Here is a 72,089-nt window from a genome sequence, read left to right as displayed (position 1 = left end):
ATGTGTGGCTGCGCGTGCTGCCCATCTCTGTCCCGTGGCCAGGAGAGTTCTGCGCCTGCGTAGTACCGTGCAGGTAGCCCCCAGCGACGGGAGCGGGTGTGCGCGGTCGGTCCACACATATGCAGCAAGCCCCAATTGGCCAAGATACCGGGAGCCTTTACGGAAGATGGAGGAGGCGGAGGAAAGTGTTGAGGGAGTGATCAGGTCGGAGGGGGTTGGAGGAAGCCCCAGATATGTATGAATTTTTTTTCCGATTCATCTCGGGTGTCCTTTAGGGAGTGGGATAACTGCTGTATTTATTAAGGGCCTGAGCCTACTAACGCAGTTCTGTCTGCTTCTGTCCACTTTTCAGTACTTAAAGTGTGGCCGGTTTCACACTTAAAGTGTGCATTGCAATACATCGACAGGGTCATATGTATAGCTCCTCCTCACCCCTCGCCCTACCTGCTGGACAGGAAGTACGTCACTGGGGTTCACAGGGTTTTCTGTCAATATTTCCCCCATTCCACGCATGTGTGCCGCACCACTGCCGCCAACATTTTTTAAATGTATGCGCCGCCCATTGACTTCAATGCTTTCCCCCGCATCGCCGTGGAAGACTGGCTGTAACACGCTGTTGCCCCTGTGTCAGCCGAGCAGCAGATCAGGCAATTCCGGTGCAACTCAACAGGCCTCATTAACTATGAAATGTCCCTTTGACTTTCATTGCTTATGCGGCCCCTTGCTTCAACTGAGATGCAGGAATCGTAGGTAATTGTGAATGGGGCCTTAAAGCAATGGCGTGAGATGTACAGGTGTAAAATTTAGATACTTACCTCACCAGAGAGGAGCCTCTGGATCCTCCAGAAGCTTCTCCCATCCTCCTGCTGATCACCGATCCAGTGCTGGGACCTTTGCGTCTGCTCAGTAGCAAGGAGCCGCCGCTCTGGCTCGGTAGAAAAAGCCAAGCTCGTTTGGCTCAGTGCTACTGCAGAGGCGCAAGGCTGAGCTTGGCCTTAGGGGAGAGGGTGTCCCAGCACTGAAACCGCAAGGTGGAGGAGGGTGTGGAAAGCCTCTGGATTATCCAAAGGCTTCCCTCTACTTAGATAAGTACACATTTGGGGCAATTTTTTCCCTTCAGGGAGACTTTAAAGGATACCTGAACTGACAAGTGACATGATGAGATAGACATGAGTATGTACAGTGCCTAGCACACAAATAACTATGCTGTGTTCCTTTTTTTCTTTCTCTGCCTGAAAGAGTTAAATATCAGGTATGTAAGTGGCTGACTCAGTCCTGACTTAGACAGGAAGTGACTACAGTGTGACCCTCACTGATAAGAAATTCCAACTATAAAACACTTTCCTAGCAGAAAATGGCTTCTGAGAGCAAGAAAGAGGTAAAAAAGGGGAATTTCTTAACAGTGAGGGTCACACTGTAGTCACTTCCTGTCTGAGTCAGGACTGAGTCAGCCACTTGCATACCTGATATTTAACTCTTTCAGACAGAGAAAGAAAAAAAGGAACACAGCCTAGTTATTTGTGTGCTAGGCACTGTACATACACATGTCTATCTCATCATGTCACATGTCAGTTCGGGTATCCTTTAACCCTCCTGGCGGTTTATAAAAAATCTGCCAGGGGGCAGCAAAGTCTTTTTTTTTATTTTTTTTTCTTATTTTTTCATGTAGCGAGACAAAGTCTCGCTACATGATAGCCGCTGCTCTGCGGCATCCCCCCAGCCCCCAGCGATCGGAGATCAGGAGATCCCGTTCAAAGAACGGGATCTCCTGGAGGGCTTCCCCCGTCGCCATGGCGACGGGCGGCATGACGTCATCAACGTCGTGACGTCATTGGGAGACCCGATCTACCCCTCAGCGCTGCCTGGCACTGATTGGCCAGGCAGCACACGGGGTCTGGGGGGGGCCTCGCGGCGCAGCGAGCGCCGCGTAATCGGTGCAGAGCGGCGGCGATCAGAGGGCAGACGCAGCTAGCAAAGTGCTAGCTGCGTGCTGCAAAAAAAAATTATCAAAATCGGCCCAGCAGGGCCTGAGAAATCCCCCTGCGCGGGGCATAGCCTGTGCTCAGCACGGGCTTACCGCCAGGGAGGTTAAAGGAGTCATCAGGCATAAAATGCTGCCCTCTGATATACTTACCCGGGGCTTCCTCCAGCCCCTTGCAGCCGACATGTCCCACGCAGCAACTCCGCTCTCAGACCTGGGGTCCCCGCCGGTGCAGAGGCTGACCTCGAGGTCGTCCTTACTGTGCTTGCGCAGTACACCGCAGTTAACTTGATCATATTGAGGTCTGGGGACTGAGATGGCCATTCCCGAACGTTGTACTTGTTCCTCCGCATGAATGCCTTAGTGGATTTTGAGCAGTGTTTAGGGTCATTGTCTTGTTGAAAGATCCAGCCCCGGCGCAGCTTCAGCTTTGTCACGGATTCCTGGACATTGGCCTCCAGAATCTACTGATACTGAGTGGAATCCATGCGTCCTTCAACTTTGACAAGATTCCCAGTCCCTGTACTGGCCACACAGCCCCACAGCATTATGGAACCACCACCATATTTTACTGTAGGTAGCAGGTGTTTTTCTTGGAATGCTGTGTTGTTTCTCCTCCATGCATAACGCCCCTTGTTATGCCCAAATAACTCATCAGTCCACAGCACCTTATTCCAAAATGAAGCTGGCTTGTCTAAATGTGCTTTAGCATACTTCAAGCGGCTCTGTTTGTGCTGTGGGCTTCCTCTGCATCACTCTCGCATACAGCATCTCCTTGTATAAAGTGCGCCGAATGGTTGAACGATGCACAGTGACTCCATCTGCAGCAAGATGATGTTGTACAGGAGTTGGACAAAATAATGGAAACACCTAACATTTTGGCATCATAATCTTTGAACATGTTTTAAGCAATCGAACCTTGACATATGTTAATTTTTTTTTTGTTTATTATTTTTGTTATTTGATATGTTTATTTAAAATAATTGTTGTTTTTTTTTACAAATATTTCAACCAAAGTTGGTTATAATTTGTAAAAATGGCAGAACTCTCAGACTTTGAAAGAGGCCAAATTGTTGGTGCTCGTATGGCAGGCGCTACTGTAACAGAAACTGCCCGAATGCTTGGCATTACAAGAAGTACTGTCTCAAAAGTAATGACTGACTTTGAAAGAGAAGGAAAAACGTCCTCAGCAAAGCACAGTTGTGGCCGAAAGTCGAAATTGTCTTGAGAGAGAGACCGTCGGACTCTAAATCGAATTGTTAGAAAAGCTCGCAAGACCATGGCTCCTAAATTCACTGCAGAGCTGAATGAAAACCTACAGAACCCGGTTTCCACAAAAACTGTTCATCGGGAGCTGCACAAATCTGGATTCCACAGAAGAACTGCAATTAGAAAACCTCTGCTCTCAAAGACAAATGTTTCAAAGCGTTTAGAGTGGTGTAGGAACCACCAGAATTGGTCCCTCGAGCAGTGGAAAAATTTGATTTTCTCTGACGAATCATCGTTTACTTTATTTCCGACCTCCGGCCAAGTGTACATTTGGAGACAGCCAAAAGAAGAATTTCATCCAGACTGCCTTCTCCCAACCGTAAAACATGGCGGGTTTCTGTGATGATCTGGGGTGTTATTTCTTGGAAATCCGCCGGGCCAATGATTTCTCTTCATGGAAGAATTAACAGCCGAGACTATTTAGGAATTTTGGGCTACCAAGTTCATCCTATGGTTCAAGAACTGTTTCCGGAGGGGAATGCCATCTTTCAAGATGATAATGCCCCAATCCAAACAGCTAGAATTGTTAAAGAAAGGCACGAGGAACATCCCTCTCCTACTCCCTCCTCCCCTCTGCCCCTGTAATCTATGGCTAATAACCTCCTCCTGCCCAGACTGAGCTCCGATAAGCCCTTGCTACATGGAGTGCCAAGGCACTTTGAGCTGTGGGTGAGGCTTGTTTGGTTTATAGGGAATTAGAGTATTAAAACAAAAAAAAAAGTATTTGGCTTGAGGAATGCCCTATAAACTATATGTAAGGAACACAATTATGCAATCAGTAAAAGTTTATCTCAGATCCACTTTAAGGAGAATTGAGGCTGTAATTGCCGCAAAAGGTGGACCTACACCATATTAAAATATATTTTGTTGGTTTTCAAGGTGTTTCCATTATTTTGTCCACTTCTGTCTATCCAAGATCTTTCTTGGTCTGCCACTTCAAGCCTTAACTTGAACTGAGCCTGTGGTCTTCCATTTCCTCAATATATTCCTAACTGTGGAAACAGACAGCTGAAATCTCTGAGATAGCTTTATGTATCCTTACCCTAAACCATGATGGTGAACAATCTTTGTCTTCAGGTTTTTTGAGAGTTGTTTTGAGAACCCCATGTTGCTACTCTTCAGGGAAAATTAAAAGAGGAGGGAAACTTACAATTGAACCCCGTAAATACTTTTTCTCATAACTGGATTCACCTGTGTATGTAGGTCAGGGGTCACTGAGCTTACCAAGACAATTGCAGTTCCAATAAGTAGTTGTAAAGGTTTTGGAATCATTAAAATGACTAATTTTATTTAAACAATAATTGCACACTTTCTGTAAATCCAATAAACTCCATTTAACTTCTTAAATATCACTGTGTGTGTCTCCTATATGATATATTTAACTGACATTTTTTTATCATAACAAACAACGATTTATACAGGAAAATCACGACGATAAACAAGGTTGCCCAAACTTTTGCGTCCCACTGTATTATAGCTTGCAACCTGTAGAGCTGAACTGAAGGAGTGTTTTTTGGTCCCTTCATTCACTGCTTGGTAGCTTGCCATACGTGGCAGTAATAGCTGAAGAGAATAGTGAGCCATGAATCAGTAAAGTCAGAATAAAGACTAGGTGTTTTTCCTCACATTTAAAAGTTTATTGGGAAAAAACAACAATTGGGCAATTGATCAGGCACACACTTCTAATTTTGTTTGGCCAATTGCTGGCCAATTTTACCACCTCCATGTAGCATGAGAGCCAACAGATTTTTAATACTATGAGCAGATCGTGTAAGTAAAGCTCCTATACTATATGGAAGTGGTAAAATTGGCCAATCAAAATTGAATTCATGTACCAGGCTTTACAGCACAGGTGTCAAACTCAAGAGCCACGGCCGGAATGCGGCCCTCCGTGCCATTTTATGTGGCCCTCAAGAGCTTCTAATGTGCATCATTGTAAGCCGTAAAAGAACAACAGTACGCTGCCGTCCCATTCAGAGGATGAACGTGTTTCTGGTTTAAACATTGAATAACGGGAGTAATAGAGGCGCCAAACAACAATAGAGGCGCTCTGGCTACAGATTGACCTGCATATTTGTTCTCCTTGTCATATTGCCTGATGAAGCGGGATGTTTGCCTGTGAAACGCGTTGCATCACTATTGGAGAATTGTTTTAATAAATAGAATTATAAAATCTTACGGCTATATTAGCCTGGTCATTTGTATATGTGGGGGAGGTGAATCCACCCATTTCCCTCCTTTTAGATGTTTTTTAACCTATTTTATACTTGTTTGGCGCCTCTATTACTCCCGTTATTCAATATCTTAGTCCACCCTTGGTGGAGGGGTGTATCCGCATTCTTCCTATCTATAGAGAGCGACTTTTTAGACCTGAGTGGGGTCAGGTAACAATTCTCCCCACCTGCTGTATCAGTGGTTGCCTACGTGGTAACCCTGACTTGTGAGTATAACTTTTAATTCACTATATCCCCAATTTTTCTAAAATACTACACCAGATTTGGCTCTCGGTTTTCTCATTTTTGTCTTTCTGGTTTAAACATTGTCAGTTTGAGCTCAGGTGCTGCAACATCCCACAGGACCCCCCTACAAAATAAGCATGGGGTCCCTTATATGCATACACCTACACGCCTTTCCCCCGTCGCCCTCTCCCCACGTAGCAGAGTAGCAGAGCAGTGTAATATATACCTGCTCCAGTGCTGCATTGTGTCCCATCAGTTCTTCCCAGCAGCTGCACGCTCGGTACTTCCTTACCACCAATTCCCGATCATGTGAATGCATTCAGAGCCAGAGATATACAGCATACAGCAATTGTCTATCACAGGTATGTCAAACCGGTCCTACGAGAGACGAGGTCCTCACACATTTTTTAATCGATGGGCCTGAATCAGGAAAGGTGTGGTCCATCAGGTAGAACACATTCCTCTCTTTCTTAGTCCATCAGGAAGAGACCCAAAGCAGCACTTGAGCAGGAAAATATTAAAATGCTTCAGGCTTGGCAACACCCCCTACAGTTACGCCACATTATTTAAGACTGTTCAATAAATATGAAGTCTTAATAAACAATTTGGCCCATGACTTAAACTATGTTTTGGCCCTTACGATATTAAGTTTGACACCCCTGCATTACGCTGGCTTAGTAATATACAAAGATACGGAGATAAACAAGTCTACTAACTATTAATGCAAAGTATCGGCATTAAGTTACCAGTCCCATTGTAGAATGGAAATTATCACCACCCGGAGGTGGACAGTTGAGGGAAACAGGATCTGTGTTTGTTGTGCTTGCTTTGCTTGTTGTCAGGAGAACCTGAGGTCCATTAGACAAAGAAGGTTAACATATTGGATAACATGAAGACACCTGCTAGTCCCTTTCCAAAGTCAACTTTTTCCAAAGTTCTGCAGCAGTTCGGCGCAGTTTGCCATTACCTTTGATCATGACAAGGCTGTGTAGGAGGGAATAGGCCATTGGGGCTGTATAGCAGATATAGTAGAGAGGGGTTCCCTTTTCAGCTATATCAATTAGAGTCAATAGAGAAAGTACAAAGTACATGATGAACAGGAGTAACATAGACAGCACCGTGCATCCTGCCTGAATATGGGCCTCCATGCGGACTTCATTGCCTGTCCTTATGGTCACATGCATCTTCCTCATATGTTTTATAAGGGACCGAAGTATAAGGCAGGCGGCCAGTAAGACAAAGGCAAGCGGCATGGCATAGGCAAAGAACAGGAGCACAGAACGGTACAGGGTTATATAAGCAGGAGATGTTCGGTTACATGGACCAGGTCCAGATCTACATAGACTTGTCACTTCACTATTGCCAGTCCAAGCCAGCGGAAGACTGATCAGAATGCAGAGTAAGATAAATGTTCCTATGATATGTCGGCAATAGTATGCAAGGTGTTTCTGAGCCCAGCGGAAGAGATGATGCTTAAGCACGACGATCTTACTGCAGTAAAACATGCACAGAGAGGCAGTCAGCAAGAGACTGCAGGAACTGGTCATCATCTTGAAGGCATACATTGTGCTGCAGATATAGTCTCCACTATGAGCTCCATAAAGGTTGCAAAACCAGTCGGCGGAGCACCAGATCTGGAGAAAAAGATTAATCAGTGCCATAGAGAGCATATAAATGTCCGATCTGGTAAGAGCGACAGATTGAGCGTAGTCTTGAAGGTTCACTCCAACGACAAAACCATTTAAAATACAGCCAAAGAGGCAGGACACGATTTGGGCTGCAGTAAAGCCCCATCTTAGTATCAGAGACATGATGCCAGGAGAGAGGGACAGACAGTGAATGAAGGATAGCCAAGGATGCAAATCTATGCTTTGCTGGAAAGCAGAGGTCATTTACCTAGAGGAGGAGCCTTTGCTGGGCTTTCTATAGTTCAAAATGTATGAAAATCATTTTCCTCAAAGCAACAGACCGTTGGTGTCCTTTAAAACTGATCCCAAATATTGTGAAGGCTCATATTCTAAAGTAAACGTAACTTGATTTTCTCTTTAGAATGGGGCTCTTAGTTCAATGTCAACCTCTACGCTTGAAAGACTTGGTTATTACTTATGAGGCGCATACACACTTCCAATTTGATTGGCCAATCACTGACCAATTTTAAGAGGAGGGGCAACAGACTTTGAATACTATGAACAGATTGGGCATGATTTGCAAAGCTTTTTCACCTACTTTCTTCTGTTTTCACCTTATCTATGTTACATTCTTAAGCTCCCAAAGAGCAAAAATTTAATATAATTAAAGGGACTCTGAACACCTCTCATGGGCATGCCTTTAAGACTCCGACCAGTACTGCATACCTTTCTGTAGCCTGTGCTCTCCTCTTTCATTTGATGCCTGAATCCCCGTTCTATACCAAATAGTTTTCGATCGATTTCAATTTAAAAATCATGGCTGCCATCTTGGCTATGTTATAACTTCCGGGTCACCCCTGTCTTCTCTTTTAGAGAAGTGCATCACTGAATGAAGCAGGAAGAGGAAGTGACACGCATGGCCATTGCAAGAGGCTCCTCCAGAGGGGTCATAGCATGCTGGAAGGCGTCTGTCCTAAAGGCATGCCCATGAGAGGTGCTCGGAGTCCCTTTAGGCTTCTTGCACACAGGGACGTTACAGGCACACGTTAGTGCAACCTGTAACGCTCCCCCAACGCACAGCAATGTAACACAAGTGGGCTGTTCACACTGGTCACGTTGCGTTACATTGTAACGTGGCAAAGTGCTGCATGCTGTGCGTTCTATGCAGCTAAGCCGCGTTAGACTGTTTGCACAGGCTCAGTCATGTTGGGGAGGAGGGGAGAGCGGCCAGGCACATGGCTAATTAATATTCACTGCACTCAGTGACGTGCAGTGTTTACTTCCTGTAGCGGCCGCTCTGTGCGGCGATTGGCCGGGTGGGACCACGTGATGCCGCATGCGTCCAAGAGTACGCATCACGGCATCACGGACGCCAGAGTGATCTGCACAACGCGGCTCACTCTGACGTCCACATCAGAGAGCACCAGGCGTTGCGTTAGGGGCACGTTATGTGCCCTATAACGTCCCCTAAACGCAACGTCCTGGTGTGTAACTATAAGAAAAGTAATAATGAAATGAAGTTAAACAGGAGCAACTTACTTTGAGTGATTATTTTGCTTGTAAATGTTCTGAAAGGTAATTTGCATTACTTAAGTGATAAATAAGTTATTTATGAGAAGTTGTGTAAACAGAGCCCATTGTTTAAGTAAGCTCTCATACTACGGGGAAGTGGTTAAATTGGCCAGTCATAATTGCATATGTGTACCAGGATTTACTGTGCCCTATCTGCTGAGATTGCCTAGAGCCTGGTAAACACTTTCAATTATGATTGGCCAATCACTGATCGATTTTACCTCCATTTAGTATTGGGGTTTACCTACACAATCTTCTCATATTATTCAATATCTCATACTTCATGGAGGTGGTAAAATTGGTCAGTGATTGGCCAATCATAATTGAAAATGTGTACCAGGCTCCATGCCAGGAGCTAAAGATCTAACTGGCTTAGATCTGATGATGATACAACCGAGTTTTGGTATATGCCAGCAATTTAAACATCTATTTCGCAATAGTGGTCCCTTAAATTAATCCTAAGCATTCTGGACTGTTGTATCTTTTTTAACGCAACTTTTTGCCTTTGCAGTCCTAACAAACTGTTCTTTAATCTGACCTACCTTCCTCTTGAGTTTGGCATTGCCTCTAATGAGCACAGCACCTAGTGCCGGTGAATACAGGACAGAGACAAGCTGACTGAAGGTGACGTGTTGGTCTACCAATTCCTCTTGAAAACTGTGAACTATATTTACAATAGAGGCAATAAAGTATATGAGCATCAACAGAAGTAGGGAGAGAACAGTGAGGCCGGCACGCAAGTGAACGTGAACAAATGCTTCATGTCTGGACTTCAAGGCATTGCGCATGCGATTCATGTGTTGTGTGAGCGATATCAATATTAGACATGCAGACGATAACGCAATTACAAAGGGAACTGTATAACCAACACATATCATAAAAAGCCGATATATAGCATAGTCAATATCTGCCCTAGTTAAAATACAGGTGGAGCTAGAATTTCTGTTGGAGAAACAGGAGGTACTGTTTGGTTGCTGCTCTTCCACCCCAATCCAGAATAGCGGAAGTCCTGCCAGAAAGCTTAGAAGAAAGCCACGAAGGATCACACCTCGGTAATTTTTGGAGATCTGACGGTGAAAGAAGCCACATACAAGATGACTGGTCACAATTCTGGAGCAGTAGAACGCACAGAGGAATCCCGTGATTATTAGGCTGGACTGAGTGGAGATCATTTTCAGACCGTAGATAACGTTACAGTATTTAAACCTCCAAGAGAAGTCACAGAACCAATTAAGTGCCGACCACAACTGCAAGGAGAGGTTGGAGAGCCCAACACTACATATTAAGTAATCAGAGGGGGCTAGAGACCTGGGATTCTTCCACCCTGAGAGATTCACTCCGACCACAAAGCCATTGAGGACTATCCCTGACAAGGAGGCCACCACCTGAACCACTGTAAGGCCGACTGCAAAGCCTGCAGACATGATGGAAACAATGATAAAACAGTGGTGGCCACAGAGAAACAAGAACAACATGCAAAACATGGAGGCATCAGATAACCAGATTTGCACAGTCATTTTCCAGAACAGGGCTGAGAAAAATGGATATTTGTTTGCATTGGTCATTAAGGAGGATGAATACATTACACCAGTGTTTGTTTCTCAACATTTTATTGAAGTGTGCCCCTTTTAAAACCCTGTACTCATCAAGTACCCCCTAGCATAGTAAACATTATCAAAAGTACCCCTTGACAAACATATATTAAATTGTAGTACATGATTGATTCTAAACAATTTCCAAGCAATGACTATTGCTTTTAATTAGCTAAAATACTAATGTGGTTTTGTTTAAATAAGATTTATCATTTTCTACAACTCTAAATTTGTTATTCTTGGTTAAGTATATTAAGCCTAAGTCCCCCCTGGAACCATCAGAAGTACCCCCTGGGGTACGCGTACCACACGTTGAGAACCTAGGCATTATACCAGCTAAAATATAGATTGTACTGTGTTTCCCCTAAAGTAAGACACCCCCTGAGAAGAAAACCTAGCAGGAATTTCAAGAATGCTTGAAATGTAAGACATCCTCCGAATTTAAGCCCTAGCTAGGCAGCAGCCCACATGACACCAGCAAGTCACGCTCAATACAAAGCCAGGATACAGGAGAGCAGCAGTATAATGCGAGTTCTACACAGGCAATTTGTGTTTTTGTTGAAGCCAGCCTTCTGATCTGTTGTGATAAGCATCAGCAGCACTTCCTCTTCCCAGGACACACACACAGCTTATCCTATCATAGCTCTGGGGAGCCTGACAGAGTTCTCTGCCTGCAAGAAATACTCTTAATTACATGATCAGCAGAATTAATTTCTTGTAATTGAGAGCCAATATCTGCAAACCACAAGCTCTGTGTATGTTGCACATGGCATACAGTATGTACATTTTGTATAGGAAAACTACCAGTGTTTGCCCAAAAATAAGACATCCTCTGAAAATAAGCCCTAGCACATCTTTTAGAACAAACATGAATATAAGACAGTGTCTTATTTTCGGGGAAACGCGGTAGGTGCATATTGACAGGCTCAGAAGAGTCCTCTCAATTAATTGTCAGGAGTTGAATCCAGATTAACGGCTGCCTATTTTAACTTATGGAATGTGTGACCCATAAAATGGAACCGTACCAAATTTTAGACCAAAACATCTCAAATGCTTTATATTAAATTATTTGTTTATATCTTCCTCAAATATTAATTTTCGCCCCAATATTGTGGTCACATGACAGGAATCTGGAGCTTGTGTACTTTCTGTGGGGTGGGACCTCGGGGTCAGGGCCGGTGCTTCCATTAAGACAAAGGGGACAATAGCCCCTGGACACCCCCCCCCCCCCAAGCATCTCTCCCCCCTTTAAAGAGGAACTCCAGTGAAAATAATGTAATAAAAAGTTCTTAATTTTTTACAATAATTATGTATAAATGATTTAGTTAGTGTTTGCTCATTGGAAAAGGTTTCCGCTTCTGGATTTACATTCTGACATTTATCACATGGTGACATTTTTACTGCTGGCAGGTGATGTCACTGGAAGGAGATGCTGCTTGCTTTTTTGGCAGTTGGAAACAGCTGTAAAAAGCTGTTATTTCCCACAATGCAACAAGGCTCCCACAGTGTGTTGTTAGAACCATGGTCCTGACATCACATTGTGGGAGGGGTTTCACCACAATATCAGCCATACAGAGCCCCCTGATGTTCAATTTGTAAAAAGAAAAAGATTTCTCATGGGAAGCTGGGTATCAGCTACTGATTGCGATGAAGTTCAATTACATTTGTGGTGCCACGGGCTGCTGGGTACCATGGCTTGTGGCAGGAAGGCATATACTTTACCTCATTCCATGCTGGTCCGGTTGCCATGGTTTCCTCCACCTTGCCTTCCTCCTGGTGGTGAAACGCACGCACTGTGGACAGCCGCAGCAGTGCTCTTACTGTTGTAGCACGCATGTGGTGTACGAGTACATATATGCCTGCAAGGAGGGAAGAGGCGCTCTTGTGTTGCCGCAGTGCATGCGTCTTACCACCAGAAAGGAAGAGCAAGGCGGAAGGTGAGGCAGAGGAATTCATGGCAACCGGGCCAGCGTGGAATCAAGTAAAGTAATGGCTTTGGAGGGGTGGGGTCCCTTAAACCAGCCTTGCTCTGTGTAGATCCTTACGCCCTTTGAGGAACCTTTTCTTTGCCGGTGTGCATGTTTCTGGTTAGGTCAGGGTTTGAGCCTCAGGCTCCATCCTTTTCACAAGAGGATTATATAAAAACACAGGTAAGGGCTCTTGCACACTACATGCGATTCCAATTTGTGATTTTTAATCGGTACTGCATGCTGCGGTTTTTTTTCCTGCGTTTTTCTTCTTAGTTTGATAGCATCCAAGGAAAATCCGAATCACAAATTGGAATCGCAAATCAGATTTGCAGTGTGCAGTGGGCCTAATGCTGGGCATGCACGAGTTGACCGGCGTCTCGATTAGCCGCCTGATCGACTCCCGCCGCGTCCCCGCAGCCGCCCGGATCGATTACCGCTCGTCCCCGCAGGCGCTTCCTGATCTTCTGCTCGATTCCCCGCTATTGTCCGCCCGTGGGGATCGAGCGGGGAATCGATCCGGTGGGTCATCGGACCTGTCGGATATTATTAATTGAGCCATCAGCGGCTCGATTGAAAAGGAACAATTTATCCGTGTATGCCCAGCATTAGAGTTAAATCTTGAGGCTGTACATGCTGCAATCTAGATTAGACAGCAGAAGATATGTCTTTGTTCAGTGGTTTGTGGGCAATTTCAGGTAGACTATTTCAGCTCTGCTGTCCAATTGCTATGATGTGAGTTTCAAAGTGTGTCGAGTATATGCCTGGTTCACACTAGCATAAAAAACATTCCGCTTAGCAGAACAGATCCTATGCAAAGCAACAGGATCTGCTAACATCAGTACATTGGTTCCATTCCAACAAGTGTGACACAGATGTGCTGTGCGTGATTTTTTTCACCTCAGCCGGACGAAGCGGATGCAGATGGAATCAATGGTAGCCTAGGAGAAAATGAACAATGTCCATTCTTACTAGCTGCTTACCATGTACAGTTTGCACATTTTTCTCACAGGCCCCCATGGCTTGGTCCACTGCACAGGAGAGGCAATGGTATACAGATCTGAGCCCCATCAAAAGGATCAGGCTCCCATTGGATTGCAACAGACCAATGAGAATCCTCCCTGGTTTGGAGGGAGGATTCTCATTGGTCTGTTGCAATCCAGTGGGGAGCCTCAATGCTGCTGATGGGGTTCAGATCTGTATACCATCGCTTCTCCCGTGCAGTGGACCCAGCAGTGGTACCACCAGCAGCGGAGGACACAAATGTGACAGCGATAGATATACCAAGCGGGTGGTGATGTGAAATGGAACAGGAACAACGGATCAGTTGTCTGTTTCATAGTGTGAACTGCCATTCATCTGCCTCTATCATTTTTAGCCATAGACCCTGAACAAGAATGCAGATCAGATGTTCCTGACTGTATTAGCCGCATGCTTGTTTCAGTTGTGCGGTTCAGACACTACTGCAGGTCTGCCAGGCAAGCGGTATTGTTTAAAAGGAAATACAGTAAATATGGCAGCTTCCATATTCCACTCAGTTCAGGTGTCCATTAACCAAAGATTGCACTTCATTCTAATCAGTAGCAGATACACCTTTTCCCACAGTAAAGCTTTACCTTTTCTGAAATAGATCCTCAGGTGGGTCTGTATGGCTGATATTGTAGTGAGACCCCTCCCACAATGTGATGTCATGAGCATGGTCCTGACAGTTTGCTGTCTGTGAACCTTATTGCATTGTGGGATATAACATTTTTTTTCCAACTGCCAAGAAAGCAATATCTCCCTCTGTGCATAGAACTGTCAGGAACGAAGATTCCGTACAGATCACCAGGCAGAACTAAAGATCTCACCACCAGTGATACATTTCAGAATGTAAATCAGGGAGAAGAAAGTTGTCACAATGGTCAAACACTGACTAATCTATAAATGAGTATTGTAAAAAAAAGTGCACCATCTCAGGTTCACTTTAAGCAAGAGTATCAATTCACACAGCTGTCAGTGTGGGCAGTAGAGATGAATGATGACAATAATTCTGGCTTGCTTGTAGATTTAAACAGCTTTCTCCCCTCCTGGTTGCTGCTTGTGTAGCCTGTAGATGTAGCAAGTCATTAGACAGCCCTTCTAGATTCTAGTCCTCATGCCATCACCTGTGATATACAGAAGGTCATTTCAGCTCATCACTTTTTGTGTCTTCTATCCACCAGTGCAGGCTTTCTCAACCCACATTATTTGAGGACATTCATTGGAAGGGCTCTCTGGCATTTTCGCTCCAGCGAGTGACCTCATTGGCTTGAACAGCATGGTGGTATACTGGTTAGCACTATCTGCACAGACTTTGTACATTCTCTCCATGTGTCTATGTGGGTTTACTCCAGGCTCTCCAGTTTACTCCCACTTCCCAAAACCATACAGATAAGTTAATTAGCTTCCCCCTAGATTGAACTAGACTACAATACATACATAGACATATTACTAGGGTAGAGATTAGATTGTGAATTCTTACCTGAGGAAAATGTATGCGTGCTCTAACACCAAGTTTTAACCCTAGCAAGTCTGGCTCAATTGGCTATTCATGAGGCAATGCTCATGCAAATATGCATTTGCTTTTGCACGCCAAACTATGCAGGGTCAAAAAACGAATACCGCAAAGCGGTCGCCCTGCGGGAATTAGTTCATGCCACACTAGCACTATCCAGGAGCGCCACCAGGAGGCTTCCCAATGTCCCCATACAACCGGGGGACTGCAGGGTCCCAGGCACTCACCGCCTGGGAACCACAGCAGCACGCCAGAGGGGGAGGCTGGGTAGCGCAGGCGACCCCCCCCCAAAGCAATCGCCCTACAATTACATGTGGAAGTTAGATCACTGGGAATTAAATTATGTCTGGAAAGTTAATTAAAACTAGTTCCCCCCCTTCCAAACGGGCTTGCAGCCTCAAGCCAAATCTCCCAGCATAAAAAGCAGGGGCAGATACCTAAAATGGGTCTGCTCCTGACGGTAGCTGAAGCTGGGTGGACTCCCAGTCCAAGCTAAGTTGGCTCCTGGTCCAACCCGAACTGTGTCCGTCCACAAAAACCAAGTCCAAAGTTCTTCTATCTTGATCCCTGTTTATTTTGGTAAGCAAATAGCCTTGTGTGTATCTTTGTAACTTTTATCCTTGCAACTTTTATTTTGTAACTTTTACTGCTTTTGTAAATCTTTTCTATATATTATTTTCTGCATTGTTCCACTTTTTTCCTGAAATATTAAATAGTTACTACTGAAGCTGCAGGGGGCCTGATTGACACCCTGCATGCTGAGTGCTTCTGTGTGTGGGGGGATTCTGGGCAACGGTAACCCTGCATGGGCCAGTGCTTAGGTAGAAACACGGATTGACAATTTCACACGCTGTTGTGCAAATGTGATGGACACCAGGTGGAAATTATAGGCCATTAGGAAACAGGCCAGTACATCAAGAGACATGGAGGAAGCCATAGGAGGGTAACAACCCAGCAGCAGGACCACTACCTTCGCCTTTGTGCAAGGAGCCCTGCAAAATTACCTCCAGTGGGCCACAAATGTGCATGTGTCTGTTCAACCGGTCAGAAAGACTCGACGAGGTTAGTATGAGAGCCCCAACATCCACATGGAGGGTGCAAAGCCCTCCATGTGCTCAACAGGTAGCCTGACTGCCATTCGTTATCGAGATGAGATCCTCAGATCCCTTGTAAGACCATATGCTGGTGCGGTTAGTCCTAGGTTCCTCCTAATGCAAGACAATGTTAGACCTCATGTGGCTGGAGTGTGTCAGCAGTTCCTGCAAGACAAAAAGGCATTGATACTATGGACTAGCCAGCCCATTCATTCCCCAGACTTGAATCTAACTGAGCACATCTGGGACATCTTGCCTCGCTCCATCCACCGCCGCCACATTGCACCAGACTGTCCAGGAGTTGGTGGATTCTTTAGTCCAGGTCTGGGAGAAGAACCTTCAGGAGACCATCGACCACCTAATCAGGAGCATGCCCAGGCTTTGTAGGGAGGTCCTACAGGCACATGGAAGCCACACTCTAAGCCTCATTTTGTCTTGTTTTAAATCAGAACTGTGCCCTTGACATCCTGGGACAATGCTCCCGTCCCCCACCGCAGTTCTGTTTCATGGACTATCAAGTCGACGTCCACTGCGCCTGTGTGGCCCTGGCTGTGCAGGTCCTTGTTCTCGTCACCATGGCTGTCCTGCACATGCGCAGTACGCCTGGTGATGTGAACGAGAGCTAGGGCTGCACAGGCTTGATGACTGGGAAACCAAGCCAAAACCACAGCACAGGACCAGAGCATCGTTTCAAGACATCGAGGGCACAGGGCGGCTGCAGGAAGCTGGCAGAAGCCCCATGTAAAGGTGGCCATACACTTGCAGATTTGACCATCAGATAGATTCCTGTCAGGTCAAATCTGACCAGAATCTGATGTGTGCCACACAAGGATAAGATTTCCAATAGATTTTAGAGCTAACTTTATTGCAAATTATTAAAATGCATTATTGCACCTTTCGATCCAATGCAATTCTATGGGCCATCGATCTGCTGCCAGCAGCTGATTGACCTAGATTTTCCAACTGGACTGATCGAGCAAATCGATAGAGAGCGGTTGAAAATCGATCATGCTTCCTGCTGCATCAATTTCTAGCCGATTCGATCAGAGTGGTTAAATCGGCCGTCGATCGATGGCTGAAATCGACCAGTGTATGGGTCCCTTAAGTAATTTTTTTTTGTTTAAATCGTCAGCTACGCTTTATGGACATTACATCAAAGTTGGATCAGCCTTCAGTGTTTTTACCCAATTTAATTTGAAATGATACTCCAAATCTAGACCTCCATGGGTTGATAAATTTGATTTCCATTAATAATTGTGTTATTTTGTTGCCAGCACATTCAAGTGCATAAAGAACAAAGTATTTAATAAGAATATTTAATTCATTCAGATCTAGGCTGTCTTATTTTTGTGTTTTTTTTTTTGTTTTTTTTTAGCAGCGTTGCTATGCAGTGCAGAACTCTTTGCTGCGTATATATTTCTTGCTCTGCAGAACTGAGGGAAGGTTTGAGGGCCCGTTTCCACTATCGCGAATCCGCATGCGGGCAACGCATGCGGATCCGCACAGTCAGTAGAAGTGGATGGGACTGTTTCCACTTGTGCGTTTCCCCGCACGTTTTTCTGTGCAGAAAAAATCTGCAGGGTAGGGGCCTCAGAATTCGCCTGCGTGTGGAATGCAGGCGAATCGCACACAATGTATTTAATAGGGAAATCGCATGCGTTTTCCCCATGCGTTTTTTGCCGCGATTTCGCATAGGTACCCATGTTAATTCACACAGGCAGTGACATGGTTAAAATCGCATACAGCCTTACCTATGCGAAATCGCATGCGAAATCGCGGCAAAAAACGCATGCGGAATCGCACCCGCATGCGATTTGCCTGCGGTGATTCGCCGGCGATTTCGTAACGCTACAGTGGAAACGGGCCCTGATGGCTTCAGTCCTCTTTTTTTCCCAATTGAAACTTACTTGCTATAGGTGGCACACCAGGCATAGAACCTGTGTGCACGGTGTCTGTGCACCCCCTAGTGCCAGTCACTGGTAATAGGGCCTGGAAATTAGACTTCACATGCAAGCTGCCAGGAAACTGAGCTAATCAATAAGCTGGCAGCAGCAGCTGCCACTGATTGAATCAGTCACATTTTTAAAGGAACCTGAAGTGAGGGATATGACTTGTGCCATATTTTGTTTCCTTTTACACAATACTGGTTTCCTGGCATTCCTGCTGACCTCTGGATGCAGTAGTGTCTGAATTAGCTGCATGCTTGTTTCAGGCGAGGGATTCAGTCAGAAACACCTGATCCACATGCCTGTTCAGGGTCTACAGCTAGATGTATTAGTGGCAGAGGATCAGCAGGACAGCCAGGCAACTTGTATTAAAAAATAAAATGTCAGCCTCCATATCACTTTGACTTCAGGTTCCCTTTGAAGGCATACATGTCAAACTCCGGCCCCAGGGAACTGTATAGGGGAAGGCGGGGGCCACTAGACACCAGGGAACTGTATAGGGGAAGGTGGGGGCCACTAGACACCAGGGAACTGTATAGGGGAAGGTGGGGGCCACTAGACACCAGGGAACTGTATAGGGGAAGGTGGGGGCCACTAGACACCAGGGAACTGTATAGGGGAAAGTGGGGGCCACTAGACATTGAGGTTGGCCTGCGACTTGGTCCCAGTGTTTAATTTCAGCCCGCTATGTATTTGAGTTTGATACCCCTGCTTTAAGGTAATTTCTAGCATGCACCTAGTGAGAGGGGCTGGCTGTATGATAAAGGTGAGGGCAGAAGACAAGGCAAAGTGCAGTGGTGTCTGCCATGCACAGACATTGGGCTGTAGTCAAATTTAAGAACCACAGAATACACTACAGGACTGGCACAGACACCTAAAATACTGTAGTATTGAGTAGTTTATATTCAGAATTCCTACAATTAATTCAGTTATCCCACACATGCAACTGAGTCTTCTGACCAATATCAGGTGGCCCGGGTGACTGGAAACTACTGGAATGCACCCAGTGGAGACCACAGGAAGTCTTGTGTCATCACATGTAGATTGGGAAGCTTCTCCAATTTGCCAAAACCCCAAAGCATTATGGGCAATTGTACTGCACTAATCACAGACCAATCAGAATCCAGGTTTTATGTGTTTTATTTGTTACACTTTCTACATCCGCCACACCAGGTTCATACCTGGAGTGAGAGGGCAATCAGACTTCCCAGGGCGACAGGGCAACCACACAGACAGGACACATGGAGGGACATGGTGACAGTGCTGAGTTCTAACCGTTTACAGGACAGTATTATTAAGGGTTAATGCTTGGCATTGATGATGTCAATGAATTCAGCTTTCAGTGAAGCTCCGCCCACAAGGAAGCCATCAATATCTGGCTGGGATGCCAGCTCTTTGCAGGTGCCTCCTGTGACTGACCCTGCGGGGAGAGAAGAGAGCACAAGATTATAGATCAAGAGCCGACAGAAATGCAGGGGTACAGGGATCACTGACTGGCAAGGTCTTACTGAGGGCAAACATTAATAGAAATTTCACTTTAACAGGACACCCCTTGCCTAGTCTCAGTGCCTGCCTAATAGTCTGCTGTGGCTGGATAGTGTACTGGGTGAAGGGCTCTGCCTCTGACACAGGAGACCAGGGTTTGAATCTCAGCTCTTCCTGTTTAGCAAGCCAGCACCTATTCAGTGAGGAGACCTTGGGCAAGATTCCCTAACACTGCTACTGCCTATATAGCACGTCCTAGTGGCTGCAGAACTTTGAGTCCATGAGGAGAAAAGGGCAATATAAAATGTTCTGTCTAGTCAAGTTTGGTGTTATTAGCAGGAACACTACTCACTTTGACCAGCCCTTACAGGGACCCTGAGCAGTAAATGAAATTTAAACTTACCTGGGGCTTCCTTTGGCCCCCCGTAGCCTGTGAGGTAGTCGTCCTGCATCCTCTTAGTAGAAGAGTAGGCTTACAGCACGCGGCAGAAGTGCATTTTTTCACGAAGTTGCCAATCACTGGTGCCACCAGTGGGACCAGGAGAGGGAAGAATAGGATGCCAGAGGACCTCACAGGCTACCAGGGCTGGAGGAAGCCCCAGGTAAGTCCAAATTTTATTTTTATGTACTGCTCAGGGTCCTTTTAAAAGGCCAAGTATAGCTTCCCTTGCCTGTGTGCATTTCAGCAGCCATTGTGGTCTGGTTGCAGACTGTAGCTCTTTAGCCTCCTGTGCAGCCCATTTATATAATCGTGTGATTAGTGCAGTGTGAATGTAAGACATCCTCCGAATTTAAGCCCTAGCTAGGCAGCAGCCCACATGACACCAGCAAGTCACGCTCAATACAAAGCCAGGATACAGGAGAGCAGCAGTATAATGTGAGTTCTACACAGGGAATTTGTGTTTTATTGAAGCCAGCCTTCTGATCTGTTGTGATAAGCATCAGCAGCACTTCCTCTTCCCAGGGCGCACACACACAGCTTATCCTATCATAGCTCTGGGGAGCCTGACAGAGTTCTCTGCCTGCAAGAAATACTCTTAATTACATGATCAGCAGAATTAATTTCTTGTAATTGAGAGCCAATATCTGCAAACCACAAGCTCTGTGTATGTTGCACATGGCATACAGTATGTACATTTTGTATAGGAAAACTACCAGTGTTTGGCCAAAAATAAGACATCCTCTGAAAATAAGCCCTAGCACATCTTTTAGAACAAAAATTAATATAAGACAGTGTCTTATTTTCGGGGAAACGCGGTAGCTGCATATTGACAGGCTCAGAAGAGTCCTCTCAATTAATTGTCAGGAGTTGAATCCAGATTAACGGCTGCCTATTTTAACTTATGGAATGTGTGACCCATAAAATGGAACCGTACCAAATCTTAGACCAAAACATCTCAAATGCTTTATATTAAATTATTTGTTTATATCTTCCTCAAATATTATTTTCACCCCAATATTGTGGTCACATGCCCAGGAATCTAGAGCTTGTGTACTTTCTGTGGGGTGGGACCTCAGCGTCAGGGCCGGTGCTTCCATTAAGACAAAGAGGACAATTGCCCCTGGACCAACCCCCCCCCCCCCCCCCCCCGAGACCATGGGGCCCCCCAAGCATCTCTCCACCCTTTAAAGAGGAACTCCTGTGAAAATAATGTAATAAAAAGTTCTTAATTTTTTACAATAATTATGTATAAATGATTTAGTTAGTGTTTGCTCATTGCAAAAGGTTTCCGCTTCTGGATTTACATTCTGACATTTATCACATGGTGACATTTTTACTGCTGGCAGGTGATGTCACTGGAAGGAGATGCTGCTTGCTTTTTTGGCAGTTGGAAACAGCTGTAAAAAGCTGTTATTTCCCACAATGCAACAAGGCTCCCACAGTGTGTTGTCAGAACCATGGTCCTGACATCACACTGTGGGAGGGGTTTCACCACAATATCAGCCATACAGAGCCCCCTGATGTTCAATTTGTAAAAAGAAAAAGATTTCTCATGGGAAACGGGGTATCAGCTACTGATTGCGATGAAGTTCAATTACATTTGTGGTGCCACGGGCTGCTGGGTACCATGGCTTGTGGCAGGAAGGCATATACTTTACCTCATTCCATGCTGGTCCGGTTGCCATGGTTTCCTCCACCTTGCCTTCCTCCTGGTGGTGAAACGCACGCACTGTGGACAGCCGCAGCAGCGCTCTTACTGTTGTAGCAGGCATGTGGTGTACGAGTACATATATGCCTGCAAGGAGGGAAGAGGCGCTCTTGTGTTGCCGCAGTGCCTGCATCTTACCACCAGAAAGGAAGAGCAAGGCGGAAGGTGAGGCAGAGGAAATCATGGCAACCGGGCCAGCGTGTTATCAAGTAAAGTAAATGCTTTGGGGGGAAGGGGTCAAGTTTGCCCTGGGTGGCAGAGCTGGGACAAGGTCCTCCAGCACCCAAGGCTGAGACACCAAAGTGCGCCCCTCCATCCTTCCCCCCCAACCGTCACACACTGATTGCTACTAGACTAAGAGGCGCCCCAGGGCCCCCAACCTCCCTAATACCTTAATCTCTAGTTATCTGACTTGCAGTCACTGCCATGTATCCCCTTTTCCTATTTCTTTCTGCTTCAAACACAATTGGGAATGACAACTGAATGAATTGTGCGCCCCCTCCTACACTGCGCCCTGAGGCTGGAGCCTCTCCAGCCTCTGCCTCGGCCCGGCCCTGCTGGGTGGGGTCCCTTAAACCAGCCTTGCTCTGTGTAGATCCTTACGCTCTTTGAGGAACCTTTTCTTTGCCGGTGTGCATGTTTCTGGTTAGGTCAAGGGGTTTGAGCCTCAGTCTCCATCCTTTTCACAAGAGGATTATATAAAAACACAGGTAAGGGCTCTTGCACACTACATGCGATTCCAATTTGTGATTTTTAATCTGTACTGCATGCTGCGTTTTTTTCTGCATTTTTCTTCTTAGTTTGATAGCATCCAAGGAAAATCCGAATCACAAATTGGAATCGCAAATTGGATTTGCAGTGTGCCTAATGCTGGGCATGCACGAGTCGACCGGCGTCTCGATTAGCCGCCGGATCAACTCCTGCCATGTCCCCGCTCGTCCCCGCAGCCGCCCGGATCAATTACCGCTCGTCCCCGCGGGCGCTTCCTTATCTTCCGCTCGATTCCCCGCTATTGTCCGACCGCGGAGTCGATCCGGCGGGTTATCGGACCTGTCGGATATTATCAATCGAGCCATCAGCGGCTCGATTGATGAGGAACAATCCATCCGTGTATGCCCAGCATTAGAGTTAAATCTTGAGGCTGTACATGCTGCAATCTAGATTAGACAGCAGAAGATATGTCTTTGTTCAGTGGTTTGTGGGCAATTTCAGGTAGACTATTTCAGCTCTGCTGTCCAATTGCTATGATGTGAGTTTCAAAGCAAATGGTTTGCAATGTGTAGAGTATATGCCTGGTTCACACTAGCATAAAAACATTCCGCTTAGCAGAACAGATCCTATGCAAAGCAACAGGATCTGCTAACATCAGTACATTGCTTCCATTCCAACAAGTGTGACACAGATGTGCTGTGCGTGATTTTTTTTCACCTCAGCCAGACAAAGCGGATGCAGATGGAATCAATGGTAGCCTATGAGAAAATGAACAATGTCCATTCTTACTAGCTGCTTACCATGTACAGTTTGCAAATTTTTCTCACAGGCCCCCATTGGATTGCAACAGACCAATGAGAATCCTCCCTGGCTTGAGGGAGGATTCCGATTGGTCTGTTGCAATCCAGTGGGGACTCTCAATGCTGCTGATGGGGTTCAGATCTGTATACCATCGCTTCTCCTGTGCAGTGGACCCAGCAGTGGTACCACCAGCAGCGGAGGACACAAATGTGACAGCGACAGATATACAAAGCGGGTGGTGATGTGAAATGGAACAGGAACAACGGATCAGTTGTCTGTTTCATAGTGTGAACTGCCATTCATCTGCCTCTATCATTTTTAGCCATAGACCCTGAACAAGAATGCAGATCAGATGTTCCTGACTGTATTAGCCGCATGCTTGTTTCAGTTGTGCGGTTCAGACACTACTGCAGGTCTGCCAGGCAAGCGGTATTGTTTAAAAGGAAATACAGTAAATATGGCAGCTTCCATATTCCGCTCAGTTCAGGTGTCCATTAACCAAGGATTGCACTTCATTCTAATCAGTAGCAGATACACCTTTTCCCACGGGAAAGCTTTACCTTTTCTGAAATAGATCCTCAGGTGGGTCTGTATGGCTGATATTGTGGTGAGACCCCTCCCACAATGTGATGTCATGAGCATGGTCCTGACAGTTTGCTGTCTGTGAACCTTATTGCATTGTGGGATATAACATTTTTTTCCCAACTGCCAAGAAAGCAATATCTCCCTGTGTGCATAGAACTGTCAGGAACGAAGATTCCGTACAGATCACCTGGCAGAACTAAAGATGTCACCACCAGTGATACATTTCAGAATGTAAATCAGGGAGAAGAAAGTTGTCACAATGGTCAAACACTGACTAATCTATAAATGAGTATTGTAAAAAAAAGTGCACCATCTCAGGTTCACTTTAAGCAAGAGTATCAATTCACACAGCTGTCAGTGTGGGCAGTAGAGATGAATGATGCCAATAATTCTGGCTTGCTTGTAGATTTAAACAGCTTTCTCCCCTCCTGGTTGCTGCTTGTGTAGCCTGTAGATGTAGCAAGTCATTAGACAGCCCTTCTAGATTCTAGTCCTCATGCCATCACCTGTGATATACAGAAGGTCATTTCAGCTCATCACTTTTTGTGTCTTCTATCCACCAGTGCAGGCTTTCTCAACCCACATTATTTGAGGACATTCATTGGAGGGGCTCCCTGGCATTTTCGCTCCAGCGAGTGACCTCATTGGCTTGAACAGCATGGTGGTATACTGGTTAGCACTATCTGCACAGACTTTGTACGTTCTCTCCATGTGTCTATGTGGGTTTACTCCAGGCTCTCCGGTTTACTCCCACTTCCCAAAAACATACAGATAAGTTAATTGGCTTCCCCCTAGATTGAACTAGACTACAATACATACATAGACATTACTAGGGTAGGGATTAGATTGTGAATGCTTACCTGAGGAAAATGTATGCGTGCTCTAACACCAAGTTTTAACCCTTGCAAGTCTGGCTCAATTGGCTATTCATGAGGCAATGCTCATGCAAATATGCATTTGCTTTCGCACGCCAAACTATGCAGGGACAAAAAACGAATACCGCAAAGCGGTCGCCCTGCGGGAATTAGTTCATGCCACACTAGCACTATCCAGGAGCGCCACCAGGAGGCTTCCCAATGTCCCCATACAACCGGGGGACTGCAGGGTCCCAGGCACTCACCGCCTGGGAACCACAGCAGCACGCCGGAGGGGGAGGCTGGGTAGCGCAGGCGACCCCCCCCCCCCCAAAGCAATCGCCCTGCAATTACATGTGGAAGTTAGATCACTGGGCATTAAATTATATCTGGAAAGTTAATTAAAACTAGTTCCCCCCTTCCAAACGGGCTTGCAGCCTCAAGCCAAATCTCCCAGCATAAAAAGCAGGGGCAATTACCTAAAATGGGTCTGCTCCTGACAGTAGCTGAAGCTGGGTGGACTCCCAGTCCAAGCTAAGTTGGCTCCTGGTCCAACCCGAACTGTGTCCGTCCACAAAAACCAAGTCCAAAGTTCTTCTATCTTGATCCCTGTTTATTTTGGTAAGCAAATAGCCTTGTGTGTATCTTTGTAACTTTTATCCTTGCAACTTTTATTTTGTAACTTTTACTGCTTTTGTAAATCTTTTCTATATATTATTTTCTGCATTGCTCCACTTTTTTCCTGAAATATTAAATAGTTACTACTGAAACTGCAGGGGGCCTGATTGACACCCTGCATGCTGAGTGCTTCTGTGTGTGGGGGGATTCTGGGCAACGGTAACCCTGCATGGGCCAGTGCTTAGGTAGAAACACGGATTGACAATTTCACATGCTGTTGTGCAAATGTGATGGACACCAGGTGGAAATTATAGGCCATTAGGAAACAGGCCAGTACATCAAGAGACATGGAGGAAGCCATAGGAGGGTAACAACCCAGCAGCAGGACCACTACCTTCGCCTTTGTGCAAGGAGCCCTGCAAAATTACCTCCAGTGGGCCACAAATGTGCATGTGTCTGCTCAAACGGTCAGAAAGACTCGACGAGGTTAGTATGAGAGCCCCAACATCCACATGGAGGGTGCAAAGCCCTCCATGTGCTCACCAGGTAGCCTGACTGCCATTCGTTATCGAGATGAGATCCTCAGATCCCTTGTAAGACCATATGCTGGTGCGGTTAGCCCTAGGTTCCTCCTAATGCAAGACAATGTTAGACCTCATGTGGCTGGAGTGTGTCAGCAGTTCCTGCAAGACAAAAAGGCATTGATACTATGGACTAGCCAGCCCATTCATTCCCCAGACTTGAATCTAACTGAGCACATCTGGGACATCTTGCCTCGCTCCATCCACCGCCGCCACATTGCACCAGACTGTCCAGGAGTTGGTGGATTCTTTAGTCCAGGTCTGGGAGAAGAACCTTCAGGAGACCATCGGCCACCTAATCAGGAGCATGCCCAGGCTTTGTAGGGAGGTCCTACAGGCACATGGAAGCCACACTCTAAGCCTCATTTTGTCTCGTTTTAAATCAGAACTGTGCCCTTGACATCCTGGGACAATGCTCCTGTCCCCCACCGCAGTTCTGTTTCATGGACTTTCAAGTCGACATCCACTGCGCCTGTGTGGCCCTGGCTGTGCAGGTCCTTGTTCTCGTCACCATGGCTGTCCTGCACATGCGCAGTACGCCTGGTGATGTGAACGAGAGCTAGGGCTGCACAGGCTTGATTACTGGGAAACCAAGCCAAAACCACAGCAGAGGACCAGAGCATCGTTTCAAGACATCGAGGGCACAGGGCGGCTGCAGGAAGCTGGCAGAAGCCCCATGTAAAGGTGGCCATACACTTGCAGATTTGACCATCAGATAGATTCCTGTCAGGTCAAATCTGACCAGAATCTGATGTGTGCCACACAAGGATAAGATTTCCAATAGATTTTAGAACTAACTATTGCAAATCTATTAAAATGCATTATTGCACCTTTCAATCCAATGCAATTCTATGGGCCATCGATCTGCTGCCAGCAGCTGATTGACCTAGATTTTCCAACTGGACTGATCGAGCAAATCGATAGAGAGCGGTTGAAAATCGATCATGCTTCCTGCTGCATCAATTTCTAGCCGATTCGATCAGAGTGGTTAAATCGGCCGTCGATCGATGGCTGAAATCGACCAGTGTATGGGTCCCTTAAGTAATTTTTTTTTGTTTAAATCGTCAGCTACGCTTTATGGACATTACATCAAAGTTGGATCAGCCTTCAGTGTATTTACCCAATTTAATTTGAAATGATACTCCAAATCTAGACCTCCATGGGTTGATAAATTTGATTTCCATTGATAATTGTGTTATTTTGTTGCCAGCACATTCAAGTGCATAAAGAACAAAGTATTTAATAAGAATATTTAATTCATTCAGATCTAGGCTGTATTATTTTTGTGTTTTTTGTTTTGTTTTTTGTTTTGTTTTTTTTTTAGCAGCGTTGCTATGCAGTGCAGAACTCTTTGCTGCGTATATATTTCTTGCTCTGCAGAACTGAGGGAAGGTTTGATGGCTTCAGTCCTCTTTTTTTCCAATTGAAACCTACTTGCTATAGGTGGCACACCAGGCATAGAACCTGTGTGCACGGTGTCTGTGCACCCCCTAGTGCCAGTCACTGGTAATAGGTCCTGGAAATTAGACTTCACATGCAAGCTGCCAGGAAACTGAGCTAATCAATAAGCTGGCAGCAGCAGCTGCCACTGATTGAATCAGTCACATTTTTAAAGGAACCTGAAGTGAGGGATATGACTTATGCCATATTTTGTTTCCTTTTACACAATACTGGTTTCCTGGCATTCCTGCTGACCTCTGGATGCAGTAGTGTCTGAATTAGCTGCATGCTTGTTTCAGGTGAGGGATTCAGTCAAACACCTGATCCACATGCTTGTTCAGGGTCTACAGCTAGATGTATTAGAGGCAGAGGATCAGCAGGACAGCCAGGCAACTGGTATTGCTTAAAAAAATAAAATGTCAGCGTCCATATCACTTTGACTTCAGGTTCCCTTTGAAGGCATACATGTCAAACTCCGGCCCCAGGGAACTGTATAGGGGAAGGCGGGGGCCACTAGACACCAGGGAACTGTATAGGGGAAGGTGGGGGCCACTAGACACCAGGGAACTGTATAGGGGAAGGTGGGGGCCACTAGACACCAGGGAACTGTATAGGGGAAGGTGGGGGGCCACTAGACACCAGGGAACTGTATAGGGGAAAGTGGGGGCCACTAGACATTGAGGTTGGCCTGCGACTTGGTCTCAGTGTTTAATTTCAGCCCGCTATGTATTTGAATTTGATACCCCTGCTTTAAGGTAACTTCTAGCATGCACCTAGTGAGAGGGGCTGGCTGTATGATAAAGGTGAGGGCAGAAGACAAGGCAAAGTGCAGTGGTGTCTGCCATGCACAGACATTGGGCTGTAGTCAAATTTAAGAACCACAGAATACACTACAGGACTGGCACAGACACCTAAAATACTGTAGTATTGAGTAGTTTATATTCAGAATTCCTACAATTAATTCAGTTATCCCACACATGCAACTGAGTCTTCTGACCAATATTAGGTGGCCCGAGTGACTGGCAACTACTGGAATGCACCCAGTGGAGACCACAGGAAGTCTTGTGTCATCACATGTAGATTGGGAAGCTTCTCCAACTTGCCAAAACCCCAAAGCATTATGGGCAATTGTACTGCACTAATCACAGACCAATCAGAATCCAGGTTTTATATGTTTTATTTATTACACTTTCTACATCCACCACACCAGGTTCATACCTGGAGTGAGAAGGTAATCAGACTTCCCAGGGTGACAGGGCAACCACACAGACAGGACACATGGAGGGACATGGTGACAGTGCTGAGTTCTAACCGTTCGCAGGACAGTATTAAGGGTTAATGCTTGGCATTGATGATGTCGATGAATTCTGCTTTCAGTGAAGCTCCGCCCACAAGGAAGCCATCAATATCTGGCTGGGATGCCAGCTCTTTGCAGGTGCCTCCTGTGACTGACCCTGCGGGGAGAGAAGAGAGCACAACATTATAGATCAAGAGCCGACAGACATGCAGGGGTACAGGGATCACTGACTGGCAAGGTCTTACTGAGGGCAAACATTACTAGAAATTTCACCTTAACAGGACACCCCTTGCCTAGCCTCAGTGCCTGCCTAATAGTTTGCTGTGGCTAAGGGCTCTACCTCTGACACGGGAGACCAGGGCTTGAATCTCAGCTCTTCCTGTTTAGCAAGCCAGCACCTATTCAGTGAGGAGACCTTGGGCAAGACTCCACAACATTGCACGTCCTAGTGGCTGCAGAACTTTGAGTCCATGAGGAGAAAAGGGCAATATAAAATGTTCTGTGTCTAGTCAAGTTTGGTGTTATTAGCAGGAACACTACTCACTTTGACCAGCCCTTAATGGGACCCTGAGCAGTAAAGGAAATTTGGACTTGCCTGGGGCTTCCTTCAGCCCCACGTAGCCTGTGAGGTAGTCCTCCTGCATCCTCTTAGTAGAAGAGTAGGCTTACAGTGACCAGGGTGCTGACGCAACAAGCACGCGGCAGAAGTGCATTTTTTCACGAAGTCTATTACTGGTGCCACCAGTGAGACCAGGAGAGGGAAGACTAGGATGCCAGAAGTCCTCACAGGCTACCAGGGCTGGAGGAAGACCCAGGTAAATCTAAATTTCATTTTTATGTACTGCTCAGGGTCCTTTTAAATGCTAAGTATTGCTTCCCTTGCCTGTGTGCATTTCAGCAGCCACTGTGGTCTGGTTGCAGACTGTAGCTCTCTAGTCACCTGTGCAGCCCATTTATATAATTATGTGATTAGTGCAGTGTGTCAAACCATGCCCCCCCCCCCCCCTCCTGAGATCTTAGATTGATTTATGTGCATGCAGGTCTTCCCTAAAGTGGTGGACCCTGACAGTGCCTCAGCATGAATCTCAGGTACAAAACCATGAAGTGCTTGCTGAGTGGTCTGGGTAGAGTAGGGACCCTTTGCACTGGTGAATAGGTTTAGTACAGAATGCTCCTGCATGCAAACCATGCAATAGTGCAACCAAATACAACTTGCACCCAGTTTTTATCATTACTAGAGTTGCAGCCGAGTGCTTGAGTGCAGAGGATTAATGGTTGTTTGTTGCTATGGGGGGGGTGGTGGTAAGGAGAACCTGCGGTATATGGTGGATTCTCGTAGGGGAGCACAATGCGAATAGGCAGTGCCTGGACATCAGGGATTGCTAAAGATCCAGCAGGCCAAGCAGGGCTGTGGAGTCGGTACAAAAATCTTCCAACTCCGACTCAGTTTATGAAACCACGACTCAGACTCCGGGTAACCAAAATGGCCCCGACTCCTCGACTCAGACTCCTTAGTCTAATATTTAACAGGGCTGTGGATTTTGTACAAAAATCACCCGACTCCTCAGTTTATGAAAACACGACTCCACAGCCCTGAGGCCAAGCTAGTTAATACATACATCTGTTCAATGACAAGAGTCTCTTTACTTACCTTCTTCCAGCCCCTAGAAGTCACGCGTGTCCCCTGCTGCAGTGCCCCCATTGGGTCTTCTGTGCATGCACCCACGTCATTGTACTGTGCCTGCATGCCTGTGCAGAATACACCCACCCACTATGGGCTGGCGATACTTCAGAGGCTGCCAGCTGGACTGGAAAGACGAACGAAGGGGAGGGACACACGTGACTTGTAGGGGAGGGAAGAAGCCCCAGGTAAGTAAAGAGATTTTGTCCACCTCTGATATTTAATCTTGTGAAGTCTGCATTATTATCAGCAGATTCCAAAGGCTGACATTTTACAAAAACTCCTGGTTGAGCGACAGGACAACATGCAAAAAAAGTACAACTGATAGAGGAAGAGATTCTGAACCACAGACAAGACTGCAGAATTGTTCTGGATGCTGCAATATCCCTCTCCCTGCTGGGTGATGGACCATCAGGCAGAGCCATTCCTGAACTACAGGAAGTGACGGGACCCAGTCGCGCCTCACCTCCATAGATAATCCGGACTGACTGTGCGACTTGATCAGAGACGTTGGCTTTCAGCCACTCGCGGAGCTTGGCGTGCACCTCCTGGGCCTGTAGGATGCAAATGTTCATTAATGACAGATGCTGACTAAACATACACAAACAAGACCTCCAACGCATGAAATCTGGACGTTTAACTGCTCTCATTCTGCTGAGCACAGGGTCACCCAACCTGGAGGCATGCATGTAATTAAGGCACTGGGAAATTTGGGTGCGGGGTAAACCCAAGAAACTACTCCCCTTGCTCCTGCAATAGTCCCAGCGGTATTGCTATTCCCCCTCCAGACCACCATGGACTCCAGCGATTGCTGGCAGCAGAATTATGCCTTTTTATTGTAATTTGGGCTCAGTCTTCACTATTACTACTGACTGGGTTCCGCTATAGTTGTAATTCACATTTTGGCCTATGGCGGCGGCTATGTCCAAATTTCCAGTTTTTGCCCGACTAACGTGGACAGTCAATATAGCAGCAATAGAGCCATCCACGTCTCCATAAAAAGCTTTATGTTACGCAGCTATTGGAATGTATTGATAATGTTTTATGGGGATGATGCAGACAGCTCTACTACTAATACACTTACAGCTGAACATGTGTTGAGCCTGCTGCATTCTCCCCCAGTGTTCAGACACAAAGAACAGATCCTTTATTGGTGATATTTAGTAAAGTTAAGGCAGCCCATACATCAGGTGACTTGGCGGCCAATCAACCATCAGATTTGATTAATATAATCGGATGAAAATCTGTGCCGCCGAGAGCATGCACGAAATAATGCGACATTTCAGGCTGAAATTGGTTGCATGTATTGATCAGACATACTGTAAGATGTTGGGCCGATCTGCTTGATCAGGTGCACGGCGGTAATGGCGCGCGAAACTAGAACTAGCAACGAAACCCCCGAAACTGTCCCTCCTAATGCAACATGTGCCCTTGTGCAGTGTACTTTAACTGTCAAGTCCGCCACTGGCTACCCACTGCTGGCGTATTTGTTGGCGCTTGCCCACAATATGCTGGCAACCACGTGGGGCGCGTGCACGGAGCCAGCAGTGGCCCCCAGACAGGTAAATGTGCACGGAGCCAGCAGTGGCCCCCGACAGGTAAATGTGCACGGAGCCAGCAGTGGCCCCCGACAGGTAAATGTGCACGGAGCCAGCAGTGGCCCCCGACAGGTAAATGTGCACGGAGCCAGCAGTGGCCCCCGACAGGTAAATGTGCACGGAGCCAGCAGTGGCCCCCGACAGGTAAATGTGCACGGAGCCAGCAGTGGCCCCCGACAGGTAAATGTGCACGGAGCCAGCAGTGGCCCCCGACAGGTAAATGTGCACGGAGCCAGCAGTGGCCCCCGACAGGTAAATGTGCACGGAGCCAGCAGTGGCCCCCGACAGGTAAATGTGCACGGAGCCAGCAGTGGCCCCCGACAGGTAAATGTGCACGGAGCCAGCAGTGGCCCCCGACAGGTAAATGTGCACGGAGCCAGCAGTGGCCCCCGACAGGTAAATGTGCACGGAGCCAGCAGTGGCCCCCGACAGGTAAATGTGCACGGAGCCAGCAGTGGCCCCCGACAGGTAAATGTGCACGGAGCCAGCAGTGGCCCCCGACAGGTAAATGTGCACGGAGCCAGCAGTGGCCCCCGACAGGTAAATGTGCACGGAGCCAGCAGTGGCCCCCGACAGGTAAATGTGCACGGAGCCAGCAGTGGCCCCCGACAGGTAAATGTGCACGGAGCCAGCAGTGGCCCCCGACAGGTAAATGTGCACGGAGCCAGCAGTGGCCCCCGACAGGTAAATGTGCACGGAGCCAGCAGTGGCCCCCGACAGGTAAATGTGCACGGAGCCAGCAGTGGCCCCCGACAGGTAAATGTGCACGGAGCCAGCAGTGGCCCCCGACAGGTAAATGTGCACGGAGCCAGCAGTGGCCCCCGACAGGTAAATGTGCACGGAGCCAGCAGTGGCCCCCGACAGGTAAATGTGCACGGAGCCAGCAGTGGCCCCCGACAGGTAAATGTGCACGGAGCCAGCAGTGGCCCCCGACAGGTAAATGTGCACGGAGCCAGCAGTGGCCCCCGACAGGTAAATGTGCACGGAGCCAGCAGTGGCCCCCGACAGGTAAATGTGCACGGAGCCAGCAGTGGCCCCCGACAGGTAAATGTGCACGGAGCCAGCAGTGGCCCCCGACAGGTAAATGTGCACGGAGCCAGCAGTGGCCCCCGACAGGTAAATGTGCACGGAGCCAGCAGTGGCCCCCGACAGGTAAATGTGCACGGAGCCAGCAGTGGCCCCCGACAGGTAAATGTGCACGGAGCCAGCAGTGGCCCCCGACAGGTAAATGTGCACGGAGCCAGCAGTGGCCCCCGACAGGTAAATGTGCACGGAGCCAGCAGTGGCCCCCGACAGGTAAATGTGCACGGAGCCAGCAGTGGCCCCCGACAGGTAAATGTGCACGGAGCCAGCAGTGGCCCCCGACAGGTAAATGTGCACGGAGCCAGCAGTGGCCCCCGACAGGTAAATGTGCACGGAGCCAGCAGTGGCCCCCGACAGGTAAATGTGCACGGAGCCAGCAGTGGCCCCCGACAGGTAAATGTGCACGGAGCCAGCAGTGGCCCCAGACAGGTAAATGTGCACGGAGCCAGCAGTGGCCCCCGACAGGTAAATGTGCACGGAGCCAGCAGTGGCCCCCGACAGGTAAATGTGCACGGAGCCAGCAGTGGCCCCAGACAGGTAAATGTGCACGGAGCCAGCAGTGGCCCCCGACAGGTAAATGTGCACGGAGCCAGCAGTGGCCCCCAGACAGGTAAATGTGCACGGAGCCAGCAGTGGCCCCAGACAGGTAAATGTGCACGGAGCCAGCAGTGGCCCCAGACAGGTAAATGTGCACGGAGCCAGCAGTGGCCCCAGACAGGTAAATGTGCACGGAGCCAGCAGTGGCCCCAGACAGGTAAAGTACACCACGCGGGCCACATTTTACATTAGGGTGGGACAGCATTTCTCAAGGTGTAATTACATCGGTATCAGTATTGCAGCTCCGATATTTTCCTCTAATAATACCAAGCTCAAAGTGAGGTAGATAGTATTTTAGAGGCAGATTTTGGACAGGACTTCACAGAAAACATCCCATCAGGGGAACCCAATGCTCATCAGCTTACAAGGTCTATTCCCGGATGTTGGCACACAGAAGCCCCTCATTCCCCAAACAATACTCAGAAAGAACTCCCATTCTAACCACACAGCCCCCCCCACCCCCCCTCACCAATAGCCAGGTCTTAGCACACAGACAGCGCCTCCATCCACATACACGGTCCCTGGAAGTCAGGCAAAGTCATGCCCCCCCCCAGTGGCATGCAAAGTCCTCCAGTCGTGGCACACATTCTCTCCTGAAGCAGAGTCCACAGCAGCCCCATCCTCCCCAAGATCTTGCCATACAGACCCCCTGTCCTTACTTTCAGAACAGACTGCATCCCCCTCCCCCCAATCTTGTTTCCTGCATTATGTGAAGTGCTTGCATTGGGATCTAGTCACTCAGTACTCACCTGCTGAGGTGTGGCTGTCTTGCCGGTGCCAATAGCCCAAACAGGCTCATATGCCAGAACCACTTTGCTCCAGTCCTTTACATTATCTATGAAGCAAGAATGGGTTTAAACTGGATTGTAGAAAATAAAGCAAAGTGTATACATATTTCATTTTGAAGCCATGCATGACCTTATACACATTTACACACTGCCCCCTACTGGCACAGTGTTGCTCTGAGCACAATTCTGAAGATTAGTAGTTGAGGCACAAAGCACACTCCTTCCGTTCTTGCAGGAAGTTGCGTAACACTATTGTAACACTAGCACTGATATGGGCTGAGGACAGACTGCTGTTCTCTGGCCCAGGCTGAAATAGCTGAGCCCGATCGGGTCTGCTGTACTCGCTCACGCCGTTGCATTAGAGCGGACAAAATCAGGCTCAGCTATTTCTGCCTGAGCGGAAAGCTGCTACTCCGCCTGCACTGCATTAGGTAAATATTTACCTCTCCACCGTTTGGGGTCTCTGCCAGTGCAGGAACCGAGGCACGGAGGAGACCGGGGGAGGCCTCTCTAGGATCCAAAGGCAAGTACCCCCCAGGGGACGTTTTTATATTTACAGATCCTTCAAGATGCTTATAATTTACATAAATTTTGAATACAAAAAAAATTGCATCTCATTGATCATCTAACATTTTAACGTGTACCCGAGATGTTACACTGCGCCTTAGGTATACTTACCTGGGGCTTAATGATTGGCTCTCATTGGGAAGAATAATTATGTTCCCCTCTCCCATCATTGGACTGAACCTAGCTCAGAAGAATCATGGGAGTTTATGGTCCAAGCTATACTTGTTTCAACAGTTCATCAATACCAGCACGGTGGCATAGCGGATAGCACCCAGAGCACTATCTGCAAGGGGATTGTATGTTTCCTTCGGGCACTCCAATTTCCTCCCAAAACCATACAGATTAGTTGACTTCCCCTTAAAATTGGCCCTAGACTACAATATACATATGACTAAGGTAGGGTTTAGCCTCCGAGGGACAGTTAAGTGACATGGTTATATACTCTAAGGCACTGCGGAAAATATACCCACCGGCAATAAATTTGGTCTGTTCAGCCACAACTTTTTCTGTGATTCCGGCCTCCCTCTGGTCCAGCTTCTCTCCGATACAAGCGATTACCCCCACACCTTCAGACAGAGAATGCGCCACCTTCTGACCAATCAGCTGTATATAGACAAAGTCAAGCAGCTGTTAAATTAGAATTTTGACACGGTCCTCGTCATTTATCTCTTGGTCTGCCTGTGTGGGGCTTTCTACATGGGGAAGACCAAGAGAACTTAGACGAATCAATGAACTTATAACAAAGATCAAAAGTAAGGATCCGGAGGTTTTGTCACCGGTAGCTCGCCACTTTAAATCTGCCCATGATGGTAACTATAAAAATCTAAGGGTCTTGATCGTATTCACACCAATATTCGGGGGTGGTAATTTTGACAGACTGGCTCTCCAACGAGAGGCACACTGGAGTTTTGAGTGAAAAGCCACTGTCCCTCCAGGTCTTGACCCTCAGAGCTATGCCTCTTTCCTACCACCGATTTGTCTTCTCCCTGGCGTGCTGTGTCTGTTGGCACACACACCATCTTACATGTCCCTCTTGGCCTGTGTGGCCGCGAGTTCTAACCTGTGGGTGGCATCGTGGCCTCACTATACATCATGTGGTCTTTGTACTTTATGTATAATTTAAGCTAATTTTGGGATATCCCATATTTATGGTTTGGGCCTTAGTAGTCCTGTAACCCTCCAATTCCAATATGTACTTGTACCTGGATCACTGTGACCACGCATCCATAGTCTTGAGTATTTAAATGGAGTTTTTCAATAATATATTGGTGGCTGTTTTGTGCTTCCGCCTTCCCTCCCTTCGCGTCTCTGGCCGCAGCTTGCGTTCCATTGAGGTGTGGGGTGGGTGGACGGTTTCTCACGGATTGGCCGCAATTTTTGTATGAATAGGAAGTGCGTATGTGATGACCTGAGATTGTTGACACGCTCCCTCGAGAAAGCCGGAAGTGAACCGGCGAAACATGTCGGGTCTACATGGTGTGATCCGCGTGGAGCGTGCCTGCCCTCCGCTACCCTCAGTCCGCATTGCTCTGATTTCACTGCCTTTCGCAGTGTAAGTGTACAGCCCCTTTAGCGGCGGCGATCGGACAGAACGTGTAGCTAGCAAAGTACCCTCCAGGGGCTGAGAAATCCTCCTTGGCGTACATTGATGAGCTGAGCTCGTCCATACCGCCAAGGAGGTTAAGTCAAACATTAACAGCATTCAAGTTCTAAAAAATGAAGAGGGTGGTACCACCCAATGTCAGCTCAGTTCACCAGCAACCGCCTGAATATTAAGTCCTTAAAGTGAACCAGAGATGAAGCACCCTCATGTATTTTACCATACATATCAGTGGGAACATTAGAGAAAACACCTACCCCGCTCTGTTTTATTCTTCACTGCTCAGCTAGCTTTTAATCAGCCCTGATAAAATCCCTGACTGAGCATTCAGTCTAGCTTTGCTCAGGAATCATTATAGCCGAGTGTCTTCTCTGATGTCTTTTCAAGCCCAAGCCTGCCCCCTCTGGTTCTACTAGAATGACTCAGCTATAATGATTCCTGAGCAAAGCCAGACTGAATGCTCAGTCAGGGATTTTATCAGGGCTGATGACAAGCAGGCTGAGCATTTTCTCTAATGTTCCCACTGATATATATGGTAAAATACACAAGGGTTCTTAGTCTCTGGTCCTCTTTAAAGTGTACCTGAAATAGGGCCAAAAAAAAAAAAAAAAAAAAAAAAAAAAAATCATACCTGGGGCTTCCTCCAGCCAGCCTGAATGCTCTCATCGCTAACTGGTTTGTCCGCAACCAGCCCTGCTAAGTCGAGCAGTTGGCACAGTCCAGCCCTATGTGCTCCTCCGCCATGTTACCGTGGCTGGGAGCGTTCTATGCCTGCACAGTAGTACTGCGCAGGCTCAGACCGCTCCAGGCCATTGGAGCACACACTCAGTATGCCCCAGACCGGAGGACTTTCTGGGGCAATTTGCAGAAGATCCAGGCGGCGACTGAGTGATCAGGCTGGAGAAAGCCATAGGTATGTATCATTTTTTTCTTTGGCCCCATCTCATGTTTACTTCAATAAGTTACTCCCCGTTTTGGTTGGAGCTGGAAATAAACAGCAGGACCCTACTGTCAGAGCTATGGACCCTGATCTAAAGCAGATTCCTCTCCAATAAAAAATACCCTTGTGAGCACAGATAGGAACCCAGATGTTGAGTGTCCAACATCAACTCCAACACCCATGGGATGAGAAACTCCCAACAAAACCCACCAACTCTCCAATTAACTGGGAGTCCGCTCCAGTAAAGACCACGTTTAATGATATACTCTCACTGGAAGAAATAGGAACAAACCGGTCTCTAATTTTTCCATTGGTGGACCTGGAAAACCATATTGAGATTCCTCTGCAGCAGTGAGACCTTCACAAGCAGGGCATGTCTTGTACAGAGATCTTTTCAAACCGCTTCTCACCCCGCATCCAGAGACTAGTGTACAGCACTCACCTCATCTGACTCCCCGAAAACGTGCCTCCTCTCCGAGTGTCCCAGAATCACCCAGGTGACGCCAACATCTTTAATCATGGCTGGGCTGCAGGATAGAATGACAGTTAGGGCCAGTTTACAACGAACTTAAAGGATACCAAAGACTGAAAAAATATGAAAAGGGGTGGGGGGGCAGGCATGTACTGTCACCTGTGCCGAAGCCTTCCGCTCCCCACGTTCTATCTGCCCCCGCATTGTACCTGAAAAGCACCCCAGGATCTTTTTAGTTGCCGGAGTGACTGTGCCGGCCGGGCTGCCCATGTCAGGGAGAGCACGGCGCATGCGTATGTTGCCAGCACAGTCACCCGCCGACTTAGAAGATCCTGGGGTGCTTTCAGGTATGGGGGGGCAGACAGAACAGGTGGAGCGGAAGGCATCGGCACAGGTGACCATATATGCCTCCCCATTAACCTGCCCCCTCTCGCCCGTTTTTATTTGGCTCTGGTATCCTTTGAAGGACCACTCCAGCGGAAAAAAAATGTCTTAAAATCTGATAGTTTTGGACTGGTCCATCTCCTCATGGGGGATTCTCAGGGTTTTCTTTGTTTTCAAAAGCATTTCCTGAATGGCAGTTGTGAGGCCTAAGTGACAAAATAGCAAGTGGCAAGTGAGGAGGCTTGCTGGCATCTTACTGTTTTGGCTGTTAAAATGCCTTTCAGGAAATGCTTTTAAAAAAAAAAAAAAAAAAACCTGAGAATCCCCCATAAGATGGACTAGCCACTTAAGCCCAACTGGACGAGATTTCTCGTCCAGTTGGGCTGCGCGTGCTCCCGCGGGCCCCCCCGTGCACGCCCCCGCTGCTGCCCGCTAGCCCACCGATCAGTGAAAGGGATTATAAATCCCTTTCGCTGATCGGACCCCCCCGGAGAAAAGCCGACAGCGTCTCTTCAGACGCTGCGGCTTTTCTGAGCTCTGGTCTCGTTTCTTCTGCCTGGGAGCGAGATCGATCGCTCCCAGGACTTTTTGGTTCTGGCCATCTTGTGGCCAAATAGCAAATTACACCTAAAAAAAAAAAAGTTTTACAATTAAACATATAAATATATTATAAAACCCCTGTTTACCTCCCACACCAAAAAATACCCACATACAAGTTTAAATTTAAAAAAAAAAAAAAAATTACAATAATAAAAAAAACAAAACATAAATAGTTACCTAAGGGTCTGAACTTTTTAAATATGCATGTCAGAGGAGTATATCAATATGATTTAATAAATTATGGGCTTCTAAACAGTGATGGACGCAAAACGGAAAAAATGCACCTTTATTTCCAAATAAAATATTGTCGCCATACATTGTGATAGGGACATAATTTTAACGGTGAAATACCCGGGGCATATGGGCAAATACAATACGTGAGTTTTAATTATGGAGGCATGTATTATTTTAAAACTATAATGGCTGAAAACTGAGAAATAATGAATTTTCCATTTTTTTTCTTATTCTTCCTGTTAAAATGCATTTACAGTAAAGTGGCTCTTAGCAAAATGTACCACCCACAGAAAGCCTAATTGGTGGCGGAAAAAACAAGATATAGATCAATTAATTGTGATGAGTAGTGATAAAGTTATTGGCAAATGAATGGGGGGTGAAAGTTGCTCAGATGTAAAAAAATTTCAACCCTTTGGGCTTAAGTGGTAACCTGTCAATTTTTTTTTAAATCGCTGGAGTGGTCAAATATGGTGCACAGGTACTGTAAGCAGAAAAAGTGTTACCTGATCTCACCAGTGAACGCTCCTTTTGCCACTTTGTAGCAATTCTGGGCAGCCACACCGAACTTGGCATCCAGCTTCTGGCGTGCAAAGTCCAGGTAGATGGAGGGGGCTCCGCAGACCACCTCTGGAGAAGAGAGAGGAGAGATGGTGTCAGAAGGCAGCTCAGGTATGAATGGAAAGTCTCCTGAATGAAGTGTCAGCAATTATTCCACATGGAGAAGCCACAATACACAGCAATGTTCAGATTTCCAAATGCTGGGGTGGCTACAAGGGAAAGGAATGGAAGAGGAGTTGCATGTACTGTACTATGGAGAGGGGAGGTGGGGGGGGGGGGGGGGGAAGGAGAGAAGCAGCATGTACTGTAGTATGGAGAGGGGAAGGAGAGAAGCAGCATGTACTGTAGTATGGAGAGGGGAAGGAGAGAAGCAGCATGTACTGTAGTATGGAGAGGGGAAGGAGAGAAGCAGCATGTACTGTAGTATGGAGAGGGGAAGGAGAGAAGCAGCATGTACTGTAGTATGGAGAGGGGAAGGAGAGAAGCAGCATGTACTGTAGTATGGAGAGGGGAAGGAGAAAAGCAGCATGTACTGTAGTATGGAGAGGGGAAGGAGAGAAGCAGCATGTACTGTAGTATGGAGAGGGGAAGGAGAGAAGCAGCATGTACTGTAGTATGGAGAGGGGAAGGAGAGAAGCAGCATGTACTGTAGTATGGAGAGGGGAAGGAGAGAAGCAGCATGTACTGTAGTATGGAGAGGGGAAGGAGAGAAGCAGCATGTACTGTAGTATGGAGAGGGGAAGGAGAGAAGCAGCATGTACTGTAGTATGGAGAGGGGAAGGAGAGAAGCAGCATGTACTGTAGTATGGAGAGGGGAAGGAGAGAAGCAGCATGTACTGTAGTATGGAGAGGGGAAGGAGAGAAGCAGCATGTACTGTAGTATGGAGAGGGGAAGGAGAGAAGCAGCATGTACTGTAGTATGGAGAGGGGAAGGAGAGAAGCAGCATGTACTGTAGTATGGAGAGGGGAAGGAGAGAAGCAGCATGTACTGTAGTATGGAGAGGGGAAGGAGAGAAGCAGCATGTACTGTAGTATGGAGAGGGGAAGGAGAGAAGCAGCATGTACTGTAGTATGGGGAGGGGAAGGAGAGAAGCAGCATGTACTGTAGTATGGAGAGGGGAAGGAGAGAAGCAGCATGTACTGTAGTATGGAGAGGGGAAGGAGAGAAGCAGCATGTACTGTAGTATGGAGAGGGGAAGGAGAGAAGCAGCATGTACTGTAGTATGGAGAGGGGAAGGAGAGAAGCAGCATGTACTGTAGTATGGAGAGGGGAAGGAGAGAAGCAGCATGTACTGTAGTATGGAGAGGGGAAGGAGAGAAGCAGCATGTACTGTAGTATGGAGAGGGGAAGGAGAGAAGCAGCATGTACTGTAGTATGGAGAGGGGAAGGAGAGAAGCAGCATGTACTGTAGTATGGAGAGGGGAAGGAGAGAAGCAGCATGTACTGTAGTATGGAGAGGGGAGGAGAGAAGCAGCATGTACTGTAGTATGGAGAGGGACGGAGAGAGGCAGCATGTACTGTAGTATGGAGAGGGACGGAGAGAGGCAGCATGTACTGTAGTATGGAGAGGGACGGAGAGAGGCAGCATGTACTGTAGTATGGAGAGGGGAGGAGAGAAGCAGCATGTACTGTAGTATGGAGAGGGGAAGGAGAGAAGCAGCATGTACTGTAGTATGGAGAGGGGAAGGAGAGAAGCAGCATGTACTGTAGTATGGAGAGGGGAGGAGAGAAGCAGCATGTACTGTAGTATGGAGAGGGGAGGAGAGAAGCAGCATGTACTGTAGTATGGAGAGGGGAGGAGAGAAGCAGCATGTACTGTAGTATGGAGAGGGGAGGAGAGAAGCAGCATGTACTGTAGTATGGAGAGGGGAGGAGAGAAGCAGCATGTACTGTAGTATGGAGAGGGGAGGAGAGAAGCAGCATGTACTGTAGTATGGAGAGGGGAGGAGAGAAGCAGCATGTACTGTAGTATGGAGAGGGGAGGAGAGAAGCAGCATGTACTGTAGTATGGAGAGGGGAGGAGAGAAGCAGCATGTACTGTAGTATGGAGAGGGGAGGAGAGAAGCAGCATGTACTGTAGTATGGAGAGAAGCAGCATGTACTGTAGTATGGAGAGGGGAGGAGAGAAGCAGCATGTACTGTAGTGTGGAGAGGGGAGGAGAGAAGCAGCATGTACTGTAGTATGGAGAGGGGAGGAGAGAAGCAGCATGTACTGTGGTATGGAGAGGGGAGGAGAGACGCAGCATGTACTGTTGTATGAAGAGGGGAGGAGAGACGCAGCATGTACTGTGGTATGGAGAGGGGAGGAGAGAAGCAGCATGTACTGTGGTATGGAGAGGGGAGGAGAGAAGCAGCATGTACTGTAGTATGGAGAGGGGAGGAGAGAAGCAGCATGTACTGTAGTATGGAGAGGGGAGGAGAGAAGCAGCATGTACTGTGGTATGGAGAGGGGAGGAGAGAAGCAGCATGTACTGTGGTATGGAGAGGGGAGGAGAGAAGCAGCATGTACTGTGGTATGGAGAGGGGAGGAGAGAAGCAGCATGTACTGTAGTATGGAGAAGAAAGGGTAAGCACATGTACTAAGACAAGGCACATGTACTAAGTAAAAGCCACAAGCACTACTATAGATGGCGAGTAGGAGAGAAGCATCATGTACAGTATTGTAAATTGAAAGAGGGGTGGATGAGCAGCATGTATGTGGATTTTTTCAGGAGATTCCTATTGCCCACAACAATCACTGCTGAGGTGGCTGAAGCAGAGGATGAGGATTCTTGTGAGACAAACATGCCCAGCATGCAGTCAGTCTGAGGTCTGTATGCAGTATTTGCTCTGATAATGGAGCAGAGGCTAGGGACAGCTGAGAAATTATGTCTGTCTAGATCAGCATTGCTAATAGAAACGTTCTGTTTCCACTTTCCAGTGACCCTCTGACCTGGGCACAGCTGAGGAGACCAGCAGTATGTGGTGAGGGTGAAGCTATGTGGATTGTGGAGACAGGTGATCACCAAGCTCCTCACATGACTGAATGGGAAATACCATGCTGTTATTCCTGGGGGAAAAAAATCCAGATTCATACTATACCAGTTGTGTCCCACTAGCCACCTATCAAGTGAGGAGTCACCAGGCAGATTCCAGCTGGTATTTTGAATGCCAGTTGTAACAGGCAAGCAACTCTATGTGGTCTCAGGATTAAAGCCCACTACAGTTGAGGATGCACAGAGGTAGTTTTTATTCCCACCAGGGATCATCTCTATGGAGTTTGGACTACAGCATTTGCTTGTTGCTTCAATTCCCTCCCAGCTACACAAATAATGGTACTGCATTGCTTGGCTACTGTTTTGAGGGCATGTAAATCTACTCTGAGGGCCACGCCCCGTATCACTCTGCTGAAGGTGTGGCAGAGAGAGAACCTTAGGCTTCGAGGTTGCAGGTTTCTGGAAAACATTTGTGTCCTTTCTGCTTCTGTGCCCCAAGCAATGTGTGCAAAGTGTAGGATGTGCCCCGGAGCAATGTGTGCAAAGTGTAGGATATTTTCTATATTTCTGCACCTTTCACAGCACTTGAAAACATGCTGGTAGATTACAGGAAAAGCAGTCTGGTCTTGTAGGACACAGAGGTTGGGCATTGTCTATTGTATTACAGATGAGTATTTAGGTTGTGTTTAACCTGGTTACATTTTAGGATGTAAAGGTCATCCTAATTGGGCTTCCAATGCATTCCAGGCTGTGAAATTCATGCCCTGCATTGTAAATCCCTGCCACACACTCCCATCCTCACAAGTGTGCAACCGTTTAGAAGTGAATTATTGTTGCCCATAGCAGCAATCAATCATGAAAACTTTTTAGTATCACTTAAAGTTAGTGTCTCCCCCCCCCCCCCCCCCCCCCTACAGTGAAGTGTTCACCCCTAATTAACCCTTTTGTTTCACCTATAGTTTGCCTTGAGGGCTACAGAGGGGCTTGAGGAAGCCCCAGGTATGCTCAGATTCCATTTATTAAGTGTTCAGGGCCCCTTTAAAGCTTGTGGCCACCTGTAATGGCTGCCACCTGTAGCATTCAGATACTAGAGCAGCCTTTCTCAACCTTTCTACCCTGGAGGAACCCTGCAAATAACTTTTTGATCTCAAGGAACCCTGGTTGAGAAAGCCTGTACTAGAGGGACTGTTTGGGGGACTCCAATACTGTATGCATCACTGTGCTGTTGCCCAACGATGTACCGGTCTCTGTACAGCACTTGGAGGTCCCCCAACTCTAGAGATCACATCCAATTGCTACAGACGCACTGGCTGGCGGTAGTGGTATGCTACATGCCCAACTAGTGATGAAATACGGCATATAAAAAGGTATTTTAACTAGGCTCAGGTGGTGTTTAGAATCATATCCAGTATTTTGTGTGATCAGTGGAGAAACTCCAAACAAAATGCAGTCAGTTTAGTCACTTGCATTCTTGTTCTGTTTAGCTTTAAAGCAGTGGTCCTCAAACTAAGGCCCGCGGGCCGAATGCGGCCCCCTGAGGCTTTTTCACCGGCCCCCCACTCAAAATCTATTACTTACAGGTGCGGTCCACTGCATCTTTAAAATATCTGCAACCCCATATAGAGTAGCAGTGCTGGCAACACCCATCCACATGGGTCCAATTGGACTGCAGGTTGTCACCTGGGTATGCTTCACTGTCTGTAGCAAAGATGTTCTTCGGGCGCAGAGCCGGATTAAGGCTAAATGGGGCCCTAAGCAAAGTAACTGATTTGGGCCCCCCATCATGTCGTAATAAAATCAGAAGATGCAGCTGCACAGCAATATGCTGCACACACCGGGGCAGCCGAGCTACTGGTTGCTATGGGTAACAGCCTGCTTTCCTCTGTGGGTGCACAATGCAGGGAATAGCAGCAGCAAAATGCAGAGTGAGAGATGAATGGCTTGGACATTTGCACTCAGGGGCTGGGGAACCCCTGTGAAGAGGGCGCCAGATATCGCAGCAGCAGCACTTTCTCCCCCTGCATCTCCAGCCTGGCAATAGCAGAAAGCTCTGGACACTGCCAAACCGGAAGCCGTTCCCCAGACCGAATTACATAACCACCCCCACCACCGAATAACCGATTTCCTCCCAAACTAGACAGCCACCATGCAGCCTCCATCCCAGTGAATACGATAGTCCAGCAGAGAAGGCAGCCGCAGCAGGGGAGAATGACAGCACCAGATGACTCACATTCACCTATTGCGATCCAAGCAATAGAGGTCCCGTCATCCGGAGCCCAACTGTCTCCTCTAGAGTGCTGCCGCTCTGTTACTACTACTATTACTACTTCCTACTTCCTGTCTGATCTGAGAATCAGGAAGTTCAGAGCGAGCGGCTGCACTGTAGAAGAGACAGATGTGTTTCAGATGAGGGGATCTCTATCGCTTGGATCATGGATAGGTGAGTGAGCGTTTGCCATTTGCTGCTATCATTCTTGCTGCAGCTGTGGTTCTCTGTGGGAAGGAAGAGAGGAGTGGTCAGCGGTAGAGCGCACAGTAGCAGGAGGGAGACCTAGGAGGAGAGCCTGGCTCTGAAGACAATCAGCAGCGCACCGCATCATTTGACAAGACAAGACAAATAACATTTATATCGCGCTTTTCTCCTGGCGGACTCAAAGCGCCAGAGCTGCAGCCAATAGGATGCACCCTATAGGCAGTAGCAGTGTTAGAGAGACTTGCCTAAGGTCTTCTACTAAATAGGTGCTGGCTTACTGAACAGGCAGAGCCGAGATTCGAACCCTGGTCTCTTGTGTCAGAGCCCTTAAAGGGACTCCGAGCAGTGCCTGTGGGTATGCCTTTAAGCATATCCACAATTAATTAATTACATCCTTCCTCACACCTACCAGCATGATGTTTGTAATTATATCTCCCTGGGTTCCTTATATTTCATTGCATTGTGCTGAATCGAGCTGCCGACTTTGGAGAAAAGTCATCCTGTGTAATACACTGTAACTATGGAAAGATGCATATCATTTTGAAGCTCTCTTTCTCCTCTTTCCAATGATAGATAAACTGCAACCCTACGCCTTTAAGTTTTCGCTATTTTCGCAATTTTTTCGAAATTGCTGTGGCCGTGATTTCGATCGCGAAAATAGCAAAAACTAAAAGGCATAGGGTGGCGGTTTATTTATCATTGGAAAGAGGAGAAAGAGAGCTTTAAAATGATATGTATCTTTCCATAGTTACTGCACTGCTCAGAGTCCCTTTAACCATTATACCATCCAGCCACCGCTGACAGGATGGCGATGGCTGGTTTATATGCTGATGGGGCCCCTTTGACTCTGAATGGGGCCCCAAGCGACTGCTTTTGTTGCCTGGTTGGTAATCCGGCCCTGTTCGGGCGCCACATGAATGGCTGCTCCGGAGGAGTTCTCCTCTGTGTTGCAGGACATACTATCTGCACATGCTGTGTTGGGGGGCATACTATCAGATTTGGTTAAATGGGAGACATAAGGGCTGCACATGTTAACAGGTAATAGTTTACGCTACCTAGGCTCAATGTAATGTTTTCTACATTTTATGTATACTCTGGCCCCCCAGCAGTCTGAAGTATCTTGACCCGGCCCTTGACCGAAAAAGTTTGGGGACCCCTGCTTTAAAGAGTCTACTGTACCAAGCTTCTCCTAGGCTGGAGAGTGTTGGAGAAGATATATGATCCATCAAGCCTGGCCTGGATTCACATTAGGTCTGGTTTACCAAGGTTTTGCAGGGTGGAGCATACTGAGGAATACTTAGAGAACCAGTACTGAGGAAAAATATTTAAAATAAACACAGGAGGTAACTTCAAATGAACATTAAATAGTTACCATGCCATCAGTTCCTCTCAGAAGCTCACCATTTTCTTCTGACAATAATCCCTTCCAGTTCTGACAATATTTTGTCAGATCTGAAATATATCAGTTGCTGTCAGTTATAGCTGAGAGGAAAACGAATGTACCAGGTTATGTCCATATTTCCCTATGGCTCAAGTGGGTGATGTTACAGTTTAACTGTGTGCTGACCAGAAAGCAGTTATGGGTAATGGCCATTTTCAAAATGGAGGACGGAAAATTCCCTTGATCACAGTGAACAAACAGGACGCGGGACAGGAGAAAGACACTGAGGAGTAGACTACATGGAAGGGAAGTATGACTTGTGTATGTTTATTTTGACTCTTAATTTTCAGTTCAGGTTTTCTTTAAGCTGGATACACGGGCTACGGCAGTTGCTGTTGCTAGCACACAGGAGACGTGTGCGCAACAGCTCGGCGACAGCTTCGCCTGCGCAACCGCTGTCTACGCGTCTCTGCCCAACAGGCAGAGATGTGGCGGAAGCCGTTGCCGAAGGTTCTGCCCCCACCGGAAGCTCCGTTGGCAGTGTGTGGGTCGCTGTCGCTAGTCCGCATACACACGGTGGACTAGCGACAGTTGGAGACAGATGTTGCCAGGCGATTGAACTTTTCAATCGCACGGCAACTGCTGTCTCTGGCGACAGTTTGGGGGTGTTCGCCTCATACACACGGAGGACCTGTCGCCACAACATGCGCGTGCCACGTGTTTGTGGAGACAGTTGTGCCCCGTGTGTTTGGGCCTTAAGTGATCAGCAAAATTGTATGAGAGATTCATTAGGTTGGCTATAGTCAAACATTTGCAGTCCTCGCTTTGATCATCCTCCCCAGTGTTCTCCCCAGAATTTTATTCCAGCCGGGTGGCATGAAATAGTAGCCGGGTGGCATGAAAAAGTAGCCGGGTGGGGCGAGTTGAAAATGCAGGGCAACTGTGCTTACAGCATAGGAGGAGGGGAGGAGGTGAGCCGATGACAGCCGGGTGGTCACCAAATCTAGCCGGGTGGAGCACCCGGCTAAAAGAGCCTGGGGAGAACAGTCCCAATTTTTTATGTAAAAGTGAAGAGGGAACTAAGTAATTTACTCACTTTTTCATATCTTACACAGCTGTTCAAGAGAAATTCCTTTGGGAAACGTTATATGATCCATGGCCTCCACCTGCAAAAGTACAGCTGGCAGCAGAGGGGCATTACCAACTAGAGTACAGCCATTAGTCTCTAGCTCCTCCCTGTGCAGCCAACATGAACTCTGTGGCCAGCATTGCAGCTCATCAAATCCTTACAAAATGGAGCAGCAGAGCATGCCACAAAGTTCATCTCAGCAGAGGAAGTAGGTAGAAGTCACATGATTTGTGCTCAGAGAAGCTGGCTGCCCCTCCCTCTGTAGATCATGTGCACTTATGTAGCTAGTCAGAATTGACATTTCATTGACTTCCGCTCATAAGCCACACAAAAAAGATGTAGCATCATACAAACTCCATGCAGATAGTGCCCTGGCTGGGAATTTAAACCAAGGACCCAGCGCTGCAAGGTGAGTGCGCCACTGTGCTGCCCATACAGAATACAAACTGTATGTAGCTTGCAATTAGGCTATTCAATTCTCCCTCCCACGCTGTCAGCTGCCAGTGTGAGAACCTAATGCTAGGTACACACCATACAATTTTCTGGCAGATTTACCTGCCAGATCGATTTTTCCAACATGTCCAATCTGAATTTCAATTTCCGTTCACTTATGAAAATCGATCGGAAGGTAAATCTGCCAGAAAATTGTATGGTGTGTACCTAGCATAAAAGCCAGTCAGCATCCACCCGAATGCAAAGTGTGGAGGTACGCTACGCTGGACTGTGGAGCTAGACATTAGAGATGGTCAATAAGATCGTTCAGCTCGCATGCAGCTTATAATTTAGCCAATAGGTGTGGATTTTAACTGGCCCATTTCCTATCTGCATTAAAGTTTTGCAAGCATTGGCCACTCCCACTAATCATACAGCGCTCCCTCCCTGCCTGACGCAAGTGACTGATCAGGTAGTAAAGAGGGATGATCAGTGAGAGGCACATATTTCCGAGTTCATGCAGATTGATGTACATTTTTAGGCAAATATAACGCGGCTTGAAAACTGAACAATCAATTTAAACCTGGGTGGGATTTCATTGGTCAGTTTTCAAACTGCATATATTTGCATAACAATCTACATAATCCTGCATAAACTTGGAAATATTTGCATCTCATTGATCATCCCTAGTAGTGAGATGCCCACTCTGCTCTAACAGATTCTCCAATCTGTCACATAGAGGTTGAAACAAAGACCCTTTCACATGGGCCACATTTGGATCCGAAAAGGTCGATTTGCAGATCGCAGTGCCCTATTTCCACTGATGCAATTTGACTTTTACCCAAATATAGTGCATGTTTCCTGCATTTGTGCTTAAGTCAGTGGGAGGCCAAAAATCTAAATCGCATAGCAATTTGATTCTCCTGCAATTACTCAATTTTAAAATGTATTTTTTCTATGAATTGTTGGAAAATTGCAAAGCACCAACTGAGCACACGTATCTACAGACAGAGGGGGTAAAACAGCGCTGCATATGATATTAGTACATGGATCTACAGACACTGAGGGGGTAAAACAGGGCTGCATATGATGTATTAGTACATGGATCTACAGAGACTGGAGGGGTAAAACAGGGCTGCATATGATGTATTAGTACATGGATCTACAGACACTGAGGGGGTAAAGCCCCGTTCACACTGCACGCGTTTCCAGACGCGTTTTGGAAACGCGTGCAGGTGGCCGACACGCACGACATCAGACATTGCATAGAGTGCAATGTCTGATGTTTACACTGCATGCGTTCCGGACTTGTGCGGTCCGGGAACGCATGCTGCACGCATTTTTTGTAAAAACGCATGGCTGTCCCATTCACTTTTCAGTGATGGGATCAGCCACGCAATGCATACGAACGCGAATGGCGTGCGTTCGTACGCGTTGCGGTCCGCATGTGTTGCGGTCCGCGTTCTGCAGTCTGAACGGGGCCTAAAACAGGGCTGCATATGATGTATTAGTACATGGATCTATAGAGACTGAAGGGGTAAAACAGGGCTGCATATGATGTATTAGTACATGGATCTACAGTCACTGAAGGGGGTAAAACAGCGCTGCATATGATGTATTAGTACATGGATCTACAGAGACTGATGAAGGGAGAGAATGCAGCTGCACTGAATATACAGTAATAGTTAAAGGACACAATGCGTCTTCATTACACGCAGTGATCCCACAAGGACATGCTGAAGACACCCCTCCCCCCTTTTGCTATTTTCAGCCATTGGGTCGAATATATTTTGGGCACAGAGAAAGGTGAAGAGTCGCGACCTTCACAGCATCCAAAGCAAACTGCGTTCTGAAAGGTCAGGGCTATGTTTAGGACGGCAGCTCAGCTGTTCGGGATGGCAGGGTTAAAGGTTACACAATGAAAGGTCAAAGGAAAGACTATCGCCCTCTGCCTCCACCAATTCCTGCATTCAGCACTTTAGTAACCTCACCCTGAGGCACAGACGGTGCAAAGGCTGAGGGGCGCAAGAACAAAGGAGGGGAGAGTTCAGCTAAGTCACTCCTGCAGCTAGTAAGGACACAGTCGTGGGTACTGTCTCTTTAAGGCCTGCCACTGCAGAGGCTGTACGTGCGTGAGAGCACAGACAATCCACACTCGCTCCCATCATCCCCTGCAGCAAGCTGTGATGTCACTGCTAAGAGCATGCTGGGACTTGTAGTGCTCCAGCAGCTGAAAAGCCACATGTTCTAGAGACAGGCCCTGAGGTGCTTGTATCAGATGCAATGTTCAGCAATATTACTGTAAGGCGGTTCAGATTCTTGGTAAAGTCATTTCTGTCTAATTTCATGGTGCAGCCAACAGGAAAGGAAGCCTCCGCCACACAGCTGTGATGCAATGAGAGATCTCAGAGAACCTACGTTCTCACCACATGGAATGTGTACTTTAAGGGGGAACTCTAGCCAAGTACACATGCTGGATTAGGCATGGCTGAGAATGCCACTGGGACCATCTTGGTTATCTAGCATGTGTAAAAGTATCGCCCCGAAATACAAATCTCCAGTGATGAAGACTCTCGGATGAACATGTGTAACAAGTTATCACCCTGTTAATTAAAGGAAACCCAGGGTGACAGGGATATGGAGGCTGACATTTATTTCCTTTTAAACAATACCAGTTGCCTGGTTGTCCTGTGTCGCTAATACATTTAGCCATAGACCCTGAACAAGCATGCAGTAGATCAGGTGCTCTGACTCAAGTTTTACTGGATTAGCCATATGCTTTTTTCAGTGTTTTGACGCTACCTATGCCAGGAGATCAACAGGGCTGCCAGGCAACTGGAATGTTTACACAGACATACATTTGGCATATCCCTCTCACCTCAGGTTCCATTAAGGGCCCGTTTCCACTTGTGTGGTGGGAATCACCGCGGTAAAAATTTGCATGCGGATGCGAATTTCACATGCGGTTATATGCGAATTTAACCATGGCAGTGCCTGTGTGCTTTTCCATTGATTCCATGCAAAAATCGTATGCGAATTTGCATAAAAATTTGCATACCAATGCCGCATGTGAATTCCCTATTAAATACATTGTATGCGATTCGCATAGCGGTATGCGAATTCTGATGGCTCTGCATGCATCAGAATTTTTTCAGATTTTTTCTGCACTGAAAACCGCAAAGGAGTCCTGACAAGTGGAAACCGTCCCATCCACTTGTATTGGCTATGCGAATTCGCATGCGTAAAACGCATGCAAATTCGCGATAGTGGAAACAGGCCCTCAATGGAGTGTACTGCATTCCATGCCAATCAAGATGTATCCATGGTGTCCACCTTAAAGTGGACCTGAACTCTTGCACAGGACAGAAGGAAAACATAGGAATGCACCCTGTATGTATTTAGAGAGTTTAGCCCGTTTAATTCCCCCTCATTTGTGTCTAATCACAAGTTGTAATCTGATCTCTCCCCTGTGTCACCTGACTGCCTATGGCAGAGATGGCAGATAAGCCCATTTGAAAGCACTGGCTGTAAACAATATGTCTGCTTCCATGAATCAGGAAGTAGAAACTGCAAATTTTAGGATTTGTATCAGCTGCAACAAATGTTTTTGTCTAAAGGTTATTATGCTGTTGTGTATCTTTTAGAGCTGAGAGGACATTCTGAGTTCAGGACCACGTTAAAGGGAAGTGAGAGGGATATTGAGGCTGACATTTCCTTTTAAACACCAGTTCCCTGGCTATCCTGCTAATGGGTACGTATAGTTCTGCCGTCAGCGAGTTGGGCACAGGGTGAGCCGAGTGACAGCTCACCCTGCAGCATTTAATACCAATAGTCATAGCAACTCGGAGGGAGGAGGAATTCAGGGTTCGGCAATTGCTGGAACCCTGAATTCCCCTTGTGCGGAAGGGGGGGGGGGATGCACTATAACAGTGCTATAGCAGCACCCAGCTTCGGCGCCGAAACCACCTCTTTCACTGCTGATCTATTTGGCTGCAGTAGTTTCTGAGCACCAGAAACAAGCATGCAGCTAATCTTTCAAGATCTAAAACTGCCAGGCAACTGGTATTACGTAAAAGGAAATACATTTGGCAGCCTCCATATCCCCCTCACTTCAGGTGTCCTTTAAATATACAGTAGGTCAAGAAGTACTAGAAGTACTATTGGTCAGGTTAGCCACCATAGGCAGTACTTGGCAAGTACCAACTTTCATAAAGGGGTATATTCTGTAATATTGAGAAATCCTGTCATACAAAATAAAGCTTTCCAGTTGCAGCAATTTTAACATACTGATAGTAGCAAACTGCCTTCATCCTGCACCCATGTTGCCAGGCAACGCTCCAAGCACCCGCCTACAATACCAAGCAACGCTCCTCCTTGCAACAGCATTAGCCATTCCTTGTACTGTCATACATTATTCTTTGCTTCGCACTATGCCCTCTCGTCCAACATAACACATCCACATTGATACAACATGCTCCCTGCTCCTATAGGCAAACAGACTTTACCAAAGCACTGCATTCCCTCATCCTGCATGCAATGAACTCTGGCTCAAACACTCCGCCATTCTAAAAAAGGAACAATCTTGCATCACGCTCCCTAGGCCCACGTGCAATGAACCCTAGTTCATGCACCACGCTCCCTAATCTTACACACGCTGAAAACCAAGTTCATGTACCACACTCCCTAGCCCTACAAGCTGCACATCAAGTTCATGCACCACGCTCCCTGGAGTTCCTTGTCCTACATTCTGTAATTTAGACACTGTAGTCTGTTATTCTCCAGGTCTGTTCGCTGCCCTGCACATGCTCTGGTTGTGATCCTCATCAGACCTGCACAGCACTCTGGGCCATGGATTACCCACACAGTCCCTCTGTACCTGCCTGCAATATAGAGTCCAATACAAATATCTTGTATATCCTGACCAATGCTGGAATCCAGAGCAAGAACCAGAAATCAGGGTTTTTTTTTTCCCCACTACTCCGCATTCCCACTGCTGATGAAACTACGTGCACCATCTGTGTGATTCACTGCGCACACAGCTACTCATGGGTTAAAAGATGGAGCCTTCAAGGACATTGAGGTCAAAGTAAGCAAGATGGAAATTTGGGTCCATGTTACACAAGTCACTTTCTGCATTGCTAATACCATCTGCTCCGACTATAGCTCTGAAGGCAGATATGCCTCTGCTGACAAGTCTGTGTGGTTAAAAAAAATAAAATAAAGAGATGGACAAATTTGTGTGTACCCCACCTATGCTCCTCTCTGCTGGTACTTCTGTCCATGCAATCCATCCAATACGCTGCTGATACTTTTATTCATCCAATAATCCTCTATGGGCGCTTCTGCCCACCACACATCCCCTATTACATATTATTCCTCAGGTGCCCACTAGGGATGGTCAATGAGATGCAAATATTTCCGAGTTGATTCAAGATTTTGCACATTCTGTAAGAAAATCTAAGCAGCGTGAAAATGGACTAATTTAATTCCATCTCGGTGGGATTGGACTGGTCTGTTTTCAAGCTGCATACACTTGCATAATCCTGTGCCAACTTGGAATTATTTGCATCTCAGCAATTGTTCCTAAAGGCGACTATTCAAAAAGGGCGCAAGGTAATGCCGATGATAAAATATCATTACCGATACTCCATTATCACAGCCCTTAGCCCCGACAAAAGCAACTCCATGGAGACAAGCTGTCAATTGAAAAGCAACTGCAGCTGTATCTCCTCTCCAAGGGCTCTCCTCCGCAGACTGTTCAGGCCACTCCCACATTTGCATGCGCACGTAATTACATGGTGGCCTACAGCAGCGCTTAAGGGGCCCATACACCAAATGATTTTTCCGGCGATATACAGCACATTCGATCACTGATCGAATCTGCTGTGAAATAGTCGCGCAAACGCTGACAGAACGATCGATTTCCATCCTAAATCAATCGTTCCTGTCGATCCGTCCGTGCGGAAGATTTTGCTCGATCCCAGGTCAGGAGTGTGTCGATAGCGGCATTCGAATGCCCGACGCTAGCTGCAATACATTACCTGCTCCGGCTGACGCATGGCCCCTGGTCTCCGCTGTCCCTTCTCCGTGCTCTGCTCCTCCAGCTTCACTGAACTTCCTGTCCCGGCAGGAAGTTTAAACAGTAGAGCACCCTCTACTGTTTTAACTTCCCCGGCAGGAAGTTCAGTGAAGCTGGAGGAGCCGAGCATGGAGAAGAGGACAGTGGAGACCGGGGGACGCGCACCGGCCGGAGCAGGTAGTGTATGCGGGGGAAGGGGGCAGCTTCACAGATTGTGATCGGTTTCAGGCTGAAATCTATTCACATTGGGTATCATTCATAAACAGGCTGTCGGTAGTGCGGGAAAACACCGTTCTTCTCCGCAACCGGTAATTAAGACTTCTGGGTGGCCATTCATAAAGAAGTCTGCCTGTTGCGGAAGAAGTGCGGAGGTTTTCTGGAGGAAGCTGGCGGCAGCGTGGCGGAAGACATGCGGAAACTTAAAAGCTGCCCGATTCCCTCCCTGCGCTGCTCTGTCTGATGCTGCTTGGGAGGTCCCTCCCATTCATTTATATGTATTCCACCCGCCTATCGCTACTGTCGAGCAAGCGGTATTTTCCTTCTGGATACCGCTTGCTCTAATCTTTATGAATGGATGTGTTTGTTACTTTTTCTAGATTAATCTAGAAAAACTCCGCACAAGGCGGAAATGTATCGCTCTGTCACCTTTTCATGCGGAAAGAGCCTTTATGAATGGGGCTTATGCTGAGTGGTCGGGAAAGTCACCGGTGTTAAGCATTTCCGCATGCGGAAATGCTTTATGAATGATACCCAATCTGTTTGCAGTAAAGACAGCCATGCGATCCCTCTCTGATCAGATTCGATCAGAGAGAGATCTATCTGTTGGTCGGCTCTGATGGCAAATCGACCAGTGTCGCATCTCGCCCTAGGGTCCACCCAACCGCTAATACCTCTTAGCACATGTCCACACAAACACTGATATTCCATTATTGTGCCCCACCAATACGCCAGTACCAGTGTGTCACCCCAGCACTGACATTCCTCTGCTGGTACTAGTGCCCACCAGAGCACTAATATATAGGTTTTGTGTTTGAATTCAGAAACCTGAATCTGCCTTTCACACTTCAGCACCCAGACATGTGGACAGGGTCAGGGGGAGTTCACTTATTTGCACTTCATGTCACATGAAGCGCAAATGAGTGAACTCCCCCTGACCCTGTCCGTTTCTGGGTGCTGAAGTGTGACAGGCAGATTCAGGTTTCCAAATGTCAATAACTCGAAATTGAACAACAAACCCTACTAATGTCCCTTTACTGTCCACCAGGAACCCTCCTCTGTGCTGGTCTACTTTAGGGGACCCAGCAGGAAACCTCAAAGGGAACGTTCTCCAATCACAGCACCCTCTACAGCATGAAACACTGATTGGTGCAAGCGCTGATATTTCTCTGCTTGTGCTAAGGCCCCCCTCCCAATATTCCTCAGCTGGTACTTATACCAATCCAACTGGCATATCTGAGGATTACCCCATTTCTCTACCAGCTGTGCAACCCCCCCCCCCCCCCAAACAACCCAAGATTAACCCATCCAGCTCTATAGATAAGCTGCCTTGATATGCAAGACACATACAATATATCACATTAAGGAAGTGTTTTCTGCTAATGTAAGATACACATAAAATGCTATTCTTGAGATCTTCCCAGAAAATATTAGGTTTCCATATATGCATCCATCACGAGTCAATATGGAGCATCTCCATTCATCTGCAGATCTGTAGAATAATCCCACCTACCATCAATACACCAAGCCAAAAATCAATCCTGCATCACATGACCTTCAGCTAATAATAGAAGCAACAGATAATGGCTGGGCCACTGGAGAATAGACCAATGAAAGCTCAGCTATAGAATATTCAGTATAGCATTTGTGCATATCATGCTTTCTCTACTACGGAATTCTGTAGACCATAGATTGCTCAGGCTGTTGAGCTGATGCACAAACATTAATTGTTACCCAAAACCAGTAGTGATTGATTTGGTGGATAGTTTTGTGAGTGATCATTGTACAGACCAAACACTCTGCTATAGTCTGCTACGTAGGACAGGGAACATGAGGTATGGAATAGCAATTGGTTAGTGATTTAAACCAGCCAAACCACTAGAGTTTGCAGGACACCTGTTCCAACACAAGAGTTTCACCAGATAATCTAACCAATTATCTCAAGCAATGATAATCTAGTGCATATACATAGCTTTGAAAAGTAGACAGAGTCAATGCTACAGCTTGCCCAAAAGAAAGCTAACCCCATTTTATACTGCAAAACAAATCCAGGTTGCTGATCTACAATACACAGAAACTGGGATATAACAGAAGTGTTTGGACTTTTGCCTAATAGAAACAAGTCTTGGATGCCAGGTCAGCATGAATGACTTGTGCAATAAGCAAGTGACTGATAGGAAAAGCTATGGAGCAACAACATCATAAGCAGCTGATGCTTAGGAAGAGGGTTGTAGCCTGATCCTGGGGAGGGTATTTATGGTATTTACAAGGCACCAACATATTAAATAGAGCTGTACATCAGATAAATGGTTTAACAAAAAGAAGGGCATACAATAATCAACAGGTACATTTCTGACCCTTGCTGTGGGGTAAGGAGGGAGGGGGGGGGGATAGTTATAGCTGATTGACATTTCCAAACATTTGGGGTCCCCTGGTCATTGCTGTGGAGGGTATGATGAGTCTAGCGCCCTCTCCTGGCAGTTTTGATAAGGACAGCCATCAAATGAATGACATGAAAGTCAATAATCAGAGCAGACTACAACTAGTAGACTATGGGCAGGATCTGTGGCAGGACATCTTATAGGGAAGCTGGGGGTGGTGTGGCGCTGGCAGCACTGCACACGATCCCTGTGAGGCCATGCTGTATGGGTAAGGGGGTGGTTGGAGGGTGGCGCCCCCACCTGTGTCTGCAGAGACGTTGCCACCGTTCAGGGTGCAGATCAGCTCCCCCAGGGACTTCTTATCTCCATTCATCTTCCAGTTTCCGCCCACAAAGAATTTTCGGGGAGCCATGGCGCTGTAAGTCTGTTGGTTTGGAGTTATCACCGCTGATCGCAAGAAGGTGGCAACGCGAGCTGCGTGCGGAGCCTCTATATACCCGCCGGTCACGCCCCTCTCCCGGCCAACGTTCCATTCCCTCCGCCCCTCCTCCCCGCGCGACATCTTAACTACGGGCGCCGCTGCCCAACTGCTAGTTTCCTTATTACGCTAATACTACTGTATAACATTGTATAGTGTGTATTGTAGTGTCATTATCATATATAGTAATTATAGCGTATAATAAAATAAAAGCATATGCATAATAGTGGAGATGGTGACGTTTGCTATTAAATATTGTCGTAGGAAGGCAGCAGTGGCCAGAGAGCTCAGCAGAGTAAATGCAGCACTGATCGCTGCTTTGTGTTACATATGTATGTTTGGATGTATTACACCATATACATTTTGGGCTCTATTCTCAAAGACTTCCCGCATGCGGTAAAGTACATGCGGGAAGTTTGCACCCAAAATACCGGCAAGTTGGGATTCTCAAAATGTTCCGCATGTTTTTTCCGCATGCGGAAAAAGTGTGATAAAAGTGCGGGATTCATGCGGTAAAATTTCCGCAAAAGTCGGTATTTTCCGCAATAAAAGATCAATTCTCAAAGATGTTCAGGCGCATCTTGGGCTCTATTCTCAAAGAGCCAAAAGTACCGCAAAATTTTAGCGCTAAATTCCCGCCAGCGGTAAACTCCGCATTTTTTCAGCATTCACTAACATTTTCCGCATGTTTTCCGCATGCGGGAAAAAAGATGCGGAAACAGGCATTATTCATGCGGGAATCATGCGGTAAAAAGGTCGCATGAAAAAGTGTTTAAAAAAAAAAAAGTTAAAGTCCACCAAGCACAGCCCTTAAGCCTCCACACTTCATTAAAGTCAATGGGATGCGGAATATATCACCTACTACTTGTAGGTGATAAAAATTCGGTAATTAACGAAGAAATGATGCGCCTGAACATCTTTGAGAATTGATCTTTTATTGCGGAAAATACCGACTTTTGTGGAAATTTTACCGCATGAATCCCGCACTTTTATCACACTTTTTCCGCATGCGGAAAAAACATGCGGAACATTTTGAGAATCCCAACTTGCCGGTATTTTGGGTGCAAACTTCCCGCATGTACTTTACCGCATGCGGGAAGTCTTTGAGAATAGAGCCCCATTTCTTCGTTAATTACCGAATTTTTATCACCTACAAGTAGTAGGTGATATATTCCGCATCCCATTGACTTTAATGAAGTGTGGAGGCTTAAGGGCTGTGCTTGGTGGACTTTAACTTTTTTTTTTTAAACACTTTTTCATGCGACTTTTTTACCGCATGATTCCCGCATGAATAATGCCTGTTTCCGCATCTTTTTTCCTGCATGCGGCAAACATGCGGAAAATGTTAGTGAATGCTGAAAAAATGCGGAGTTTACCGCTGGCGGGAATTTAGCGCTAAAATTTTGCGGTACTTTTGGCTCTTTGAGAATAGAGCCCAATATGTACTGTAATCCATGATATTGCTCCTGCACAAGTCCCAGCGCGTTAATTACTATTCCCCCTCCACGCTCCAGGCATACTACGGAATTATGTCATTTGGCTTCCAGCTATTGCTGAAGGCCGAATTAGGCCTGGACCCACTACACAGCGCTATCGCCAATCGCAATTGCTAGTGTTTTTAATGAGCGTTTTGTAAGCGATTTCATGAGCGTTTTCTAGCGATTTTAAAAAGTGTAAGCGTTTTGCCAATTGTGTAGCTTTTTTTACAGTGTGCAGTAATTTCAAAACGCTAGCAAAAATCGTTCTGTGTAGGTTTTGACGAGCGATTACGCCAGCGTTTATATACTTTACATTGCGCTAACGCTAAATGCTAAAAATGCTGCATGTCCTGCCGCAATCGCTCCAGTGGAATTTGGCCCATCCATTAACATTAGCTGAGCGTTTAGGGAATTTGCTAGCGGTTTGAATCGCTCCCTAAACGCTCATAAAATCGCTCTAGTAGGTTCCAGCCCTTACAGTGTATTAAAAGTAACTTCAGTTCCGTCTTCTGATGGTGCCGAAGTTACTCACTGTGCGCCGCTACAGCCGTAATTCCTATTAGGGTCTATGGGCCCAAATCTCCTGCGCTGTTATTACAGCGCTCAGTCAAGGGGCCCACCTGCCACCTTTTTTTTTCCTAAGGCAAAAAAGCAAAACAAAACAACAAAAAAAAACAGAAAAAAAAAACAAAAGAAAAAATAAACAAAGGCCTCGATTCATAAAGCATTTCCGCATGAGGAAATGCAGAAAGCCGCTCGCTTTACCGACCACACAGCAAAATATGTATTCATAAAGGCTTTTTCCGCATGAAAAGCCGACATCCACGAGCAGAGTGATCAATCACCGCCTTGCGCGGTGATTATCATAGCAAAAGTAACAAATGTCAATTCATAAAGATTAGAGGTAGCGGTATGCGGACGGGTATTACCGCTACCTCTGATGTGGCGAGAAGCGTGCGGAATCCGTTGCAGTGAATGGGACAGACCTCCCAAGCAGCTGCAGAGAGAACACCGCACGGAGGGATTCCGCCTGCTTCTCCTGTTTCCGCATGCGTAGGACAGCCTAACGCCTGCCTACAGCGGAGTATCTCCGCACGCCTGTCACAACAGGCAACATTTTTATGAATTACCTCCCTGAAGGCGGAAATACCGACAGCGGTGTTTCCCCGCTCGACTTTCCCCGCTCGCAGGCACTTTTATGAATCGAGGCCAAAGGCAAATGATCACCATAGTTATAAACCATTCTGCCTATATAATATTCTCAAGCCTGGTGATCACACAAGCCTTAAAGAGACTCTGTAACAAATTTTTCAGCCTTAGTTCTTCTATCCTATAAGTTCCTATGCCTGTTCTAATCTGCTCTGGCTTACTGCAGTCTTTCCTAACTGCACTGTCTCTGTAATAAATCAATGCATCTTTCCTCTGTCCTGTTTGTCGGGCTAAAGCTTGATTGTGTGGAATGTGCAGGGCTGCTTGTGATTGGTAGAAGCGATACACACCCTCTGCAGGCCCCCTGCATACTTTGAATGACTCACACACTGGGCTCTATTCATAAAAAAGTTGTTGCGAGAAAACTCCTGGAGGGAAAATACCGCAGCGGTATTTTACACTTTTGGGTGGTCATTCAAAGAAATCTTGAAAGCTGCGATGCAAGAGCGGAGATCTCCCGCTGAAAGCTGGCGGTAAGCTGTCGGAAGGCATGCGGAAACACTTCAGCCGGCAGAGTCCCTCCGTGCACTGCTCTCTCTGGGAGGTCTGTCCCATTCACTTGTATGTAATCCGCAAAATCAGAGGAAGCGGTATTTCCCGTCCACATACCGCTTCCTCTAATCTTTATGAATGGCCATTTTGTTACTTTTTTCTAGATAAATCTAGAAAAACACTGGAGAAGGCGGAAATTTCTCGCTCTGCTGGGGGATTGTAGATTTTCATGCGGGAACAGCTTTTTTGAATGCCCACTTTGCTAAATGGACGGGAAAATCCGCTGTTTTGAGCGGAAAACTTGCGGGAAGGTTTTATGAATAGAGCCCACTATGCTTAGCTGAGCCTATTAGAAGCTGGTTAGTTTGTTTGTAAACACTGCCTAAAACTGTTAATTACAAGCCAGGATTGCAGCAGAGAGTGGCAGAAACAGCACAGAGGGGCACAGGAGAAAATAATGAATAGAATGGTATGCTTTTTATTGTAAGAATATTAGAGTACAGATTCTCTTTAAGGTGCATACACACATCAGACTATAGTCTTTGGAAAATGAAAGATCACAGACCAATCTTACCACCCTTCACGTAGTATGAGAGCCATACCTTCACAGGGCTCTATTCATAAAAAAGTTGTGGCGAAAAAACTCCTGGAGGGAAAATACCGCAGCGGTATTTTACACTTCTGGGTGGTCATTCAAAAAAATCTTGAAAGCTGCGATGCAAGAGCGGAGATCTCCCGCTGAAGGCTGGCGGTAAGCTGTCGGAAGGCATGCGGAAACACTTCAGCCGGCAGAGTCCCTCCGTGCACTGCTCTCTCTGGGAGGTCTGTCCCATTCACTTGTATGTAATCCACAAAATCAGAGGAAGCGGTATTTCCCGTCCACATACCGCTTCCTCTAAAGTTTATGAATGGCCATTTTGTTACTTTTTTCTAGATAAATCTAGAAAAACACTGGAGAAGGCGGAAATTTCTCGCTCTGCTGGGGGATTGTAGATTTTCATGCGGGAACAGCTTTTATGAATGCTGACTTTGCTAAATGGACGGGAAAATCCGCTGTTTTGAGCGGAAAACTTGCGGTAAGGTTTTATGAATAGAGCCCACAGTCTTTTCTATGGAGCTGAACTCCACATCAGAAAAAAATCTTTGCAAGATGCTGCAAACAAAGATGCTGTACAGACACAAAAGATCAGTATCTGCAAAAGATCTGTTCCTGCCAAAGATCCGTTCCTGCAAATTGCATTCATAGTCTATGAGATCTGCAGATCATCATACACACATGATTTAACTGACATTCATCTGCAGATCAGATCCACCAGGATGGATTTTCAGATCTGCAGATGATTGTCTGATCTGCAGATGAATGTCAGTTAAATCATGTGTGTATGATGATCTGGAGATCTCATAGACTATCATTGCAATTTGCAGGAATGGATTTTTGGCAGGAACAGATCTTTTGCAGATACTGATCTTTTGTGTCTGTACAGCATCTGTGTGTGCAGCATCTTGCAGAGATTTCTGGCTGATGTGGAGTTCAGCTCCATAGAAAAGACTGTGTAGAGTATGGCTCTCATACTACATGAAGGGTGGTAAGATTGGTCTGTGATCTTTCATTTTCCAAAGACTATGGTCTGATGTGTGTATGAGCTTTTAGACTATTCCCTAACTCCTACAAATACACTTCATATGATACAAAATTTAAGCTAGAACCATCTATACTCCGCCTCTTCATTTTTCACATACATATTTGACTTAAGAACACACTCTACTGAATATACATATTCACTCTTCCATTCGTTATACTCCAAACATTCCATTTGTTTATTTTCATTCATCCCTATCAATCACTCCCCGAATCACATAATCGTGCTTAGTATACTGTCCCAGGAGGATCTAATTACATTTAGTTTATTAGATAATGACTCCTCTCCCTTAAAAGGAAACATCCATATCCTTCTCAGTTTAGGTTCCCTTTAAGTCCAGTGCAGTCGTCAAGGGTACAGGATAACCCACCAATCCAGTCCTCCAAGGTTGGAGTAACAACTTCTCTCCATCTCTGCACAATAAGGGTTCTATTCATAAAAAACTTGTGGCGTAAATACTCGTAGAGGTAAAATACCGCAGTGGTATTTTACACTTCTGGGTGGTCATTCAAAAAAATCTTGCCAGCTGCGATGCAAGAGCGGAGATGTCCCACTGAAAGCTGGCGGTAAGCTGTCGGAAGGCATGCGGAAACACTTCAGCCGGCAGAGTCCCTCCGTGCACTGCTCTCTCTGGGAGGTCTGTCCCATTCACTTGTATGTAATCCACAAAATCAGAGGAAGCGGTATTTCCCGTCCACATACCGCTTCCTCTAAACTTTATGAATGGCCATTTTGTTACTTTTTTCTAGATAAATCTAGAAAAACACTGGAGAAGGCGGAAATTTCTCGCTCTGCTGGGGATTGTAGATTTTCATGCGGGAACAGCTTTTATGAATGCCCACTTTGCTAAATGGCCGGGAAAGTCCGCTGTTTTGAGCGGAAAACTTGCGGTAAGATTTTATGAATAGAGCCCTAAGTCTTTTGGCCACCAAAACCCCTATCTCTTAATGAGGGGCTGTAACCCAAGAATCACCGCTTTACTGTCCAGGTCTTTAAAAGGTTTATTGTCATTCCTGCTGAAAGCCATTATGGCAGTCCACAGCTTTTTTTATTTCTGGGCATGCCTAGAATATAGGAGTTAGAGTACCGTCATCTGCCCCACATCTCCAACATTCGTTAGACTGGCGTCCCTTTATCCTAGACACCCGATCAGGGGAGAGGTACCGTCTATTCAGTAGCTTGTATTGAATTAGCTGGAGTTGATTGATAGATATTTGTCAGATGTGTTTAAAAGCTCTGGCCCAAAGAGTGTTGTCTATCGATAAGTTAAGGTGCATACACACATCAGACTATAGTCTTTGGAAAATGAAAGCTCACAGACCAATCTTACCACCCTCATGTAGTATGAGAGCCATACCTACACAGGGCTCTATTCATAAAAGGTTACCGCAAGTTTTCCGCTTAAAACAGCGGATTTTTCCGTCCATTTAGCAAAGTGGGCATTCATAAAAGCTGTTCCCGCATGAAAATCTACAATAACCCAGCAGAACGAGAAATTTCCGCCTTCTCTAGTGTTTTTCTAGATTTATCTAGAAAAAAGTAACAAAATGGCCATTCATAAAGTTTAGAGGAAGCGGTATGTGGACGGGAAATACCGCTTCCTCTGATTTTGCGCATTACATACAAGTGAATGGGACAGACCTCCCAGAGAGAGCAGTGCACAGAGGGACTCTGCCGGCGTAAGTGTTTCCGCATGTGTTCCGACAGCTTACCGCCAGCTTTCAGCGGGAGATCTCCGCTCTTGCATCGCAGCTGGCAAGATTTTTTTGAATGACCACCCAGAAGTGTAAAATACCGCTGCGGTATTTTACCTCTACGAGTATTTACACCACAAGTTTTTTATGAATAGAGCCCACAGTTTTTTTATGGAGCTGAACTCCACATCAGAAAAAAATCTTCGCAAGATGCTGCACACACAGATGCTGTACAGACACAAAAGATCAGTATCTGAAAAAGATCTGTTCCTGCCAAAGATCCGTTCCTGCAAATTGCAATGATAGTCTATGAGATCTGCAGATCATCATACACACAGGATTTAACTGACATTCATCTGCAGATCAGATCCACCAGGATGGATTTTCAGATCTGCGGATGATTGCTTGATCTGCAGATGAATGTCAGTTAAATCATGTGTGTATGATGATCTGCAGATCTCATAGACTATGAATGCAATTTGCAGGAATGGATTTTTGGCAGGAACAGATCTTGTGCAGATACTGATCTTTTGTGTCTGTACAGCATCTGTGTGTGCAGCATCTTGCAAAGATTTTTTTCTGATGTGGAGTTCAGCTCTATAGAAAAGACTGTGTAGAGTATGGCTCTCATACTACATGAAGGGTGGTAAGATTGGTCTGTGATCTTTCATTTTCCAAACACTATAGTCTGATGTGTGTATGAGCCTTTAAGTTTCACTTCCCATTTTTCAGAGCTTTTTAGTTTTTTATCCTTACCAAACTTTCCCAATAAGTTGTAACGGCATGAAAGGACTTTATTGGGTCTTTGGCGTAGTAGTATCAATTTTTCATATTTATTTACCGTTACCCTTAAACCCTCTATTTTACTTTCTATACTATTCAGATAACTTTGCATTTGTAGAACTGCATAACACCTACCACCTTTTTTGACCTTTCTTCACTTCAGCTTACCAAAAGGATCACAAGGGGTCCCAAAATCTACTACCTTGCCTTGGAATCCATTACATCTTAATCCATCTCTGTGGTGTACTGGTGCTATTAGGGCACTAATTCCCTTGCTTCACCTTGGCGGCCCTCATAGTCTGGGGGTTACAAGGGTCAGAAAAAACAAGTGTTGACTTCATTATCTTCACACACATACCAAAAACACACGATCTGCACCCATGTATTGGAGGGAGGGGAAGTTTAGTAGCCTGAATTAAGCCCCCTCAACATAGGTAGCCACAGGAGCCCCCAATATTAGGTAGACCAGGGGTCCCCAAACTTTTTCGGTCAAGGGCCGGAGCAACATACTTCAGACTGCTCGGGGGCCAAAACATACATAAAATTATGTTGAAAAACATTATATTGAAACTAGGTATCGATCCCCCCCCCCCCCCATCATGGTCAGAGAACTCCCAGCAGCAGCCATTCAGTCATGTGGTCAGAGGCGTATCTAGAGGGGTGCAGACATGGCTTGTGCCATAGGCGCCACAGCAACATGGGCGCCTTGTCTGCCCCTGTGCTGCGCCCCATGGCTCCCTGTCACTTAGACCTCAGATTAATTCTGTTATCTGGGGAACATGGCTACTTAATCTATGTATGTAGGGCGCACTTGGCTTAGTGTTAGGCCTGGTTCACATTAGCGTTCCAGGTCCGGCTTCCCCAGACCCAGAACGCTCCGTACACAGCGGATGGTGAATGGATACATTGTTAATCAATGTATCCATTCACATTCGTGCGACCGTCCGGATCCGATCCGGGAACGATCTTATTTTTTCCCAACTTGCTGCATTTTTGCCTTACGTCCCTGTGCGGCTGAGGACCCGGGCCGGATCCTGACCCGAACATGCGGCCATGCTGTGCAATGAGAAAGGATGTTTCTCATCACACTGGCAATAGGACCGGATGCTTCCAGCACCGGTCCTATGCCACTTGGGGGGCCCGGACTACACGCCGGTATCCCCCATGCTTGCGGTGCCTTTCCTGTACTGCAATGTATCTAGTTTCGGCTACTTTATTGTAGCCGCAACTGATAAATTCCGGTTCCGCAACTTGTGGCCACCGCAGAGACCCGTACGGTCTCTTTGTGGCCCCCGGACACTTGCGGACTCGAACCGCAAGTGTGAACGTGGCCTTAGAAAAGAGGACAGAGAGGAAATAAGAAGAGATATTTCCAAAAAAAAGTAACTTCAGCAATATATTAGAGGGGAAGGGGGCTCTGACCAGGAGGGGCAGTAGGCTGAATTTCAGTGTTTGCCATAGGCTGTATATTACCCAGGTACGCCCCTGCATGTGGTGCTTGAAGAACGTCTTTGTGCACCAGACATTGAAGCTTACCCAGGTGACAACCTGCCGTCCAGCAGTGTCACCTGATGCAGAATTGGATTGGAAGCCAGCAAATTACTGCTCACTGGCTTCTACAGTATGTGGGTGGGTGGTGCCAGTACTGCTATTCTATATGCAGGCCACCAATATTTGAAGGCGCAGTGGGCCGCATCTATAAGTTATACATTGTGTTTGGGGGGCCAGCGAAAAAGCCTCAGCGGGCCGCATTCGGCCCGTGGGCCTTAGTTTGAGGACCACTGAGGTAGACAGATGAAGCCATCCCAATATAAGATACCCCCCTGAATATAGGTACTTGGAGTCCCCACCCCCCATTGCGGATGGCTAGAGAGACCCCCATGTAGGCAAGGCCGGATTTATACTTTTTTTTTTTAAATCCCCTAGGCCAAGTATATTGGGGCTTCCATTCCATGTGCAGCCCCCCCTTCCATGTGCAGCAGCCCCTCTCTTTCATGTACAGCTACCTTGGGCATCAGCTTCAATTTACATGTGTTGCTCCCCATTTGAAGCTTCTCTTTCATTGCCCCCTTAGGCTGCAGCTGCCCAAGGCCCGAGCCTTTCCAGAAATCCGGCCCTGCATGTAGGTAGGCAGAGAGCCTGGGACTAGGAAGAAGACCCCTGCTTCCCCCCATCTGCCCCTAGAAATGGCCTTGCATATAAGGAACATAGTCTGTGGGTGGGATGGTAGTAGGAAATGCATAGAGGGGCAGTCTATGGAGGGCTTTGTAAGAGAGGGTTAGAGCTGGTTCACACAGGCTTTCGGGGGCATCTAGTTTAGTCGATGCTAAATGCTTTCCTGCAACTGAGCAGAAAAGCATTTGGCATCAGTTCCCGTCATCTCATTTTGACCCCCATGGGAGAAACGGTGTCACCGAACGCAAACGCAGCAGGCAGCTACATACAGCGGCCAAAACATTTTGTTAGACTGCGACATTTGTGCAATTGCTGATAAACGCATTGCGCTGAAAGCTCCCATTAATCTCAATGTGAGCAACGGTTAAACCCAGCAGTAAACATTACCCCAGAACCCTGGTAGTCACCAGTCTGAACTTAAAGGATAACTGTCCTGAGAGGGATATGGAGGCTGCCATATTTATTTCCTTTTAAAGCAATGCCAGTTTCTTGGCTATCCTGCTGATCCTCTGTCTCTAATACTTGTAGCCATAAACCCTGAACAAGCATGCAGCAGGTGTTTTTTCTTGTCTAACAAGATTAGCTGCATGCTTGTTTCTGGTGTGATTCAGTCACTACTACAGCCAAATAGGTCAACAGGGCTGCCAGGCAACTGCCTTTGCTTAAAAGTAAGTAAATATGACAGCCTAAATATTCTTCTCACTACAGGTGTCCTTTAAACTGAAATGGGAAGCCAATGCAGGGAATGTAGGTATGCAGGTAATTTGCATATTACAATTTTGTTGATTAACAGTATGTAACGTGAAATTCGTCTCTTAACTGCCAACGCTTAGGAATTTTACAAGACGACTGAAGTGAGAAGGATATGTAGACTACTATATTTATTCCCTTTAGACTAAAACTAGTCCTTGGTAAGAGTACTTGTAAAAGGTACAAACCGGAACAAAGAACATCTATCAGGCCCTAGGCAATGTAAGTGTGGGTACATGTAAGAATGATGTGCAGGTACTCTGCAGGGGAATGAGGAGATTCTTCCTCTATTACACATCTGAACATGGATCAGGCCCTAGGCAATGTGACTGTGGGTACATGTAAGAGTGATGTGCAGGTACTCTGCAGGGGAATGAGGAGATTCTTCCTCTATTACACATTCTTCATGCACAATCTGAACAAGGTTTATGGGTGACAGACAACACCTCTGTGTTCGATGTGCACAACATTCTCAGTGGATTCCCTGCAGCTCTGTGGGGAGAGCATATGTAGAGTATAGTGCTACTGTGTAACAAAGTAAACCTGAGACAGATGAAATTAAAGTTTTATACATACCTGGGGCTTCCTCCAGCCCCCTTCAGGCTAATCAGTCCCTCGCTGTCCTCCGCCACCTGGATCTTCTGCTAGGAGTCCAGGTACTTGAGCCAGTCTGGTGTAGTGTGCATGCACACACTCCGCCGCCGGGAGCATACTACACCTGCGCAGCACTATTGTGCAGGTGCAGAACGCTCCTGGCTGTGGAAGCGGCACGTAGCCAGACTGCTCGGACTGGCTGAATTACCTGGACTCATAGCAGAAGATCCAGGTGGCGGAGGAGGACAGCGAGGAACTGAATATGGCCTGAAGGGGGCTGGAGGAAGCCCCAGGTACGTATAAAGCTTTTCTTTTAATTCACCTCAGGTACCCTTTAATTTATAGTCCCCAAACCAAATTTTAACAAAATATCAAATTATTTGATTTCCTGAGCAAAGAGAGTGCATACATTTGCATAAACCAGCATCAATGCAGAATTATTTCCATCTCATTGACCATCTCTATTAGTGACCCGGCTACACATCAGCCTTTATTCTTACAGCATAGACGTTATTTAGTATATATAAGAGATTCCTGTGTACACATCATATATACTGTACAGTCACAATCAGATATGTATATCTGACTATAAAAATACGGGGACTGCTTTATTGAAGCAGCATAAGTAACTAATTTTGATTGGTTTATTTCATTTTTGTGGACTGAACACAGCTATTACTGTATATATACATTATTTTTAATGACTATTATCTGAGAAATAGAACATTATCATATTTTCTATTTTAATTACAGTTACAAATTCATTAGGAGTCGGTGCATTTTTTCCCGACTCCGACTCCAGGCACCCAAAATTGCTCTGACTCCGGCTCCACAGCCCTGGTTAAAAAGGTATAAAATGAGGGGCAAGGGTGGACTCACCTCCCCGACAAAAACACAAGTATTGTATAAGAGCAAGAAAAACTGTATTCTTACTCCAAAAAGTTTGCAAGGCGTTTCACGGGTCTCAAGCCCGCTTCCTCAGGAAAAAATACACAAGGAGCCACTTTCAAGTTTTGCACGCTAGTGAGGCACTTCACTAGCGTGCACAACTTGCCACGCCCATTTCCAAATCGGACGTGGCACCTATGCTGTTGCAGGGCCACAGTTAAATCGCTATACGGTAATTGTTCCATGCACGGCTTTAGGGGTTTGAATGTGGACTACGTTAACCCAGCCTGTAAGGACATGAAAGTGGTGTGTCAGATGGGTGATGTATGAAAATTGTATGGGGTCGAGTGGGGGTGGGGAAATAGGAGGTCCTACAGGTTATTTTTCATTTCCAAATTTGCAAGGGTACTGTTTCAGAGCTTATATTTGTTCTCCTATATCCATTTTGGATTATTAATAATCCTTACTATTAAAAGGATATTTGTTTTCTTTTTCTTTTCAAGCAATGATGCAAATAGTACCTGACCTAAGGGAAATGCCTTAAAGGGACTCCGAGCTCACCCAAAAAAAGAAAGTTGTACTCACCAGGGGCTTTAATCGTGCATGCGCAATACTTTCACGACAGCCGCGTCATACGCGGAAGGAGCAGCCCGACACTCTGCCATTCCGGAGCGGGGAGAAGGAGAGGAGCCAGGACGCCGGCGTGGGACCTCCCGACCAGCACTGGGCTGGATAAAGCCCCTGGTGAGTACAACTTTCTTTTTTTGGGTGAGCTCAGAGTCCCTTTAAGCCAATCAGGATATAACCCAGTGGGGAAGCTGAGCTCGATTAAGAAAAAAAAAAAAGATCGATCAAAAATAAGATCGGACAGTAAATCGACTGAAAAATCTGAAAAATGGAAAGGTTTTTTATTTTTCATTCAATCGAGAAATCTGATCGAATTTCCTGTTTTTATTCAGTAAAAGAAGTTCAGAAGTGTTAGATTTTTCTGATCAATTTATACCAAAATTGAACGGTGTGCAGTAGACTGACAATTTCTTGATGAACAAACCCAAGCAATTTTCGCTGAGTTTTCAATTTTTTTTTTTTTCACAATTGGGGAAGTGTTTGGTACATTGGTCAGATGTTTAGAACATTAAAATCAGTAAGAAAAAAATGATTGCAATTCTTGAATTGAAAAGATATTTAAAAAACTATATGGTGTGTTTGGCCACCTTTACATTGCAGGCTGTCTATTTTCAATCGGAAATACGCTTTAAGGTTGATAGCTGTGGCCTTGTGGACTAGAGGTGGGCCTGAAATCTCTAGTTCCCGTTATAGGATCATATTCCAAAAGCGTTAGGATAAATCTGCTTGATACCTCTGTGAAAGGGCCCATACATGTGGCAATCTTTCAATTTGTATTCCATTTTTCAGATTTTATGGCCAGTACATAGCATACAATTTTCTGTTCGATTTTCTGCATTAAGGGGCCCATACACCTAACGATTTTCCCATCGATATACAGCAGATTCGATCACTGTGATCGAATCTGCTGAGAAATCATTGCGCAAAGGCTTACAGAATGATCGATTTCCGTCCGAAATCAATCGTTCCCGTCGATCCGTCCATGCGGAAGATTTTGCTCGATCGCCGGAGGGTCGGGAGTGCGTCGATAGCGGCGTTTGAATGCCCGACGCTAGCTGCAATACATTACCTGTTCCGCCGACGCGTGTCCCCGAGTCCGGCTGGCTTCACTGAACTTCTCGTCTCGGCAGGAAGTTTAAACAGTAGAGCGCCCTCTACTGTTCCCCGGACAGGAAGGTCAGTGAAGCCAGCCGGACTCGGAGCCCAGCGTAGAGAAGACGACAGCGGAGACCGGGGGACTCGCGCCGGCAGAGCAGCTAATGTATAGCTGGCGGGGGGGCAGGTGCGGCAGGTAATGTTTAGCTGGCAGGTGGGGGAGGCAGCTTCACAGATTATGATCGGTTTCATGCTGAAATCGATTCACAATCTGCTGAGTAGAACAATGCCTAACTGCTAGGCAGATAGATGTTTAGAACATGTTGGAAATTACCTATCTGGCAGGTAAATCCAAAAGGTACATGGTACAATTTTTCATTTTTTTTTATTAGATAATTTAGTTAGATTATTCTGTTAGATCGAATATAAAGATTTTTCCAGCATGTCCGATCTGATTTTTCTTGAAAAAACGGGATAATCGTTTAAATTTCTTGATCGAAATTTTTTTTTTCAACTTTCATTCGATTCGATCATTTAGATTGAATAAAGGGGATAATCGAAAGTTTTTATTGTACCATGTATGGCCACCATAATACTGGGCATACACGGCTCGATTTTGCCGCTAGATTCTCCCGCTCAATCGATTCCCCGGGCAATTCTCTTATCTTCTGCTCGTTTTTCTTATCTTTTTCCATGATCCTCAATGCAGAATCGAGCAGTGAAACGATCGGGCGGCAGATCGGACGTGTCGGAAATCATCTATCAAGCCATCTAAATGGCTCAGAATCGAGACGCGTATTCCCAGCATTACAGAAAATTGTATGGCGTGTACCTAGAATAAGCGATTATTTGTGACCTTTTCAATGAAATGAACAAGTACACAACAAATCTATTAGATACACTGTATTCCCATCACAGTCAATCCTTCCATTTTTTTTTCATCTGAAGTAACAATAGCAGTACAATGGACTAAAAAAAAAAAAAAAAAGCAAACATGAAAACCTATTTTCTGAGATTCAAACATTCTAGCTGTACGTAGAATAGATGATTTGTATTGCCACATGAACAGTGGTTTGCAAAAGTATTTAGCCCCCTTGAAGTTTTCCACATTTTGTCACATTACTGCCACAAACATGAATCAATTTTATTGGAATACCACGTGATAGACCAATACAAAGTGGTGTACATGTGAGAAGTGGAACAAAAATCATACATGATTCCAAACATTTTTTACAAATAAACAACTGCAACGTGGGGTGTGCATAATTATTCAGCCCCCTGAGGCAATACTTTGTAGAACCACCTTTTGCTGCAATTACAGCTGCCAGTCTTTTAGAGGATGTCTCTACCAGCTTTGTACATCTAGAGACTGAAATCCTTGCCCATTCTTCTTTGCAAAACAGCTCCAGCTCAGTCAGATTAGATGAACAGCGTTCGTGAACAGCAGTTTT

General features: G+C 46.4%; 1 protein-coding gene across 1 annotated transcript; it reads right to left on the bottom strand.

The window, feature by feature from the left end:
• Positions 1-28,430: 28,430 nt before the first annotated feature.
• Positions 28,431-57,232, bottom strand: TPI1 (triosephosphate isomerase 1). The gene is made up of 7 exons (XM_068255043.1): positions 57,036-57,232; positions 39,614-39,737; positions 37,863-37,947; positions 35,351-35,483; positions 34,275-34,360; positions 30,714-30,801; positions 28,431-28,723 (listed from the first exon to the last, which is right to left on the bottom strand). The coding sequence occupies exons 1-7, from the start codon at positions 57,145-57,147 to the stop codon at positions 28,605-28,607; spliced, it is 747 nt and encodes a 248-aa protein (XP_068111144.1). The 5' UTR covers positions 57,148-57,232; the 3' UTR covers positions 28,431-28,604.
• Positions 57,233-72,089: the final 14,857 nt, after the last annotated feature.

This window comes from Hyperolius riggenbachi, chromosome 10, assembly GCF_040937935.1.
Source record: "Hyperolius riggenbachi isolate aHypRig1 chromosome 10, aHypRig1.pri, whole genome shotgun sequence".
Taxonomy (NCBI): domain Eukaryota; kingdom Metazoa; phylum Chordata; class Amphibia; order Anura; family Hyperoliidae; genus Hyperolius; species Hyperolius riggenbachi.
This window is presented reverse-complemented; position numbering and strand designations above follow the sequence as displayed.

What these genes read in the sequence shown, in the direction of transcription:
- TPI1 (XM_068255043.1), bottom strand. Translation starts at nt 57,147, where the DNA reads ATGGCTCCCCGAAAATTCTTTGTGGGCGGAAACTGGAAGATGAATGGA. An exon ending in CAACGTCTCTGCAGACACAG is followed by an intron (nt 39,738 to 57,035) that starts GTGGGGGCGCCA and finishes TCTCTTCTCCAG; the next exon opens with AGGTGGTCTGCGGAGCCCCC. An exon ending in AGACAGCCACACCTCAGCAG is followed by an intron (nt 30,802 to 34,274) that starts GTGAGTACTGAG and finishes TGCATCCTACAG; the next exon opens with GCCCAGGAGGTGCACGCCAA.